Source organism: Neoarius graeffei, chromosome 18 (genome assembly GCF_027579695.1).
Source record: "Neoarius graeffei isolate fNeoGra1 chromosome 18, fNeoGra1.pri, whole genome shotgun sequence".
Lineage (NCBI taxonomy): Eukaryota > Metazoa > Chordata > Actinopteri > Siluriformes > Ariidae > Neoarius > Neoarius graeffei.
Genome location: NC_083586.1, coordinates 30,532,658 through 30,604,746, shown reverse-complemented (window position 1 = coordinate 30,604,746; position 72,089 = coordinate 30,532,658). Strand labels below are relative to the sequence as shown.

At 42.5% G+C, this 72,089-nt stretch overlaps 2 protein-coding genes across 3 annotated transcripts; both read right to left on the bottom strand.

Annotated features, from left to right (window-relative positions):
- Positions 1–17,478: 17,478 nt before the first annotated feature.
- adprhl1 (ADP-ribosylhydrolase like 1) lies at positions 17,479–27,569 on the bottom strand. Its single transcript, XM_060898275.1, is given in 7 exon segments — positions 17,479–17,777; positions 19,626–19,758; positions 21,311–21,438; positions 22,059–22,199; positions 23,699–23,824; positions 23,971–24,135; positions 27,178–27,569. Coding segments are annotated over 7 exon segments (1,206 nt in total). The 5' UTR covers positions 27,392–27,569.
- Positions 27,570–33,529: 5,960 nt separating this feature from the next.
- Positions 33,530–59,797, bottom strand: dcun1d2b (DCN1, defective in cullin neddylation 1, domain containing 2b). 2 transcript variants are annotated; one of them, XM_060898669.1, is made up of 7 exons: positions 59,732–59,797; positions 55,530–55,746; positions 50,482–50,650; positions 50,265–50,395; positions 41,712–41,794; positions 41,390–41,486; positions 33,530–35,198 (listed from the first exon to the last, which is right to left on the bottom strand). In XM_060898669.1, exons 2-7 carry the CDS (start codon positions 55,702–55,704, stop codon positions 35,119–35,121), a joined length of 735 nt encoding a protein of 244 aa, XP_060754652.1. In that variant the 5' UTR covers positions 55,705–55,746; positions 59,732–59,797; the 3' UTR covers positions 33,530–35,118. The 2 variants fall into 2 exon arrangements, with proteins under 2 accessions (XP_060754652.1, XP_060754651.1); XM_060898668.1 differs by lacking the exon at positions 59,732–59,797 and adding an exon at positions 59,064–59,120.
- Positions 59,798–72,089: the final 12,292 nt, after the last annotated feature.

Sequence of the window (72,089 nt, the reverse complement as noted above, 5' to 3'; positions counted from 1 at the left end):
TATCTGTAAGCACTTATCCTGTGCAGGGTCGCAGGCAAGCTGGATCCTATCCCAGCTGACTATGGGGGAGAGGTGGGGTACACCCTGGACAAGTCGCCAGGTCATCCCAGGGCTGACACATAGAGACAAACAACCATTCACATTCACACCTACAGTCAATTTATCCATCCATCCATTATCTGTAGCCACTTATCCTGTTCTACAGGGTCGCAGGCAAGCTGGAGCCTATCCCAGCTGACTATGGGTGAGAGGCGGGGTACACCCTGGACAAGTCACCAGATCATCACAGGGCTCAGATCATCACAAAGAGACAAACAACCATTCACACTCGCATTCACACCTACGGTCAATTCAGAGCCACCAATTAGCCTAATCTGCATATCTTTGGGGGAAACCGGAGGAAACCCACACAGACAACATGCAAACTCCACACAGAAAGGCCCTCATCGGCCAGTGGGCTCAAACCCAGAACCTTCTTGCTGTGAGGCGATAGTGCTAACCACTACACCACCGTGCCGCCCTTGCCCAAAACAGAGAAAGTAAAAAGACGGATAATCCTAAAGTAGACATGCAGATAGATGGAACCAACATTGAGCAGGTAGAGAAATTTGTGTTCCTGGGTCAACTCATACCTGCAGATGTCAAATGTGAGAAAGAAATAGCAAGGAGAATAGAAATAGCAAGAGGTGTCTTTAACAAAATGCAGTCAACCCTTACTTCACATAGAATTGGCTTAGAAACAAGAAAGAGATTATTAAAATATTATGCTTGGTCTACACTTTTATATGGAGCCGAAACATGGAAAATAATTAGCTAAATGCAAAAAAGACGAGGCCTTTGAGATGTGGGCTTACAGATGGATGAATAAGATTTCTTGGACTGAAAAATTAACAAATGAGGATGTGCTGAAGAGGGTAGGTGTGAAACAAATGCTTCTGAAAGTAATTAAAGAGAGAAAACTCAAGTACTTTGGTCATATATTGTAGTTAGACATAGCAGCCTCCATCGTACTCTACTGGAAGTCCAGATAAACAGCAGGCAAGGTCAAGGCCGGCCCAAAATATGGGTTATGAACATCAGGCAATGGACTGGCATGACTTACACAGAGGCAGTACGAAAAGCACAAAACCGGAAAGAATGGCATTTCATCACATCCCACCCTTGACCAGAAGAAGAAATGTAAAGAAGAAGAAGTTGCCCAAAACAGAGACTCATGAGGAGCCAATTCACTCAGACTATCAGGATACTGAACTCTGATATCCCCAGAAACACTCCTGGAACAAAGACAACAACCATTTTATTTATTCACAACTGCCTCTACTGTAACAGTTGCTACCTATTCAGTCACAACTTCAACATTTCGCACATTTCTGTATTTGTATTTATTTACTTATATTTTATACACCAGTCACTTTCACTACTGCACTTTATTTACCATTTTGTACTGTGGCTCATCTAGATGCTTATTCTTACCTGTATATACTAGTGCATCAGAAACAATTAGAATATCGTGAAAAAGTTCAATATTTTACATCAGTTATTTCATCTCATCTCATTATCTGTAGCCGCTTTATCCTGTTCTACAGGGTCGCAGGCAAGCTGGAGCCTATCCCAGCTGACTACGGGCGAAAGGCGGGGTACACCCTGGACAAGTCGCCAGGTCATCACAGGGCTGACACATAGACACAGACAACCATTCACACTCACATTCACACCTACGGTCAATTTAGAGTCACCAGTTAACCTAACCTGCATGTCTTTGGACTGTGGGGGAAACCGGAGCACCCGGAGGAAACCCACATGGACACGGGGAGAACATGCAAACTCCGCACAGAAAGGCCCTCGCCGGCCACGGGGCTCAAACCTGGACCTTCTTGCTGTGAGGCAACAGTGCTAACCACTACACCACCGTGCCGCCCCATCAGTTATTAAATATATTCTAGACTCATTACATGTAAACTAAAATGTTTCAAGCATTTTTCTATTTTAATTTTGATAATTATGGCCTACACTGCAAAAAAAATCTCAAAATACAATAATATTTCATTTCGAGTTTGAGTAAAACAGTATAAATACCATGTATCTCTCGATCTAGTTCATTACACACAACCACAATCATGGGGAAGACTGCTGACTTGACAGTTTGCATGTTCTCCCCATGTCTGCGTGGGTTTCCTCCAGGTGCTCCGGTTTCCCCCACAGTTCAAAGACATGCAGATTTGGTACAATGGGGCCACTATAATTGGCGCAAGCTGTAGTGGTTTCCCAGCCATAATGTATGTACATATATAGATCTTGCTATGGCAAAAGCTAATAAATCAAATCAAATAAATCAAATCAAAGTTGTCCAGAAGACGATCATCGACACCCTCCACAAGGAGGGTAAGCCACAGAAGGTCACTGCTGAAAAGGCTGGCTGGAAAAGGTGCACAAGCAACAGGGACGAGCGCAGCCTTAAGAGGATTGTCAAGAAAAATCGATTCAAGAACTTGGGAGAGCCTCACAAGGAGTGGACTGAAGGCCAATTTATGCTGACAACCCAGTCCTCGCAGATAGCGTCGCAGACAGTGTCTGCGTAGCCCCCCCACCTTCGCAGATGCTCTGCGCGCACCTCCCAAAAATTGTGACCACCGCAGAAGCCTCGCAGACAGCGTCACAGACAAGAGGGCTCTGATTGGTCCACTCTACATCTGCTGTACACGCACTTCCGCTTCCCTACTTTCCCAGTTTGTTTTGTTTTCACGACCGCCATTTTTAAAAACACGAGCGAAGATGGAGCAGCACGAAGAGCGGTTGATCGAGGAAGTGAGGAAGTACGTACATCTATACGACTCCAGTTCTAGTCATTATAAGCAACTGGAGGATAAACACTCCACTAACCACACCCACCAACTACTCCTAGCGAGTTCGTGACTTCGCGCCCCCTTGCATTGTGGCAGTGAATAACATCATGCACGCCTATTACTCCCCGCTCAACGATAAATTACAACTGTCTGCGAAAAGCTATCTGCGAAAGCCTTGTCGCAAGAGCATGCAGAGGCCTTGAGGCTGGGGTCAGTGCATCAAGAGCCACCATGCACAAACGTCTTCAGGAAAGGGGCTACAACTGTCACATTCCTAATATCAAGCCACTCCTGACCAGAGACAACATCAGAAGTGTCTTACCTGGACTAAGGAGAGAAAGAACTGGGCTGTTGCTCAGTGGTCCAAAGTCCTCTTTTCAGATGAAAGTAAATTTTGCATTTCATTTGAAAATCAACGTCCTAGAATCTGGAGGAAGAGTGGAGAGGCACAGAATCCAAGGTGTTTGAGGTCCAGTTTGACGTTTCCACAGCCTGTGATGATTTGGGGTGCCATCTGCTGGTGTTGGTTCACTGTGTTTTATCGAGTCCAACGTCAACGCAGCCGTCTTCCAGAAGATTTTAGAGCACTTCATGCTTCCATCTGCTGACAAGCTTTATGGAGATGCTGATTTCCTTTTCCAGCAGGAATTAGCACCTGCCCACAGTGCCAAAACTACTACCAAATGGTTTGCTGACCATGATATTACTGTGCTTGATTGGCCAGCCAACTCGCCTGACCTGAACCCCAGAGACAATCTATGAGATATTGTCAAGAGGAAGACCCAAAAATACAGACGAGCTGAAGGTCACTATCAAACCAACCTGGGCTTCAGAAACACCTCAGCAGTGCCACAGGCTGATTGCCTCCATATCACGCCACATTGATGCAGTAATTCATGCTAAAGGAGCCCCAACCAAGTACTGAGTGTATAAATGAACATTATTTTCAGAAGTTGGACATTTCTGTATTGTAAATCCTTTTTTGATTGATTTTAGGAAATATTCTAATAATTTGAGACACTGGATTTCCGACCTTCATGAGCTATAAGCCATAATCATCGAAATTAAAACAAAGAAGGCTTGAAATATTTCACTTGACGTGATGAATACAGAACATATGAAAGTTTACTTTTTTAAATGAAATTACAAAAAAATGAACTTTTCCATTATGTTCGAATTGTTTGAGATGCACTAGTAATACTCTTTGCACATTGCCTCTGTCGCCTAGCTTCTCTGAAGTCTTATCTCTTCTTTTCCCCCCATTTTAGTTCTTATTTATTGATCTATTTTCTTGAATGGTTGTTTTCCTTTACATGCACAATCACCGAGCCAGCCAGATTTACATTTCACTCCCCATTGTACTTGTATAACTCTTCAGTATACCAGGGTTCACAATAACACTTAATTTTCATATTTCCTTAAGTTTGACAATACCTTTGTAGCTGGTCCAATGTGTCTATCCAATGGGTAATGTGTGTTCAGTGGGAAAATATTCGCCCCTCCCAGGCAAAACAGGCTTATATTTCTTCTGTAGATCTGAAGTCTCATCTGGTTTTGTACCCAAGAACTGCAGCTGTAATCATAAAGACTGTTTTATGCTCATCCCATTTACAATGCTGAATATCCTTTCAACACACTTAGCATTGCTTGACTTTATAATATACATTTGTAATGTAAATACAACCCCGATTCCAAAAAAGTTGGGACAAAGTACAAATTGTAACTAAAAATGGAATGCAATGATGTGGAAGTTTCAAAATTCCATATTTTATTCAGAATAGAACATAGATGACATATCAAATGTTTAAATTGAGAAAATGTATCATTTAAAGAGAAAAATTAGGTGATTTTAAATTTCATGACAACAACACATCTTAAAAAAGTTGGGACAAGGCCATGTGTGAGACATCCCCTTTACTCTTTACAACAGTCTGTAAACGTCTGGGGACTGAGGAGACAAGTTGCTCAAGTTTAGGGATAGGAATGTTAACCCATTCTTGTCTAATGTAGGATTCTAGTTGCTCAACTGTCTTAGGTCTTTTTTGTTGTATCTTCCGTTTTATGATGTGCCAAATGTTTTCTATGGGTGAAAGATCTGGACTGCAGGCTGGCCAGTTCAGTACCCGGACCCTTCTTCTACGCAGCCATGATGCTGTAATCGATGCAGTATGTGGTTTGTCATGTTGGAAAATGCAAGGTCTTCCCTGAAAGAGACGTCGTCTGGATGGGAGCATATGTTGCTCTAGAACCTGGATATACCTTTCAGCATTGATGGTGTCTTTCCAGATGTGTAAGCTGCCCATGCCACACGCACTAATGCAACCCCATACCATCAGAGATGCAGGCTTCTGAACTGAGCGCTGATAACAACTTGGGTCGTCCTTCTCCTCTTTAGTCTGAATGACACGGCGTCCCTGATTTCCATAAAGAACTTCAAATTTTGATTCGTCTGACCACAGAACAGTTTTCCACTTTGCCACAGTCCATTTTAAATGAGCCTTGGCCCAGAGAAGACGTCTGCGCTTCTGGATCATGTTTAGATACGGCTTCTTCTTTGAACTATAGAGTTTTAGCTGGCAACGGCGGATGGCACGGTGAACTGTGTTCACAGATAATGTTCTCTGGAAATATTCCTGAGCCCATTTTGTGATTCCCAATATAGAAGCATGTCTGTATGTGATGCAGTGCCGTCTAAGGGCCCGAAGATCACGGGCACCCAGTATGGTTTTCCGGCCTTGACCCTTACGCACAGAGATTCTTCCAGATTCTCTGAATCTTTTGATGATATTATGCACTGTAGATGATGATATGTTCAAACTCTTTGTAATTTTACACTGTCGAACTCCTTTCTGATATTGCTCCACTATTTGTCGGCGCAGAATTAGGGGGATTGGTGATCCTCTTCCCATCTTTACTTCTGAGAGCCGCTGCCACTCCAAGATGCTCTTTTTATACCCAGTCATGTTAATGACCTATTGCCAATTGACCTAATGAGTTGCAAGTTGGTCCTCCAGCTGTTCCTTTTTTGTACCTTTAACTTTCCCAGCCTCTTATTGCCCCTGTCCCAACTTTTTTGAGACGTGTTGCTGTCATGAAATTTCACATGAGCCAATATTTGGCATGAAATGTCAAAATGTCTCACTTTCAACATTTGATATGTTGTCTATGTTCTATTGTGAATACAATATCAGTTTTTGAGATTTGTAAATTATTGCATTCCATTTTTATTTACAATTTGTACTTTGTCCCAACTTTTTTGGAATCGGTGTCACCTAGAAGAGGATGGGTTCCCTTTTGAATCTGGTTCCTCTCAAGGTTTCTTCCTCATGATGTCTCAGAATGTTTATCTTTGCCACTGTAGCTCTGACTCACTTCCTCACGTAAAGCAGTAAAATGCAGTGTTAAAGGTTACTGTTTCAACACACTTTTTCTAGTTGTATTAAAATTGCACTTAGATTCAAGATATTATTTAAGCATAGCTGTTTTTAAGGCTTTTCAAAAAGTCATTTTAAGCCTGTTAAATTCAAGAAATATTTAAATCGACTGGACCCCACTTCAAGAACCATGTGTTGTGTTCTCACAACACTGACTTAAATACATGTTTTAGTGATGGATGAGCCAAAATATCCAAAGCCCACAGCCTGGTATGACAGGATAGTTTACCACGCAGAATTTGTACATAAATTATTTTCATTAACTACGTGATCTTATCTTTAACTTTACACCATTGTGAATTTGTATGTTAAATAAGCTCATCTTTTCACTAATGTTTGTATCACATGTCGTTTTTCTTCTCCATTTCCATGTGTATGATGAGCCTGGTGTTTGCACCCTGTTGTTCCAATCATACTCTGTCCTCTTCCTCTTCTCATCCCTCGGCTGTTGTGTAAACAGGCTCAAAGTAGATTAGTGTCATATCCATTAGTCCAGATGACTTCATGATGTTCTGCTGAGTATTCTTCAGTGTGATCATTTCACGTTCACCATATCATTAGAAGAACTGGAAAGTGCATCCTTAGGGCTTTAACTGTAGTTTATGATACGCCAAAATTACATGGTTTTAACAGGGATGCAGGATTTGAGGAAGTGCTTTTGTAAGTCTTCTGTAATTATAACAACCGAGGTGGTCTCGTGATTATAATGAAAGTGTGATCTGTGTATAGCTATTATGTGCTGCTGGTAATCTGACAAGAATTTCTTGACAATATTTAAGATTTTAGGTAACAACAGTTTACTGTGAAGTGTATGCATATTCTATAGCCTTTTGGAATTTAACACCTTAGGCCAAGTTTACATTAGACCGTATCTGTCTCGTTTTCTTCACGGATGCACTGTCCGTTTACATTAAAACGCCGGGAAACGGGAATCCGCCAGGGTCCACGTATTCAATCCAGATCGTGTCTGGTCCGGTGCTGTGTAAACATTGAGAATACGCGGATACGCTGTGCTGAGCTCTAGCTGGCGTCGTCATTGGACAACGTCACTGTGACATCCACCTTCCTGATTCGCTGGCATTGGTCATGTGACGCGACTGCTGAAAAACGGCGCGGACTTCCGCCTTGTATCACCTTTCATTAAAGAGTATAAAAGTATGAAAATACTGCAAATACTGATGCAAATACTGCCCATTGTGTAGTTATGATTGTCTTTAGGCTTGCCATCCTTCCACTTGCAAGTGGTAAGTGATATGCGCTGAGATCACACACACAGCGGCTCAGTCCCGAATCACTGCTTGTGCACTTCACTCGCGCGCTGTGTGAGCTGCGCAGGGCCGGAGTGCGCACCCTCCAGAGGGCACTCGCTGTTCAGGGCGGAGTGATTTGGAGCGCAGGATGCCTGCGGAGCCGAGCGTATCCGTGTATTGGTGTTGCTGTGTGCACGCGAATCGTGTATTGGTGTTGCTGTGTGCACACTAATCGTTTTAAAAACGTTAATCTGATGAATCCGCTGATACGGTCTAATGTAAACCCCACCTTAGTGGACAAGTCACATCTAATATTTCATGGATCACACAAGTCTGACAAAATGTATTCCTGGAGATAATCCTAGTCAGATTAACTGGGATCCGCGTCAATTTCCAAGAAACAGATTCAGTCTATTCCTGGAATAAAATAGGTTTCATCTGTGACAAAATGCCATACCATTGTTTGTTTTTGATACACCTTTGTTTATAGTGCGTGTGTACTGGGACTTGCTACATATTGAGGACGGGAACACGTTTTTTTTTTTTACCGGCAGAGTAAGGACATTTTTGGGAAGTGAAGACCATTTTGGCTGGTCCTCACTTCTTCAAAGAGCTGTTCAGGGGTTAAGAATTAGTTTTAGGGTTCAGGTTAGAATTGGGTTGACGTTATGGTTAGGGTAAGTGTTGGAGTTAGGCATTTAGTTGTGATGGTTAAGGTTAGGGTAAGGGGTTAAGGAACGTCAGTATGTCAGTGAGTGTCCTCATAAAGATAGAAGTACAAGAATGTGTGTGGGTGTAGGTATGCATGTGTTCTTAAAGGAACCCTGCACAAATTATAAGTTTGAATTATTTTTTTCAATGAAACGTTCAATAAAATCATCCATCCATTATCCGTAGCTGCTTATCCTGTGCAGGGTTGCGGGCAAGATGGATCCTATCACAGCTGACTATGAGTGAGAGGGGGGGTACACCCTGGACAAGTCGCCAGATCATCACAGGGCTGATACATAGAGACAAACAACCATTCACACACACATTCACACCTACGGTCAATTTAGAGTCACCAGTTAACCTAACCTGCATGTCTTTGGACTGTGTGGGGAAACCGGAGCACCCAGAGGAAACCCACGCAGACACGGGGAGAACATGCAAACTCCATACAGAAAGGCCCTCGTCGGCTACTGGGCTTAAACCCAGGACCTTCTTGCTGTGAGGCGACAGTGCTAACCACTACACCACCGTGCGGCCCGGGGAAAAACATAGCAAATAAAAAAACGTACAATAAACTGGTTGCATAAGTGTGCACACCCTTAAACTAATACTTTGTTGAAGCACCTTTTGATTTAATTACAGCATTCAGTCTTTTTGGGTACACGCCTGCCATCAATTAAAATGACTCTGATTAACCCCAAATAAAGTTCAGACATTTACTCAGTTGCCTCCTCCAGCAAAAGCCAGCGTTCACAGAGAGCTTACAAAGCAGCAAAGGGATCTCATTGCTGAAAGGTATCAGTCAGGAGAAGGGTACAAAAACATTTCCACGGCATTAGATATACCATGGAGCACAGTGAAGACCGTCATCAAGAAGTGGAGAAAATATGGGACAACAGTGACATTACCGAGAACTGGACGTCCCTCCAAAATTGATGAAAAGACAAGATGAAAACTGGTCAGGGAGGCTGCCGAGAGGCCTACAGCAACACTGAAGGAGCTGCAGGGATTTCTGGCAAGTAGTGGTTGTGTACTACATGTGACAACAATCTCCCGTATTCTCCTTATGTCTGGACTATGAGGTAGGGTCAAAGAAAAACATCCAGGCCCGGCTAAATTTAGCAAAAAAACCAACCAAACAAAAAAACCAAAACCATCAACTCTCCCAAAAGCATGTGGGAAAATGTGTTATGTTCTGATAAAATCAAGGTTGAACTTTTTGGCCACAATTCCAAAAGGTATGTTTGGTGCAAAAACAACACTGCACATCACCAAAAGAACACCATACCCACAGTGAAGCATGGTGGTGGCAGCATCATGTTTTGGGGTTGTTTTTCTTCAGCTGGAACAGGGGCTTTAGTCAAGGTGGAGGGAATTATGAACAGTTCTAAATACCAGTCAATTTTGGCCCAAAACCTTCAGGTGTCTGCTAGAAAGATGAAGATGAAGAGAAATTTCATCTTTCAGCACGACAATGACCCCCAAAAAGTTTTGGAATGGCCCAGCCAGAGCCCAGACCTAAATCCAATTGAAAATCTGTGGGGTGACCTGAAGAGGGCTGTGCCCAAGAGATGCCCTCGCAATCTGACAGATTCGGAGCGCTTTTGCAAGGAAGAGTGGGCAAATATCGCCAAGTCTAGATGTGGCAGGCTGATAGACTCCGACCCAAAAAGACTGAACGCTGTAATTAAATCAAAAGGTGCTTCAACAAAGTATTAGTTCAAGGGTGTGCACACTTATGCAACCAGCTTATTGTACGTTTTTTATTTAAGTTTTTCCCCCAAACAGATTTGTTTGTTTTTCAGTTGAATTGTACAGGTTATAGGTCACATTAAAGGTGGAAAAAAGTTTTGAAATTATTTATCCTGTTCTCATTTTTTTACATCAGAAAAACCTATCATTTTAACAGGGTGTGTGCACTTTTTTACATCCACTGTATATCAGCCACTGGCTCACCTTCTCATGGCACATAGTTTTCTACATCGCCATTCTTCCAGTAATTAGGATAAGTCGGATTAGTGTGAACTAGGTATACATGTAGGCCTATGTGTAGAGCTTTGGACAGAAAGATGCTGTTCACTTGACAATTATTTTGGAGCTAGCATTTAATGAACAGCTTCACAGCCATGATCAACAACACACACCCTGTCCGCCAACTCTCACCAGCCTTGATTGGAAGCAGATGATTTTGGTGTTAAAAGTTTGTACTGAATCTCTCACTCATTTTCAGTAAGCGTTTTATCCTGATCAGGGTCACGGTGAATCCAGAGTCAGTCCTGGGGACACCGGGCATTAAGCAAAATACACACTGCATTAGACACCGGTCCAGTGCAGGGTACTATGCTCACAAACACACACAGCTAGGTGCAATTTATCTTAGCCAATCTACCTACTGCCAAGTTTTGAAGAGGTGGGTGGAAACCTTCCAGGGAGACACCGAGAGAACGCAGGACCCTGGAGCTATAAGCCAGTATTTTAAACCTTTCACATTAAAAAAAAAACAATTGGTGATTCTCCCCCCCGCTGTTAAATAATTTATTTTTGTAGATATTAAATAAAAATATCATTGGACTTATTTTCACACTAATATTTTGCTGGTAAACCTAGGCCTACACCGCGAGTTGGCCTAGTGGTTAGCGTGTCCGCCTCTCGATTGGAAGACCGCGAATTCTACTCATGGTTGGGTCATACCAAAGACAATCATAAAAATGGTACCTACTGCCGTCTGGCAAGGCACACTGCAATACAGATGAGAGTGGAGAGTCAAACTCTCGCGGTTACCAGAGGACTAGCCCCCCACTGTAACACTATTTTGTCGGGCGGAACACTATGGCGACTTTTGTACAAGTATTGCTCCTTGCACTAATTGTTTGGGAAGTGATCTCTACATGCCGAGCAACCCCTCGTGTTGAAGCAGAAAGATCGCTGTGTTACACCAGAGATGCGCTGCTGTCCCTCCGATCAATGGGTAGTATTCCACCTGCGGATCTCCCTGAAGCTGTGAAGGTTCAACCGGCAAGGGCCAGACAATGGAAGAGAGGTAAAAGGGGGGGATTTTGTCAGTCTGTTATGTGTCATTTATGCTGAGTTGTCTGTCTTGTGAGATTTTGATTGTTGGATTGATGCTGCCTGAGGCTGTAGTCACTGTGCAATGGTGCCATGGTGTTTATGGGAAGGGTGCAATCTTTTGGGGGGGGGGGGGGGTTGTCTGTTTGTCTCATCTCATTATCTCTAGCCGCTTTATCCTTCTACAGGGTCGCAGGCAAGCTGGAGCCTATCCCAGCTGACTACGGGCGAAAGGCGGGGTACACCCTGGACAAGTCGCCAGGTCATCACAGGGCTGACACATAGACACAGACAACCATTCACACTCACACCTACGGTCAATTTAGAGTCACCAGTTAACCTAACCTGGATGTCTTTGGACTGTGGGGGAAACCGGAGCACCCGGAGGAAACCCACGCGGACACGGGGAGAACATGCAAACTCCGCACAGAAAGGCCCTCGCCGGCCCCGGGGCTCGAACCCAGGACCTTCTTGCTGTGAGGCGACAGCGCTAACCACTACACCACCGTGCCGCCCTGTCTGTTTGTCTGTTATGTGTTATTTATATTGAGTTGTCTGTCTTGTAAGTTTTTTTTTATTTTTTTTATTGTTGAGCATTGTATGAGTCCAAGACAAATTTCCCTTTGGGATATATCATCATCATCACTAGCTATGTAATAGACGAGAGGCCGAGGGCTACGGAGATCGGCGCCGCCCTATGCGCCACATGGCGTGGGAAGGGACTTTGACTTTGAAACCTAGGCCTATATACGGTCATAGAAATAGCATTGAAGTTTTGTCTCATTCTCATCTCATTATCTGTAGCCGCTTTATCCTTCTACAGGGTCGCAGGCAAGCTGGAGCCTATCCCAGCTGACTACGGGCGAAAGGCGGGGTACACCCTGGACAAGTCGCCAGGTCATCACAGGGCTGACACATAGACACAGACAACCATTCACACTCACATTCACACCTACGGTCAATTTAGAGTCACCAGTTAACCTAACCTGCATGTCTTTGGACTGTGGGGGAAACCGGAGCACCCGGAGGAAACCCACGCGGACACGGGGAGAACATGCAAACTCCGCACAGAAAGGCCCTCGCCGGCCACGGGGCTCGAACCCAGGACCTTCTTGCTGTGAGGCGACAGCACTAACCACTACACCACCGTGCCGCCCATTGAAGTTTTGTGACATGCTATTTGAGTCATATCACCCACCCCTAGTTCTTTTACCCACAATCTGTATGAATTAAACGGTACGAAGTCTGCTACTTGGAAGATTATTTCAGCAAGCATTTAATGCAGATCTCGAAGTCAAAAACAAACTTTCATTCAATCGTTTTCAAGGTTACCCCTTATTAGTTTTCCTCATGCCATTTCACCTTCTCCTTCCAGTACTGAGCACTGTTGTGAATAATAAATGGTTAAACCTCACATGTTAAATCAGTTGTTGTTTTTTTTTCAAAATTGGGCTGATTTGAAATGACATGGTCGGACCGTGGACAATATGAGCAGAATTTGGGCTCAGTGGCATCACGATATTTCCATAAAATTGTGCTTTAACAACACCAAAAACTGTTACTGCTATGCCATTAAAAATGACAGAGTTAGCATTTATCTGCTATGGGAAAACCAGGTCAGGTGTGTTTCAACAAACAGTCCTCTCGTTAATCACAAAGAGCAAACAGACTGACATACAAGAGGTACAGAGGTTTAACCTTGAAGTTTTTTTTTTTTTAAATACAGTACATACAGTATCTATAATGAATAAACCATACAGGCATGTACTGACTTAATCACAAGTAACAGACTTATGCCTGCTATAGACAATGATATGCATAAATAATAGCTTCTTTTTCCTTTGAAGAGCTATTCCACTCCCTTGTGAATCAACCGGGTGTGTTGCTAATATTACAAAACGTCTCGCTGGAATTTCCATTACATCACTTTATTTACAGTGCATCATTAAATATAATGGCTGAGGTCAAAGCCCTAAAGTGCTTTTTATTGTTAAGTATTTCTGTTAGAAACGCATGGGCAGGTGGAGCAGGGTGGTAACAGTGCCCTCCACAAATATTAGGACAGTGGAGTTTAATGTTTTGCAGGAGTACACATGGTCACTCTGTGAAAAGCTCTACTTCCCCTGTATATCTTTAAATGCATTCATATCCAATATGTACTGTATATTCGGTTAAAAGTTTAATTTGTCATCAAAGATAATCGCTCCAATTTAAATATCACAAGTTAAAGGTGACATTCAATTTGCTTTCAGCGATGATAACTTGATGGTTGCATTTGTTCTTCTACATGAACAGTATACTTACATGTATAAAATAGAACCTATACAATACATACTGAATGAAAAATAAACAGAAACACAAACTATTCACTCCCTTGGTTTCTATTGGTTCACAAGAACAAGGTTCATGAATACACAAGTCAATGTCCCGCGTCCTTTCCCCTTCAGTGAATTTCATTCACGTTTGACTGCAGAAAAGTGTATTTTTTTAATGTGTCTTTCAAAGCAAGGGGCCAAAAATTGTAAACGTTGTGGCTAAACCACATGTCGGCAGCTCTGTTTTTATACATCATATGGCCAAATGTTTGTGGACACTGACTATCACACCCATATGTGATTTCTGAAAATCCATCTATCCATAACCGTTTACCCTGTACAGGGTCGTGGGCAAGCTGGAGCCTATCCCAGCCAACTATGGGCGAGAGGCGGGGTACACCCTGGACAAGTCGCCAGATCATCGCAGGGCTGACACATAGAGACAACCAACCATTCACACCTACGGTCAATTTAGAGTCACCAATTAGCCTAACCTGCATGTCTTTGGACTGTGGGGGAAACCGGAGCACTTGGAGGAAACCCACGCAGACACGGGGAGAACATGCAAACTCCACACAGGGCTCGAACCCAGAACCTTCTTACTGTGAGGCGACAGTGCTAATCACTCCACCACCATGCCACCCTTTCTGAAAATCTCATACCAGATTTAGTTCCTTCTTTACTGTTATAATAATCTCCACTCTTCTGGGAAGGTTAGATTTTTCCACTAGATTTTGGCTGTGGTGATTTACCCATTCAGGTACAACAGCATTAGTGAGGTCAGACACTGATGTTGGGTGAGGAGGCCTGGGGTTCAGTAAGTGTTCCAGTACATTCCAAAAGTGTTCAGTGGTGTTGCGGTCAGGGCTCTGTGCAGGACACTCAAGTTCTTCTACTCCAAACTTGGCAAACCATGCCTTCAAGTAGCACTCTTTGTTCACAGGGGCACTGTCATACTGGAACAGGTTTGGGCCTTTTAGTTCTAGTGAAGTGATACAAAGATATTCTATACAATTGTGTGCTTCCAACATTGTGCCAACAGTTTGGAGAACCACATATACTGGAGATGTGACGGTCAGGTGTCCACATTCTTTTGGCCATATTGTGTATATCTTGTTTGTTGACTCTATGCTGGTCTACATTTAGAATAATCTCTTCACTCTTGATTGAAGCTGACTAATAAACGTGCAGTTCAGAAGTGATGCTGAACGCATGTTGAGGGATCAGAAGTTGAAAGTATCAGTGACTCTAATAGTCTTGGGTATATAAGATCTCATCACTGAGGTATCACTATAATTAAATGTTGTGTATTTTGCGTACTCCTTTGGTGATGGTAGATTTTGTTCATCCATCATTATTTGTGAAAACTGTCTGTCTGATGTCTTCTGGCTGCATGAATTGCCTTCTTGCTCATTGCCAGCATGACTTGCTGAATCGTGGCAGGCTTTTGCTGTACAGGAGGTTACATTTTGAGATGTGTGTTGTGACATTTGGTTGTCACAGTCCTCAAATGTTGTACTGTTTATTGGTGTGAATAACGATGAAGAGGTCATGGACTCCAGACTCTCAATGTTGATTCTCATGGGTTTACCTACCAGTACTTCTGATGAAAGACAGTTATTGGACATCACGCTCTGCTCTGGTGAATATGAGGCACTGGATCTTTGTAGGGTCAGAGAAGCATGATTGTCTATCTGTGATTTCAACTGAAGTATAGGACTTTTGAGACACATCATAAAGTCATCTTTTTCACAATCACCTGATGAATCCCCATCATTATATGTAAGTAAAGGTCTTTTGTGACAATCTGGATGCCCATTCTGTGAATGCTGATCTTTATATCGAAAGAACTCTGCTGTACCATTCTGAAGGACCTCCTCATACATCTTATGCTGAATCTCAGACACCAGTGGCTTCAAGATTTGTAATCCTGCCTGGTCAGAGCATGGCGCCTCTGTACCATTTTTATGAAGTTGTAGTTGTAAATGCTGTTTGTAGTAGTGATGTTCCAAACTCTCTCTTGTTGAACAGGCCAGTTCCCAAATATCAGGGGGTGGCAAGACTGTGGCTAGATTCCACTTCTGTGGGTTCTCCATCACTATAAGTCCATATTCAGGCTCAGATTGAGAGTCCACCAACAAAGCACTGAAGGAAGTCATCTTGACTCTTCCATACCTCACTGTCTGCGGAGTCAGAGGTAAACGGAGACGGCTTACCAGTTTTTTCGAAACAAGGTCTTGTTCAGCCTTGAGTAAGCTGCACGGTAAGCTTTTTACGATTGCCAAAGGACTTTGCTGTTCCTCAAGACTACTGCTGTGTAACTTTGAGCTGGTATATTTACCGATCACCTGTCTCTCTTGCTTATCAAAGATCAATAAATCTTGAGCTTTCTTTTGTTTAGTCACTTTCTTCATCCCCTTTGGGTTAGACTCATCTGCACGGTCTTGCTTCCTGTATTCAAATAAATAACTTCTTTTTTGCATGTTTGACAGATCTTCAAGTCTTTTCATCATATCAGACAAAACAGGACCCATGTTAACCTGTCTGACCAAGTCTCTAGTCTCATGTTCCTTCTCATTCTGCTCAACAGCTGCAAATTTGGCAATCACGTCTTGCACTCTGAACCTCCGTCCCTTAACTTCTTGCCCTGTATCACGAATGGATTTGTCAGCTTTTTTGATCCCATGAACCATTTTTAAATTCAAAGTACCCACTTCCCTTCTATGGGTTAAGGCTGGTCTGGGGTTGGCCAACAGATACTTGGACTGCAGAATCTGGAAGGTGGTAGGTTGACGAACCGCTGCTTTCTTAGTATTCCTAGTCATGGCATTCTTTTTTACTGGCCTCTTCTGGGTATCTGGACCTCGAAATGGCAATTCCTGGGTTATATATTGTAGTAGTGTGTCCAGAATCTCTCGGACCACTGGACTGGTTGAGCGTTTCAACATTAGCTGTTTAAGCATCCTGGCATTTACTGCTACGTTGGTCTCTGGGGCAATGACTCCTTGAGGCCTTTCCTGTTCTGCTCTGTATGAAATAAAAGAGCCCTTTTTTATGCTCAGAGATCCTCAATAGAGTATTTGTAATATTCCTTCCCCCTCCCCTTCTACAGAGACCTCTACATAGCAAAAGCAAGGCAAGAATGGGGATTTGGTTATTCTCTAAGAATCAGAGCCTCTGCTGTAAAACTGCTTTGTGCATTTGAGATGAATAAGGGTTAGGTTTATAGCAGGGATATAACAGGGCTAGAAAAGGTTTAGAGGATTTATTTGGGAGTGGGAGGTTTCACACTACATCATTTTAGACATTGTCTTCTCCCCTGAGGACCTTATAATTCTCTAGGATATCTTCAGATAGAAGAATAGTATCTGAAGATCGAACATCAGTTATTTAAAATCATTACATTATGCAAATGCCCAATAAATGTTACATTATATCATGTAGTGTGAAAGGTCTGAAGTTTAGACAAGCACAAGAATACTATTTGCTTACCTGCATGGTACTGCAATTAGAATAGGATTTTGGTAAGAAATCAAATTCTCACAAAGTAAGGTCTGTTTGAGGTCTTTTAATTTACATAATATACATGCACTAGAACATGCACACATGCAATACTTTTTACTATAATTTGACCAGATATCATGGATTGACAAAGCTCCTGGCCAAACTACATAAAAATCTCTTGGGGCAAACAATCATAAGGTGTTTTTTTTTTTTTAAATAAGTTACACATACTTTGTCACTGAAACAGCAAAACTGTTTAAATAAAGGACTGATTAATTTGCATTTCTTCTTTGCAGAAATTAGCAGTCCTTCTGGTTACACCAAACTTTGAAATTCGACTTAATTTAGAAATCTGTTAACTGACAAAGGATGGAGGTGTCAGAGAGAATAGAACACTGAGAACAGGTACAGGAGGGGTGTGTAGCTGTGCGGCTTGGGAACCATGTGAACTTCCTGTGTGAACAAGGAGGTGAGGAGCACAGTGTTACTTCTCTATATACTTTTCTGCAGCTGCCATGTGGTACAGTTTGGCTCCAAGCTCTTCTAATTTCTCCCTCTTGTCCAGGTCTTGGTATAGTCCTGGAGGTACTTGGTTCAGGCCATAAAGCAGGCCATAGAGACAGCCAGCAATCAGACCTGTCACGCTACTCTCTCCTGGAAGAGTACAAATCATCAATTTTACTGCCAGGATGTCATTATCTACATTTCTATAGCATAATGTTAATGGTTTAACTGTTTCATTACACATACAGGGTCTTGAAAAAGTATTCATCCTACTTGGTGTTTGTCCTGTTTTGTTACATGGATTTTTGGGGAGTTAGCATCATTTGATTTACACAACATGCCTACCACTTTAAAAAGGTGCAATTTTTTTTTTTTAAATTGTGACAAACAATAATTACAATGAAAAAAAAACAGAAATCTGGAGTGTGCATAGGCATTCACCCCCTTTCATATGAAACCCCTAATTAAGAGCTGGTCCAACCAATTCACTTCATAAGGTCACATAATTAGTTGATTAAGATCCATGTGTGCAATCAAAGTGTCACATGATGTCTGTATAAATCAACCTGTTCTGGAAGGACCCTGACTCTGCAACACTACTAAGCAAGCAACATGAAAACCAAGGAGCCTCCAAACAGGTCAGAGACAAAGTTGTGGAGAAGTATAGATCAGGGTTGGGTTATAAAAAAAAAAAAAAATATCCCAAACTTTGAATATCCCAGGGAGCACCATTAAATCCATTATAGCAAAATGGAAAGAATATGGCACCACTACAAGCCTGACAAGAGAAGGCCGCCCACCAAAACTCACAGACCGGGCAAGGAGGGCATTAATCAGAGATGCAACAAAGACACCAAAGATAACACTGAAGGAGCTGCAAAGATCCACAGCGGAGATGGGAGTATCTGTCCATAGGACCACTTTAAGCTGTACACGCCACAGAGTGGGGCTTTATGGAAGAGTGGCCAAAAAAAAAAAAAAATAAGAAAACACGTTTGGAGTTTGCTCAACAGCATGTGGCAGACTCCACAAAACACATGGAAGAAGATTCTCTGGTCAGATGAGACTAAAATTGATCTTTTTGGCCATTGTTGGAAACGCCACGTGTGGCGCAAACCCAACAGCCTGAGAACACCATTCCTACAGTGAAGCATGGTGGTGGCAGCATCATGCTGTGGGGATGTTTTTCATCTGCAGGGACAGGAAAGCTGGTCAGGACTGAAGGAAAGATGGATGACACTAAATACAGGGCAATTCTGGAGGAAAACCTGTTTGAGTCAGCCAGAAGTTTGAGACTGGGACGAAGGTTCACATTCCAGCAGGACAATGACCCTAAACATACTGCTAAAGCTACACTGGAGTGGTTTAAAGAGAAGCATTTAAATGTCTTGGAATGGCCTAGTCAAAGCCCAGACCTCAATCCAATTGAGAATCTGGCATAACTTGAAGATTGCTGTACACCAACGCAACCCATCTAACTTGAAGGAGTTGGAGCAGTTTTGCCTTGAGGAATGGGCAAAAATCCCAGTGGCTAGATGCGCTAAGCTAATAGAGACATACCCCAAGAGACTTGCAGCTGTAATTGCAGCAAAAGGTGGCTCTACAAAGTATTGACTTTAGGGGGATGAATACCTATGCCCACTCCAGATTTCTGTTTTTTCATCTTAATTATTGTTTGTGTCACAATAAAACAACAATATGCACCTTTAAAGTGGTAGGCATGTTGTGTAAATCAAATGGTGCTAACCCTCCAAAAATCCATTTTAATTCCAGTTTGTAATGCAACAAAAACAGGACAAACGCCAAGGGGGATGAATACTTTCACAAGACACTATATAATCTCATCATGTTTACATCTCCATGAAAATGAAGACAGAACTGAATTTGGGCCTAAAACAACAAAATGTGCATAATTATGTTCCTACCACCTTTATCCACATATGCATATACATACACTTTTGTAATGAATTTGGTTTTGGGTTAATATTGACACTTCACCTCCATGAAACATGGCCCGTTTACACAGTTCTCCCCAGTCTGAGCCTGCAGCCAGCAGAGCATCATAGGCGATCATGGGTGCATCGTGGCCCCTATGCCCTCCTCGGCCTTCAGAGCTCCAGCTCTTATACACCTGACAGAGGTGCAGTATAATTACTGTTACTGACAACTACATTCAGTGCTGGTGATTTCACTGACAGTTGATAAGCTACTTGGGTAAGCAAAGATAAGGTCTAATTTATATTCTAGTTAACTGCGTCTATGGGCATTACCGGCTATGTTAGAAAACTGTTATTGTTACTTTCTTTGTCCTTTCATTCATTTATCTTCAGTAAGCGTCTTATCTTGGTCAGGGTCATTGTGGATCAGGAGCCTATCCCAGGAACAATGAGCCCAAAGTAGGAATACACCCTGGATTGACCTTGGGATAGATTAAAATGTTGCTGTTCTACTTACTGGCATGCAGTACTCTCCTGTGCAGACTTGGAGAGAACATGCAAAACTCAATTCAAAGTAACCTGAGCTCAGGATCAAACCGAGTACCTTTGAGCTAAAAGGCAGCAACACTATCCATTGTACCACCATGACACACCCACTGTTAGATTTTCAACAATATCTGTACTACCAGAACAATCATTGTATACAATTACTGATTTCTACTGGTATGTACAGCTTTCTGTTTGCCAGTAGTTTTACCCATGTGCGTGTGTCTGGGGTGGGGGATACAGTTGTTTTTATATATATTTTATATATAAAAATATACACACGTACAGCCAACTGGCTTATATTATATTTATTACATTAACTTTGATAGCAAGACTACGTTCAGACTGCACCCTGAAACGACCCATATCCGATTTTTTTGCCCATATGCGACCTGTATCCGATTTGTTATTGACAATCTGAACGACACAGATCCGATTTTTTCACATGCGACCCAGGCCGCTTGGATATGTGGTCCTAATTCCGATGCATATCCGTTATTTTCACATGCGACTGCAGTCTGACCGGACAGGTCGCATTCATGCGACCTACACGTCATCAACAAGAGACAAACGCCACTATTCTGCGTTGGATAATCCCGCCTCTTTGGTGGAAAACAACAACATTTATACAGTTTTCAGAATTTAAATAGACTTTTATAGAATTGATCAAGCTAATGGTGGATTTGGTAGGGACCTGGATGTTAAACCATCCTGTATTACAAGAATATAAGATTGTTCTGGAAATTTCCAGTAATTTGACACCTTCGGTCTCATTAGTCTGCTGCCCACATTAATCAGATTATTGTGCGAGTTCCGCCGCCGCCACAAAAACCACATCGCCAGGTCTCGCCTCATCTCCATGCTTTACTTGCAAACTTGAAGAGTGCGCTTTTTTTTTGGTTTACGTATTACGTAGATGTGCTTATTACGTGTCAATTTGCGCATGCGGGACACTTTTGGGTCGTTTTCCGTTTATATTGGAGATCGCATACAAGTCTCATATAATTGGTAATGTGAACGGCCTAACAAAAAAAAAATCGGATTTCACAACAAATCGGATATGGGTCGTTTCAGGTTGCAGTCTGAACGTAGTGCTAGAGCGAGTCCAAATCTATGCCTGTAGATTCTGTGACAAATGGTGGATAACAGCTTGTGAAATGAAAGTAAATTAAGACGCAATTAAAAATGACAAGGCCTAACCTTATCTGTCTCATCTGCGTCATATGAATTAGGAAAAAGAGGCTTGTTCTGTCCTTCCTCTTCAATCCCTCTCTCCTGCAAATAGAACTGCCACTTGGCTTCAAAGTAAAACCATTTCTCCTGGTATTCTGGAAAGAGAGATTATTCACACAGTGAGCAGGGTTTAGGAACGTCGCTCTTACCCTATTAAACTTGGAAGCATTAAGGTAACCAACAGGATTACACAGCGCCAATAAAATACCAAGCCAAGTCCAATTACTCGCCACTACTGGTAATCACAAGTCACTTTACTAGGAACACCTGTACCCCTGTTCATTCAAGCAGTTAACTAAAAGTCAATCAATCATGTGGCAGCACTTGCATAAAATCATGCAAATACATGTCAAATTTGATTGACTGTGGCACGGTTGATGGTGTCAGATGGGCTGGTTGGAGTATTTCAGAAAGTGCGGATCTTCTGGAATTTTCATGCATGACGGTCTATGGAGTTGGTGTGAAAAAAAAAGAAGAAATATCCAGCGAGCAGCAGTTCTGCGATGGAAATGTCTTGTCAGGTCTGAGGATAACGATCACTTGTTCAAGCTGACAGGAAGGCTACAGTAACTCATAAAAACAAACACTTCACAAATGTGGTGAACAGAAAAACATCTCAGAAAGACTTATTGCATAACAGGATGCCTACACACTTGTGTTTATATCTATTGTGTGTAATTTTATGACTGTCCATTGTCACACTTAGGTTCCTAACCTGCCATGTGGCGTATAGTCTTCCTGCAGTAATCTTCAGCCTTGGGGATCACCTTCATGAGATCACGGCCCCAGTTCACCACCGGCTTGCCTTGGACTGCATATGAGGCAAACAGGGCAGTACAAAGAGATCCCAAAAAGCCTGCACATGAAATCAGAGTCTTAGCTTCCATTCCAGTTCTTTTCTAACTAACCCTCATTAATAATCCTCCAAGTATATATCACCTACTACTATTTCTTTCTGATTTTCATTCGATTTTGAAATTTATGTTTCATTCAAATGGATTTGTATCATTGTCTTAATAGAAGAAAAAAAATGTAATGCTAGAAAATAGTTTAATAAAATCCCAATATACTGTACCACTAAAACCATCCAGTCATTAATGACCGCATCACTGCCTTTATGGCATCCAGTAAAACAATCCTTACATAAACATTTTGTGTTTGCCTAACTGAGCAGAGAGTTTCCCCAAAAACATTTGGGGCTCAATTTACATCAGTGTTGTTTATACTGGTCATTATCGAGATGTAGAGACCCCCAACTCCGCGTTTTTAAAAGTAAAATCTAAAAGCAGTGACCTGGAGCAGACATTGCTTAATAATACTGGTACACAGAACATAAGAGGTAAGATGGCATGGGAAGATGACGAGTGCAATTTCTCCAGAATCCATTTTGTGAAGGTTATGAAGTTCTCATAATGCCCAGGTCAGATGGCAGGCTGCAACTAGTTTTCAACTAAAATCGCAGGCAGACGCAAGACTGGTCTTGCGTTAACGCACGATGACACAGATAACGTCAGAATGTTGCAGAGGGTCTTTAGTAGAGGCAGGTGGACGCAAGTGGATCATGATCTATTTGCATTTCAGCTGCGATTCGCTTCCAATTGGTGCAAATAGCAGGTTGATGCATGTAGAGGCAGGCGGTTGTGCAAAGCTTGAGTGACCAATCGCAGGTTGAAGCAGGTAGTGGCAGCTAGACGCAGGGGAAGACGAGTCTTTAGAGATGGCTGCAATGCATCGCAAGTAGACGCAGACTGCACCTGCAAATCGTTGACAACAACCTGCAAGCAGTCTTATGGCCTTATATTTTTAAAGGTTTTCCATCTAGTTGCGTCTAATTCCGACTGGTTGATTCAGCTTAAAAACTCTGTGTCTTGCAATACGTCTGACCACAACGAAGGATTTGACGCAAAATGCTTGTGTCCACCTGCGATCAGTCGCCACCCGACCGATTGCAGGTCGCAGCATGCATCTTTCTGCCATCTGACCTGGGCATAACATTCTAGAAAACGTTAACATAATATATCTTTAAAACTCTGGTCACTGTAGCATCACACCAATCACAAAAGTATCTAGCCTTGCCTGTCAAATCACACTTCTGGCGTATTTAGAAAGCGCCCAGTCTTGCGCTAGCATTCATGCACTCCAGCCTAGGCAGCTTGTATGCATGCATTTTGTGTGTGTGGCTTTACTGGGGGTGGGGAACGCTGAAGAGGAAGGATGTACTCAGTACTGTATTTCATCTCAACTAGCTAATTCCCACTATATCTGAGAATTAATAACTGGACCATACTATTGGAAGTTGGTTTCTTGGCTAGTCATGATTCTATGGCTTGCTGTAGCATGAGGACCATGTGGTACCTATGGGATGGTTATGGGTCATCCGGCCTATTTCAATGCCCACTTCCACCAGGTTTTCCAGTCTTTCAGGCTGCCAGTAGCGCATGCCCACACACATACCCTTTGTGGAGGCTCCAAAACCAGAACCTGTTAGCATTGGTAAGTATTGTCATGATAGATAATAATAATAATAATAATAATAATAATAATAAATAAATAAATAAATAAATACAAAACCAAGTAATAAGCAGTTCTGGTACAGGACTGGATCACTGTTATGGATAAAGGTGTACCTTTTTCATTAAACGGCGTGTGCCAGGCCAGCAGGTAGTTGTCAGGTTTGAGGCAGGCACAAGTTTCTACTGTGCTGGGGTCAGGAGTTCGGCCTTGAAGGGACACCATGGCTGCCACAAGGAGACGCACAACTTCTCTGTACAAATCTTCCAGACACCAATAGTCTTGCCAAAACAACACAATGCAGCATAGTCAGTTACAGTGAGGCAAAAAAGTATTTAGTCAGTCACCAATTGTGCAAGTTCTCCCACTTAGAAAGATGAGAGAGGCCTGTAATTTTCATCATAGGTATACCTCAACTATGAGAGACAAAATGAGAAAAAAAAATCCAGTTAATCACATTGTCTGATTTTTAAAGAATTTATTTGTAAATCATGGTAGAAAATAAGTATTTGGTCAATAACAAAAGTTCATCTCAATACTCTGTTATATACCCTTTGTTGGCAATGACAGAGGTCAAACGTTTTCTGTAAGTCTTCACAAGGTTTTCACACACTGTTGCTGGTATTTTGGCCCATTCCTCCATGCAGATCTCCTCTAGAGCAGTGATGTTTTGGGGCTGTCGCTGGGCAACACGGACTTTCAACTCCCTCCAAAGATTTTCTACGGGGTTGAGATCTGGAGACTGGCTAGGCCACTCCAGGACTTTGAAATGCTTCTTACGAAGCCACTCCTTCGTTGCCCGGGTGGTGTGTTTGGGATCATTGTCATGCTGAAAGACCCAGCCACGTTTCATCTTCAATGCCCTTGCTGATGGAAGGAGGTTTTCACTCAAAATCTCACGATACATGGCCCCATTCATTCTTTCCTTTACACGGATCAGTCGTCCTGGTCCCTTTGCAGAAAAACAGCCCAAAAGCATGATGTTTCCACCCCCATGCTTCACAGTAGGTATGGTGTTCTTTGGATGCAACTCAGCATTCTTTCTCCTCCAAACACGACAAGTTGAATTTTACCAAAAAGTTCTATTTTGGTTTCATCTGACCATATGACATTCTCCCAGTCCTCTTCTGGATCATCCAAATGCTCTCTAGCAAACTTCAGACGGGCCTGGACATGTACTGACTTAAGCAGGGGGACACATCTGGCACTGCAGGATTTGAGTCCCTGGCGGCGTAGTGTGTTACTGATGGTAGCCTTTGTTACTTTGGTCCCAGCTCTCTGCAGGTCATTCACTAGGTCCCCCCTGTGTGGTTCTGGGATTTTTGCTCACCGCTCTTGTGATCATTTTGACCCCACGGGGTGAGATCTTGTGTGGAGCCCCAGATCGAGGGAGATTATCAGTGGTCTTGTATGTCTTCCATTTTCTAATAATTGCTCCCACAGTTGATTTCTTCACACCAAGCTGCTTACCTATTGCAGATTCAGTCTTCCCAGCCTGGTGCAGGTCTACAATTTTGTTTCTGGTGTCCTTTGACAGCTCTTTGGTCTTGGCCATAGTGGAGTTTGGAGTGTGACTGTTTGAGGTTGTGGACAGGTGTCTTTTATACTGATAACGAGTTCAAACAGGTGCCATTAATACAGGTAACGAGTGGAGGACAGAGGAGCCTCTTAAAGAAGTTGTTACAGGTCTGTGAGAGCCAGAAATCTTGCTTGTTTGTAGGTGACCAAATACTTATTTTACCGAGGAATTTACCAATTAATTCATTAAAAATCCTACAATGTGATTTCCTGGATTCTTTCCTCCCCATTCTGTCTCTCATAGTTGAAGTGTACCTATGATGAAAATTACAGGCCTCTCTCATCTTTTTAAGTGGGAGAACTTGCACAATTGGTGGCTGACTAAATACTTTTTTGCCCCACTGTATATAGTTTGAGACATTTTCCCCAACTTTTGCTAAATGATGTCACAAATCAGAACGGTGAACACTTTTTATCTCTAGGAATTTCATATCGTCATGTGGTATTGTTATGCTTGGCATTCCAGGCAACTGAGCAGTAGTGCGTCAGGCTAAATTTAGCCATGTGTATAAGACCGTTGGAAAGGGATACTTTCCAGGCATTAGTGGGGCTCATCAGTAGCCACACACCCTCTATTCTGTCTGTCCACATCCCTAAAACAGAGCTCATATATATAGGCCCAGCAGGCTTAGGAATTCCCTTAGTGGCCGCTGACGTGAACTAAGCCAGTGAGGAGCTGTGGATGTGATTAGGTGGCATGTGGCATTTGAATAAGCAGGAACCTCATCCAAGAGTCTGTTCTTGTTCCTGTTAGGAGAAAAGCAGAATGCTTTGAATGACCCGCTGATGATGCTGGTCCAATGGCCAGCATTGTCCCATAGTGGTAGATCTATTCTCAGCTTGGTGGCAACCCTGTGGCTGAAGACAACTGGAGTTTAAGTGTTGTATGATACAGGATGATGGGTACTTTGAGGTATTAAGGGATTAAAAGATGGCAGGCTTATCTACAACTTGAGTTCTGTATTGCTGAAAATGCATCCATAGATGAGAAGAGGATAAATTCAAATTCCACTCTCGTATTAATGGGCACACAGATAACAGGGAGGAGGGCATGTTATTGTTGTGAATGCACATATATGAAAGTCAGCAACTGTTTATGAGATCAAATGTTTGCCTGTGTCATGGTCACCAGGGATAACGATGGGTACGTGACCTCTTTTTTTTCCCCCTACTATATATGGCAAATATAAAGAACAACCAACAGAACGTACACATTTACCATTAAGCAACTTGCTTCCATCTTCTTCCTTATTCTGAAACTAAAACCAAGCAGTTTCCATCTTAATAAAAAAAAAAAACAACCCAGAGGATTAGTACAGTGGAACGAAACATGAAACAAAATCCACAAACCATATCACTGTAGCTCCTGTTGCAAAGTGTACCAACAAGACGAAGGTACAATAAATTCTCCAATGAGGAAATGTTTATTTTTAAAAGCAATGGTAATACAGAGGCTAAAGTCAGATTATACCCAAGTGCTCCAAGTGTGAAACATAGCAACTGGCAGATCTGAAGTCGTCGTCGTCGTCTTTCTGGCAAGAACATAAAGTTTAGCATTCCTTGTCTAACTCTAAAACTCCTGGCTTATTACGGAGTTCTTCATCTTAAAGCATGTTATTTAGCAACCACTACATAAGTCCAGTGAAACTATTACTAAGGGTATGTATGATGCTATGGTGAAGTTGAAAATGGTAAGTAGTAACATGCAATCAATTTGACCTTTCTAGATGTGGACACATCCTTACCTGTAACAAGAGCCTCCGCTGTGGTCATGTGCATCAGAGCTCCGTCACTCAAAGGCCAGTTTTCTGGATCGAGTTTAAGGGCTGCCAGTCCCCCAAGAGCTGAGAGCTCTTTCTGTATCTGAGACCCTGACATGCAGCTTTCCCAGCGGCCTTTGCCGTATCCCAGTGAATCTCCTACCGCACCAAGGAGCATTGCGGCCTGGAATTTCTCCATCAGGTGCCTTTTCAAATCCAAACCATCTAAAAAATATCTTCAGGCAAGAGTAATAGCTGGGGTTCTTGGCTAGATGTTTGACGGGACCCTACAGGAGACTGGACTGCCAGTCTTTTCTAGCCTTATCCCTTTGGTTTGGTATTGTTCCAGATTGGGTTTCACTACCTCAGTGTCCAAAAGCTCTATAGAGTACAGTCAGACCAAAAATCAGCAAATACCCCCTCCTCTGTCCCCTCCCAGTCACTGTTCCTAATCACCAGGGCCATATTCATCTCTCTCTCTCACACACACAACCAGCAGTATCTTATCACCAAGCCTTCTTTGTGTTGCTGTGATCAGGTATCTCCTAAAAAGGCAATCTCCATGGCCAGGGGCGCAGATAGGATTTTTGAACTGGGGGGGACTGAGCTGTCAGCAAATGATTCCATTTTGTGTGTGTATATATATATATATATATATATATATATATATATATATATATATATACACACACACACACACACACATACATACATACATACACACACACACACAACCGTTCAAAAGTTTGGGGTCACTTTGAAATGTCCTTATTTTTGAAAGAAAAGCACTGTTCTTTTCAATGAAGATCACTTTAAACCAGGGGTTCTCAACCTTTTGCAACCTGGGCCCCACCAAAGCTGGTTCATTGCAGTTGGGGGCCCCTGTTCTCACCCCGTCCCCAAACACACTCACCCGCAGTGACGCCACCCGACCTACAGCACCTTATATCGACCGATAGATAGATAGATAGATAGATAGATAGATAGATAGATAGATAGATAGATAGATAGATAGATAGATAGATAGCCCTGGGCTAGATTATTATTATTAGTAGTAGTAGTAGTAGCAGTAGCAGCAGTAGTAGCATTATCCATGGTAGACTAGCAGTAAGAAAACAACAAAAACAACAAATTATTTGGGTAGAGCTGAAATGGGGAAAGCAAAAATACAGTGTGGGGTAGTAGTCTTTAAAAAGACTGTTTGGGTTTTGCGCTGTATCGATGGATTGATGATAGTAGACTAGCGAGAGTCAGCACGAGTTAACTCGGCAAGAAACCAGACTAGTGTGTGTGTGGCAAGCACTCACACGGTGGCCACGGTATGCAGACTCACTCACGTGACGTTGCGTCATGTTCGCGTCACGGGCTTAAAATAACCTACACACAAGATTTTATGATAGATTGATGATAGATTTTATAATAGTATTGATTTGTATGTAATAGTCCAATGTCCTGCATTTTGACATGGGTAAATGTGTTGCATCTGCTTAGCTACTATAGCCTGTTAGCCCCAGATTTTTTTTTTCCTCCATACATGAAGCCTACTCGCAACCCCCCTGGAGTACCTCCGCGCCCCACCAGGGGGGCGCGCCCCCCCGGTTGAGAACCACTGCAGTATAAACTAATCAGAAATCCACTCTATACATTGCTAATGTGGTAAATGACTATTCTAGCTGCAAATGTGTGGTTTTTGGTGCAATATCTCCATAGGTGTATAGAGGCCCATTTCCAGCAACTCTCACTCCAGTGTTCTAATGGTACAATGTGTTTGCTCATTGCCTCAGAAGGCTAATGGATGATTAGAAAACCCTTGTACAATCATGTTAGCACAGCTGAAAACAGTTGAGCTCTTTAGAGAAGCTATAAAACTGACCTTCCTTTGAGCAGATTGAGTTTCTGGAGCATCACATTTGTGGGGTCGATTAAATGCTCAAAATGGCCAGAAAAATGTCTTGACTATATTTTCTATTCATTTTACAACTTATGGTGGGAAATAAAAGTGTGACTTTTCATGGAAAACACAAAATTGTCTGGGTGACCCCAAACTTTTGAACGGTAGTGTGTATACATGTTATTTCACCTCCCTCACTGCCATCACCAGGAACTACCTGCAGGCCAGGACAATGATAACATTTTAACATAGCCTATGGAAATCCAAAGTTTACACATTATCATCACGCACAGAAATTGCAAAACTAGTTTTAAAACCGCTAAGTTCCAACTGTTAAACATAGCGAGAGGCTGGGCTACGTGTGTGTGTGTAAAGTGTAAACCAGTGCATCCTGACTTTCTAACTATGCCTGTGTGTTGCGTGAGCGGCAGTCAGTCAACAACTCTTCGCAAAGTTTCCTTATGAAACAATATGCTCGCTGAAATTATGGCAGGGAACGCCAGATTAAACATTAAAACTGCCTTCTGAGCACTGTATCTACAGGCTACCACCGAAAGAAGGAGGCTACCAGAAAGGCATCTCTACTCCGTATGATTTTACTTTCACTACGACATTACTTTGAACAGACCATCAAAAAATTGCAAGGTGATATGATAAAGTAAGGCACAGTTTACTTAGTCGTTTTTTTTTTTTTTTTTGAAAAAACGATGCAATCGTTTTCTGCCTTTTGGCACCCTTCATCATGCCGTGTTGGGGTCCTGAACTAGGAGGAGCTGTCCCCGATATGCCTGTCAAACTTGTAACCTTAGCAACCAAGCTCGAGCTCGCAACCTGTGCAGTCTGCGCAGTTGCAACTATGTCTGTACTGCTGTGCACCTCAATAAACTGAATGGTAATTAGTCTTTTGATTTTTCCGTGAGGTTTGCCTTATGCAAAGAAATAAGACAGCATAGACGTTTTTTCCTCCCTATAAGTGGGGGGGACCGAACGAGGTGAATTTAAATCTGGGTGGGACGAATCCCCCCCGTCCCCCCCTCTATCTGCGCCCGTGTCCATGGCACCATAGTGAAAGCCAAGTCCAGAATCCAGCAGCCAGTCCAGGATCAGCACTAAATCCTCTCCAAACCCATAGACAAGAATGGAGTCTTAGTAAAGAGACAAACATCATCACACTACATACAGTGCCTTGAATATGTATGCGCTCCTGCAACTTTTCTATATTTTACAGGGTTTTTTTTTTTAGCTTGGAACTACAACATGCAAAAATTAGCCCACAATGTTGGGGGAAAATCAATATAGTTTGGAGGATTGTTTACAAAGTTATGTTCCCAACTCTCAAAAGACTTAACTACAGCGGCCTTTGATGTTGTACCAAGTAACGAATAGGGATGAATACTTATGCAACCCAGAAATGTCGACTTTTTGCTTTTACCCTTGTTTGATTACCTGCAAATCCCTCCCACCAGTATCCAGGTCCCCCATGTCACATGACTGCTACCAACCAGCGAGGGTGTCGGCTACCACGTGCTTCCTTCGAGACACGTGAAGCCAACCCACTGCATCTTTTTGAGCTGGTCAAGCCAGCAAAATATACTCCAAGGGAAGTACTATCTACCCTCTTCCACATACGTGAGTTCATAGACACTCATGATTGGCTAGTGTTAACCATCATGATTCAAACTCGCTCAACTACTGATAAGAAGGCAAATGAGTTTCTGTGGCACCACTAAAGAGGCCTTATTAAACATATATATATATATATTTTTTTTTTGGGGGGGACATGGCGAAAGGTTAGAGAAGTAGCTTTGGGCCCAAAAGGTTACCAGTTTGACTCCTTGGACCAGCAGAAATAGCTGAAGTGCCCTTGAACAAGGCACCTAACCCCTAACTGCCCACTGCTATATATCAGGGCCCTGCTTTACGTTGCTCTGGATAAAAGCATCTGCTAAAATGCCTGTACTGTAATATTTTGTAAATCAAATAGTGAACATCCTGAATCAACTCCATTACAAATCACAAGCCTTAAAGCTGTACCACCTTTCAGATTTTTCAAGCATAGACCATAAAAAGAATTTCCCCCCCGACACCCACTTATTTTTGTTTAGTGGACTGAAAGCTACTGAATTCGAATCACAGACTTCCAATTTTATTAGCTTTTTTTAAAATAGAACAATTAATGAATTTAGGGCCACGTGGCCCAAAATTCTCCACCATTTTTTCCTGTTTCAAGATACTACATCATGCCTCACATGGTGGGCTTTCCCTGTTCGCGCAAGGCATTGTGGGATACAAATTTGAAACAGGAGAGGAAAATGGAGGACACGAGTGTGCAAATGAAATGTGAAAGATCGACTACAGTAGCGGAAAGCGAGAAGAAAAGACGTTATGTTGTGAAGGAAAGGAAACGCAGGACCAAACTAATAAATATCGGCGGTCAGCGAGCACCTCGGTGTGATCAGCTGTTCGTTTAGTGACAGAATGATATAACCGTCAGTGCACAGTCAAGATAAACCTGCGCACGCGTACATGGACTTCCTCTGTCTGCTTGAAGCGGGCGATTTCATGCACATTATTTGCTTGGGAATTCCCTCAAATTAAATAACTTCCCAGCCATGGAATGACCTGGATTTTTGAGATATTACAGAAATAAACCTGTCACAATGACCAAATTTCAGAGGGAACTAAATTTCACCGATCTTATGAAATCGAAAGGCCGTCTCACTTTAACACTACAAAAAGTAGAAAAGTTGAAGCAGGGTGAATACTTCACATACTGTACACAATCAGTAATGAGCAGGACACAATGCTACCGTCACCTTCATGTTAGCATATCACTCGTCGAAGCAGAGGTATTTAAGTTATTCAAAGAAATCGAATCATATATATGAGCTGATAGCTTACAAGGCAAGTAGTGGCGAGTTGGCTATAAGCCATATATATGACCAAATTGAGTGGAATCAGGGCTTTGAACCGGTTCAAGGAACGAAAACTGGGAACTTTTTCTATTTCACATGGAACAGAAACGAAACCAGAAACTTTATTATTTTTTATGTTCCGGAACAGAAACGCTTATTAAAAATAATGGTAACCGGTTAATACCGGTTTTTATTTCGTTCCTCAAAGTTTCCGTAGCCTACAAATAAAAAAGTCATTCTTCTCCTGCGCAAGTTTCTATGACCCGCTGGGGTTCACTTCCTGTGTGACGTTCGCTGACTGAATGGAGAGAGCGGGAGGGTGGACTACTATCACGTCTCCACATCTTAAATAAGAGGTAAATATTGCAGTCTATCGTTATTCGAAAACGTCAATTTCAAACACGATATCAATATATTTGTCCACGTTAATGAGAGGCTCGCGAACATTAAATGACGTTAATCTCTGTTAGCCTATCAATGCATAGGGCCTGACTAGCCTTTGGTAACACACTAAACGAATTCTCTTTCATTTTTGGCACTTTTTCTGTTTGTGTAGATGGGAAGACATACTGAGAATCCAGATCGCTAACATTTGAAATAATAATTGTTTTGAATTATTTCTTGTCTTATTTAATGAAGGTTGTAATAGAATTAGCCTACATTTGGCTTAAGCTGGATGAGACAGAGACATAATTTTAAAGCCATTTGTTAAACAGCTGACAGGGAACGTAATTAACCGTTCCGGGGATGAAATTTTTTTGTTCTAACCAGTTCGGGAACATCTATTTAATGGTGGAACCCAAAACCGGAAACGTTAAAATTCCGTTTCTGTTCGGAACGAACCAATAGGAAAAAAATTCTGGTTCAAAGCCCTGAGTGGAATAAATGTTTTATTATACACACATTCACTGGATTTTGAGAAATAGAGCATTTTTATTTTTTGCAAATTCAGTAAATTAAAAAAAAAAAGTCCGATGAAATCATTTCTGATCAGAATGTAAACAAACCAATGAAGTGACTAACAATTTGTGAAAAACGCTATAATAATTCTTGAAAAATGTAGAAAAAAAATGTTCTTACCATCAAATACCTTTATTCTGTATTTTGTTGCCTTTTTTTGTATGTATTTTTGGGGGGTTTTGGCGGTTGGCAAACCAACTTAAAAGGTGCATTACCACCATTGACTGGGCTGGAATGTGGAACAGGAAATATTGGAGAGGGGGAGACAAAGAAACAAAAAAGTACATTTCTTTTAGCCATTTCTGTTTCTTTTAAATACTTGATCATTTTTGGGGTTTTGTTTTCGAGTAGTTTTTATTTCATCCTCGGTTGGTTCAGTAAGACGCGCTGCCATTTTGTTTTTCTCTACTCACGGTATACGAGCTGATTGGCTATTCTACTACTAGACTATCAGAGCATGCAATCGCTCATATCCAGTGAATGTGGATAGAATAATTGAATTTATACTTCGTTCTGGTCAAGAAAGTCAGAGCAACCGACCAAACTGAACATCAGGAATTAGTCTTGATCGTTTTTGTTAAAAACATGCTTTATTTAACATCCTCTTTACTCCACAGTCAAACAAACAGGTTTTGATTCGACAGTGGAGATTTGCCATTTGTTTTTCCTTAAATAAACTTTATTTACATATGCAATAATACTGATTTGACGAGTTGAACTCGACTACCTGGGACTCGACACTCAAAACACTCCGCAAAGCGTACCACATGAGGATAATGCTGACGGCTTCTTCATAAGGGAAATAAATGTGACATCAAACGGCAATCTGTAACAAACGAGTGAGGCAAACCAGAACACCATAGCACCTTATCCAGAACTCTGGAAGAAATATATAACGATAAAGGAACTCTAAAAGGAACAAATCAAAAACATGTACAGCTTGAGTGCGCACAAAAACGTAACATTATTAACTTAAAAGCCAATCTCGCTCTAGGTTAGTGTTTAAGTCTAAAGGAATCAGTTTCTAAAACATCTACTTGATCACATTTTCTGTATTTTGATATTACACAGCTTGATATGTGCATATTTTGAATAAAAGAATTACAATGATTGCTTAAAAATTTAAATCTGATATGGAAAACAACCAATTTAAAACAAACCTAAAACCTAATATTGCATCCTGGATCTGGAAACAGCACAATGAAGACCTCCGTTTAAAAAAATGAAAATAAAAAAAATTAAAAAATGCATTCAAATACTTTCTTGCCACGTTAATAAACTGCATGTAACAATATTCCTGTACGTTTTCCACAACACTTCTGTACATCACTGTTAGATACAGGATATTAAACTGTAGCAGTGTGACGTTTGCTGGTGTTCTGAGTATCACTGCAGGTTCTTTCACTTCATGCTCATGAATTTTTAAGCTTTTCACATCATTGGACATCACAAGACATAAATTTGAGTCTCCGAGTTGTACAAACATGATTGTGACAATGCTCAAGAAAAACAGCAGGATCTGTACGTGACGTTGCTGAATGAAAATACAGCCTGCGTTTTTCTCACGAAAATTTTTTCAGCTGCAGATAACACACCAGTCACATCCGCATCACCCTGGATTCCATCCCACTTGGGTTTTAGCCTTGGCATTGCCTTCAAAGTGCAGCCTGGTGGATGGTGGACAGTGAAGTCTGTCACGATGCATGTTCCATGGTTTGTGAACGTGGGCCAAATTTGTGAATGTAATTTAAACAAAAAAAAAAAAAAAACCCTCCTCAATCATTTCCATCTTCGGTGACGAAATATTTCAGTTTCCAATAGGGTTCAAAAGCAAGAGCTGCTGAATGGAACCTCGGAGTGAGGTCACCTCAAAAGGCAGGGCAGCTCAAAAGAGATGGCACCGCTTCTGCACGACAATGTCGCCCCCTGGTGGTGATGCACATCATGCACTCGGACTCCTTCCTGATGTGGTGTGTTGCGTTCAGCTCTGCATTATACTGCACTCATCTCTCATTTGGTAGTACAGACTCACATCTTTAAAGTCTCTTGCATTTTCTTTGTTTTCTATTTAAATAATTTTGATAGAAAAATGTCTACACAGAGAGAGCGAGAGAGCGCGAGAGAGACAGGTCACTTCCCTCTCCAAGAGGAAGGTGGCGATTATACATTTTTGCGCTTGCCTGCTGTAATGATCGGACGAGCAAACTCCACAAAGTCGTCTATTAGGACCGGCCACGCCCCTGAAAAAAAAAAAGAGAGCGAGAGAAGAAAAGAATTCCACAATAATTTATCGTTTTTAATGCAGTGTAAATGCTACATCTTCATACATCTTTTCCTATAAACTGTACGGAACACACTTCAACTTTTAAGGGAATAATAAAAAAAAAAAATTTAAATTTACACTCTAAATTTTACCACTAACCATAATGCAGTTGATCAGCAGAGACATCTCTGTTTCTCCATTTAAAAAAAAAAAAAAAAGCATGCTGCGAATGGTACACCTAAATCATCACAGACATCACGCATTAGAAGATATACTGTAGTTCGGCTCTCGTACACATTTTTAAACAGCGACCAGCCAGGACATTAAATCCACCTGCCTAATATTGTCCAAGTCCCCATTGTGCACTCAAAACAGCTCCGACCCACTGAGGCATGGACTCCATAAGATCTCTGAAGGTGTGCTGTGGTATCTGGTACCAAGACATTTGCATTAGATCCTCTAAGTCCTCTAAGTTTTGAGGTGGGGCTTCCATAGATTGGGCTTGTTTGTCCAGTACATCCTACAGATCGATCACAATCGGATTGAGATCTGAGGAATTTAGAGGCCAAGTCAATACTTTAAACTCTGTCATGTTCCTCAAAGCATTCCTGAACAATTTCTGCAGTGTGGCAGGGAGCACTAGCCTGCTGAAAGAGACTACTGCCATTAGGGAATACTGTTACCATGAAGGGGTGTACATGGTCTGCAAAAATGTTTAGGTAGGTGTTACGTGTCGAAGTAACATCCACATGAGTGCCAGGAGCCAAAGTTTTCCAGCAGGACATTGCCCTGATCATCACGCTGACTCTGCCAGGTTGCCTTCTTCCCATAGTGCATCCTGGTGCCATCTCTTCCCCGGGTAAGTGATACACAAGCACCCAACCAACCACATGATGTACACTGGTGCTTGAAAGTTTGTGAACCCTTTAGAATTTTCTATATTTCTGCATAAATATGACCTAAAACAAACAGATTTTCACACAAGTCCTAAAAGTAGATAAAGAGAACCCAGTTAAACAAATGAGACAAAAATATGATACTTGGTCATTTATTTATTGAGGAAAATGATCCAATATTACATATCTGTGAGTGGCAAAAGTATGTGAACCTCTAGGATTAGCAGTTAATTTGAAGGTGAAATTAGAGTCAGGTGTTTTCAATCAATGGGATGACAATCAGGTGTGAGTGGGCACCCTGTTTTATTTAAAGAACAGGGATCTATCAAAGTCTGATCTTCACAACACATGTTTGTGGAAGTGCATCATGGCACGAACAAAGGAGATTTATGAGGACTTTAGACAAAGTGTTGTTGCAGCTCATCAGGCTGGAAAAGGTTACAAAACCATCTCTAAAGAGTTTGGACTCCACCAATCTACAGTCAGACAGATTGTGTACAAATGGAGGAAATTCAAGACCATTGTTACCCTCCCCAAGAGTGATCAATCAACAAAAGATCACTCCAGGAGCAAGGCGTGTAATAGTCGGCGAGGTCACAAAGGACCCCAGGGTAACTTCTAAAGCAACTGAAGGCCTCTCTCACATTGGCTAATGTTAATGTTCATGAGTCCACCATCAGGAGAACACTGAACAACAACGGTGTGCATGGCAGGGTTGCAAGGAGAAAGCCACTGCTCTCCAAATAGAACATTGCTGCTCATCTGCAGTTTGCTAAAGATCACGTGGACAAGCCAGAAGGCTATTGGAAAAATGTTTTGTGGATGGATGAGACCAAAATAGAAGTTTTGGGTTTAAATGAGAAGCGTTCTGTTTGAAGAAAGGAAAACACTGCATTCCAGCATGAGAACCTTATCCCATCTGTGAAACATGGTGGTGGTAGCATCATGGTTTGGGCCTGTTTTGCTGCATCTGGGCCAGGACGGCTTGCCATCATTGATGGAGCAATGAATTCTGAATTATACCAGCGAATTCTAAAGGAAAATGTCAGGACATCTGTCCATGAACTGAATCTCAAGAGAAGGTGGGTCATGCAGCAAGACAACGACCCTAAGCACACAAGTCGTTCTACCAAAGAATGGTTAAAGAAGAATAAAGTTAACGTTTTGGAATGGCCAAGTCAAAGTCCTGACCTTAATCCAATGGAAATATTGTGGAAGGACCTGAAGCGAGCAGTTCATGTGAGGAAACCCATCAACATCCCAGAGCTGAAGCTGTTCTGTACGGAGGAATGGGCTAAAATTCCTCCAAGCCGGTGGGCAGGACTGATCAACAGTTACCGGGAACGTTTAGTTGCAGTTATTGCTGCACAAGGGGGTCACACCAGATAATGAAAGCAAAGGTTCACATACTTTTGCCACTCACAGATATGTAATACTGGATAATTTTCCTCAATAAATAAATGACCAAGTATAATATTTTTGTCTCATTTGTTTAACTGGGTTCTCTTTATCTCCTTTTAGGACTTGTGTGAAAATCTGATTTTGTTTTAGGTCATATTTATGCAGAAATATAGAAAATTCTAAAGGGTTCACAATCTTTCAAGCGCCACTGTAAAGAAAACATCATTCATCAGACCAGGCTACCTTCTTCCATTACTCCATGGTCCAGTTCTGATACATGCCCAGTGTAGGTGCTTTCGGTGGTGGAGAGGGGTCAGCATGGGCACTCGGACTGGTCTGCGGCAATGCAGCCCAATATGTCGCAAAATTCAAGGCACTGTGTGTTCCAACACACAGCCAGCATTAACTTTTTCAGTAGTTTGTTCTACAGTAGCTCTTCCATGGGATCAGACCAGACAGGCTCGCTTTTGCTCCCCACTCACATCAGTGAGCCTTGAGTGCCCATGACCCTGTTTGCCAGTTCATCAATTATCCTTCCTTGGACCGCTTTTGGTACGTACTAACCACTGCATAATCGGGAATACCTCATAAGATGTGCCATTTTGGAGATGCTCAGACCCAGTCATCTAATCATCACAATTTGGCCCTTGTCAAAGTCACTCAGATCCTTACACTTGCCCATTTTTCCTGCTTCCAACACATCAGCTTCAAGAACTGGCCATTCTCCTTGTGCCCAATATATCCCACCCCTTTGTAGGTGCCATTGTAACAACAATGTAATTCACTTCACCCGTCAGTGGATTTAAACATATTAATGTATATACTCTGTACAGTAAATACAGTACCAGTGAAACGTTTGGACACACCGAGTCATTCATAGGCGTTTCTGTATTGTGACTATTTTCGACATTGTAGAACAAAACTGAAGACAACACTATGAAATAACATCTGGAACATATCTGGAATTATGTGGTAAAGAAAAAAAAAGTTTGATATTTTACATTCTTCAAAGTATCCACCATTTACCTTGATGACGCTTTGCGCACTATTGGCATTATCTTAACCAGCTTCATGAGCAAGTCAGCTGTAATGCTTTTCAATTAACAGTTGTGCCTCGTTAAAAGTTAATTAGCAGATGAATTTCTTACCTTCTTAATGCGTTTGAGATCAAACAAGTCAATAGTACTAGTGCATCTCAAACAATGAGAAAATCATGAAAAAAGTTCAGTATTTTCCATCAGTTATTTAAGAAAGTGAAAATTTAATATACCCAAGACTCAACTGTTTCAAGCATTTTTCTATTTTAAATTTTGATAATTATAGCCTATAGCACAAAAATAACATCTCAAAATGAGAGTATTTCATTTCGAGTTTGAGTAAAAACAGCATAAATACCGTGCATCTCTCGGTCTAGTTCAGTACACACAACCACAATCATGGGGAAGACTGCTGACTTGAATGTTGTCCAGAAGATGATCGACACCTTCCACAAGGACGCTAAGCCACAGGTGGTCATTGCTGAAAAGGCTGGCTGGAAAAGGTGCACAAGCAACAGGGATGAGTGCAGCCTGAGAGGACTGTCAAGAAAAGTTGATTCAAGAACTTGGGAGAGCTTCACAAGGAGTGGACTGAGGCTGGGGTCAATGCATCAAGAGCCACCACGTACAGATGTCTTCGGGAAAGGGGCTACAACTGTTGCATTCCTAATATCAAACCACTCCTGAGCCAGAGACAACGTCAGAAGCATCTTACCTGGGCTAAGGAGAGAAAGACCTGGGCTGTTGCTTAGTGGTCCAAAGTCCTCTTTGCAGATGAAAGTAAATTTTGCATTTCATTTGGAAATCAAGCTCCTAGAGTCTGGAGGAAGAGTGGAGAGGCACAGAATCCAAGGTGTTTGAGGTCCAATATGAAGTTTCCGCAGTCTGTGATGATTTGGGGTGCCATGTCATCTGCTGGTGTTGGTCCACTGTGTTTTATCGAGTCCAAAGTCAACGCAGCCGTCTTCCAGGAGATCTGCCGACAAGCTTTATGGAGATACTGATTTCCTTTTCCAGCAGGATTTAGCACCTCCCCACAGTGCCAAAACTACTACCAAATGGTTTGCTGATCATGATATTACTGTGCTTGATTGGCCAATCAATTTCCCTGACCTGAACCCCAGAGAGAATCTATGGGGTATTGTCAAGAGGAAGATGAGAAACACCCGACCCGAAAATACAGACAAGCTGAAGGCCGCTATCAAAGCAACCTGGGCTTCAATAACACCTCAGCAGTGCCACAGGCTGCTCGCCTCCATGCCACGCCCCATTGATGCAGTAATTCCTGGTAAAGGAGCCCCAACCAAGTACTGAGTGTAAAAATTAACATACTTTTCAGAGTTTGGACATTTCTGTATTGTAGATCATTTTTTTACTGATTTTAGGAAATATTCTAATCATCTGAGATACTAGATTTCTGATTTTCATGAGCTATAAGCCATAAACATCAAAATTAAAAGAAAAATGGCTTGAAATATTTCACTTCTACGTGTGATGAATATAGAATATAAGAAAGTTTAACTTTTTGAATTAAGCTACGAAAAAAAGTTAACTTTATGATATTCTAACAGGGGGCGGCACGGTGGTGTAGTGGTTAGCACTGTCGCCTCACAGCAAGAAGGTCCTGGGTTCGAGCCCAGCGGCCAACGAGGGCCTTTCTGTGCGGAGTTTGCATGTTCTCCCCGTGTCCGTGTGGGTTTCCTCCGGGTGCTCCGGTTTCCCCCACAGTCCAAAGACATGCAGGTTAGGTTAACTGGTGACTCTAAATTGACCGTAGGTGTGAATGTGAGTGTGAATGGTTGTTTGTGTCTATGTGTCAGCCCTGTGATGACCTGGCAACTTGTCCAGGGTGTACCCCGCCTTTCGCCCGTAGTCAGCTGGGATAGGCTCCAGCTCGCCTGCGACCCTGTAGGACAGGATAAGCGGCTACAGATAATGGATGGATGGATATTCTAACTGTTTGAGATGCACTAGCAGATGTATATATCTGAAAACGAAAGCTGAAATTTTGATTTATGCATCTTTTGATCTCAAACCCAAATGTTTCTTAGCGTATAGCACAAATAAATAAATGAATGAATGAATAGCCTTGACATTCTAATACTTTTGGAAGGGACTGTGTTTCTGAATGGTTCAAGAAACACAGAATTAGGTTTTTGCCATTCCAGTTCCCTGAACCGAAACTCCATTGAAAAAGTGAGCTGAAGATAAGAGTCCACAAAGTTGAAGAGAGGTTCTACGCCCATGGAGGATCTGGAGAGATAGTGTATTGAGGAGAGAGCTCAGGTTTCTTGCGATGTATTCTCAAATCTCATCAAATTTTATCGAACACTCGGTGCTGTTATTTTGGCACAAAGTACTATATAAAGCAGTGCCAGTAATGAAGACACTTTTTTTTTTTTTTTGGTCTATTTTTCATGGAACAGAGTGTGAATGGTTGTCTGTGTCTATGTGTCAGCCCTGTGATGACCTGGCGACTTGTCCAGGGTGTACCCCGCCTTTCGCCCGTAGTCAGCTGGGATAGGCTCCAGCTTGCCTGCGACCCTGTAGAAGGATAAAGCGGCTAGAGATAATGAGATGAGAATGAATGAGATTTGCTTTGGTTATATTTTCGACAGTTAGAAACTGATATAAACTAAGTTTGAGCTAATTAACCCCGAAGACAAATTTATCATCACTGTTTTTACCCATCTTTATTCACTGATTGGGAAAACCTGACTTTATTAAAGGGGATAAAGTGTTGAAAGATCATTTTTGACTGCCCTATTCCCTGATAGACGTGCTTTACTTTTTTGTAAACAGGTCTTTCTATGTATGTAAATGGCCCGGCTCACCTTCCTCATCATAGTTCGACATATCATCTGCAATCATGTTTCCAAAGTCTAAAAGTAGATTCCATGTGTCTTTAGGGATAGAACGCTTGTGATGCTCCTTCAAATAATAGAAAAATATAATAATATTAAAAGCAGTCATGTCAGCAAAGTTGAATATCTAATCCATTTGTACAGCTGTTTTCTTGAGTATGCAGTATTCAAGATCATTTGTGTACAGCTCGTTTAATCAGCTACATTCTTTTGAATATTATTAGAAATACCTGAGCATACATTTAGTAACGTATCGAAACACATTATTTTTTGAGAAATATTGTCGACCTACCAGCAGGAATGTGTTCCAGAGGTCCAGAAATTTGAAGCGGCCCGTCAGAACCAGGTTCCAATAAGCTACAGCCATCTCTAAGTCTGAACAGGATGAGGAGATAAAAGTGAAGTACAAGAGAAAAAGATTAATAGAGACGTAACGGAGTTAATAAGAGTGATCAGTCAGACAATGGCCTACTGTGAAGCACTATTAAGGAGCAGTGTCACTGCAAACTGACGAGCTGAATCCTCGTGTCGACGCCAGGAAAAAGCCAGAACCCCAGTTTAGGGAACACCCGTCTCTGGAGAAACGTGAAAACCGAGAGGCGCACTGAAGGCTTCTATAAAGAAACAACTTTTCCACTTTATGGTGCAACAACAAACTCATGGTCTCACAAAGTGACCCGAACTACTCGTTTAGTTACACTTCTCACAAGGTATCAGACATGCTGACCAAAGACAGATGGATGGAGCTAGAAATGTGCCATGCTGCCAGCTAACTGTCAGGGACAGCATCCCAAATGCCATCAGACCATACACTCACCGGCCACTTTGATAGGAACTTGTTCTTGAGTCTAAGGCTACATCCACACGACAACGGCAACGAGATTTTATTTAAAAAAAAATATCGCGTCCACATGGGCAACGGATCAGTAAAATATCAGGTACACATGGCAACGCAACGCTTGCTGAAAACGATGCAAATACACATGCCACACCTCTACGTGCGCTGTAAGACGGTCCCATCGGAGACACCAGAACAATAGAAGAAGTAGGACGCATGCGCATAAACCCCTTCTTCTACCCGGCATGAAGCACTCACAGGAACAAGCACACAACAACAAGAAGATGGCTGCGACTACACGAGGAAATCATGCCTTCTGTGTGCAAAAATTAGTTTTATTAGTGTGCATAGTTTTATATAACTTAATTTTCTTATTGTGTGTGAACATTTTGAAAAGCATTTTTATATAATTTATATAACTTTTTATATTGTGTGTGAACATTTTGAAAAGCAGTCTTATCCAATAAAAAAAAGAAATTCAAGAAATGGTTCAGTTACTTGTTTATTTAAAAGAAAAGCTGTATACGAAAGTGAATGCAATGCAGTGGTTCATACAAAACAGCGAGAGTGCTGCTTGTTCTAGTCATGTGGTTGTGACGTCATCGTAAACAAATCCGTTCTACTCATCCAGACGACTTCGCAACGGCGCCGTTGCCAGATTTTTCCATTCTGGAACCCGTTCTCATTTTGGGGCACCCAAAACGCCGGTGCCATGTGGACGCCAGGCCGAAATGATAAACAATTTTATCAGATTCACCTGAATCCGTTGCCGTGTGGACAGCCTCTAAGATCCCTGTTCTTGGCTGCAGGACTAGAACCCAATGTGGTTTTCTGCTGTTGCATGCCGAGATGCTTTTCTGCTCACCACGGTTGTAAAGAGTTGCTAGGAGTTACTATATCCTTCCTAGCATAGAGATGAAAGTGGAGCAAAGAAAAAAAAAAAAAAAACCTGAACTTTTGAAAGTCAAACTAAAAGATGGGGGGGGGGGACGTCCCCTGAAAATATTTTAATAACATAACACGCAAAACCCTGCATTCTAGTACTTATTTTCACTAAATAAAGTTATAACCTTTAAGCCTTTTTCTTTCATCTACATTAATGATTAACATGTCAAAAATATCAAATTTAATTCCCCGAGTTAATGAGTAATTTTCAGGAGTGCGTTTAGAAAACGCGGTGATTTTCCTGCTACACAGTTCATTACTTTGAAAAAAATCAGACAGCTGAAGGTAAACTCAGCAAAATCCCAAAACAGTCCTGTTAAAAAGTAAAGGTCTGTTAGAGTTTCTAAAGCTTTCAGGTTTCAATGTTGGGGACATTGAGCCTCGTTTATCAATCTTTTAGTAGAGTTGTGCGTTTGCAGAAGCTAAAGTGAACTAAACATTTCCAATTCATATTTATGCGAGTTGAAGCCAATTGTTTACATTAGTTCGTATTGTCTGTAAATTTAAACACACCAATGAAGACCAAATTTCTCATGTAAATCAGGGGCGTAGCTAGGAGTTTTCAGGGTGTGCGTGTGTGTCACACACTGACTGGCAGCCTGAGTGCATTATGTAACAAAAAATAAATTACCATTGCTAGTTTTAGGCAGCTTAGAAACCGGCTCTTCCATTATTGCTGTTTCTTCCACGTTTTCTTGATGACGTGTTCTAGAAACGGCACTAAAACTTAGCTTCGAAACCACAAAATGGCGAATTATTAAACATGAAGAACTACTCGTAATTCGCAACTAAAAAGACTGCAGCTACACTGGCAGCTTGAACATGCTTTCTAGTGCGATCGTGTCGCGCTTGCGCAGAACGGTGTCAGTCCTGCGCACCTTAGCTCGTGCACCTGAAGGCGCGCGCACCTAACGAGCTCCGGCACGCGCGCCGTTAACAAAGAACGCCTGTCTTTAAATCAATGAACTATGTTTGGGCTATTTAAGGACCGCGCCCATGCAAGGACGATGCGAAGTATTACACCGCGTCTAGGAACGCGAAAAATCCGAAAAATAAAATTTCTCCATTCGGAAAACCAGAGATTTTCAAGAGTTGTCATATATCCAGATTTCCGGGTATTTCGTCATTAGCGGAAAAAATCTGGAGGAATTTTCATGAAAATCTAAAAATCCGGAACACTTTCATGACTACTAGCAGCTCAAACCAATCTGTCCATTTTCCTCTGACCGCTCATCAACAAGGCGTTTGTTTCCACGCACAGAACTGTCACTCACCTCAATGTTTTTTGCACCGTTCTGTTAGCCTGGGCCCGCCCATCTTAAGCGTGACGCAACACGAGGGCCTGTTGCGAGCTTAGTCTGGCAAGGCAAGCTATCTCCAGCTCTTCCAAGCTCCCGAAAAATCGGGAGCCAATCAACTTTGAGCATCTCCAACGGCCCTGGGTAGAGGCGTGTTCAAGGCACTGACGTAGTAGAACTGCGACCGGAAGCCATAGATTGTTTACAGAATCTATGCCGGAAGCGCTTCATTCACTAGAAACATTACGAACATGGAGCAGCGGCAAGCCTTTGACACAGCGGTAGATGCTGTATTGAAAGCATTCAACGGGAAGTTCTCATTGAAAACGGAGCAAAGAGCAGCCCTGGAGGTATTTATCTTCTTCCTGTTACTCAAGCAGTTTCCGTCGCGTCACATACGTCAGAGGAAAGAGTGATGTGATTGGTTTAAGCTTCGTCACAGCCTTTTCTGGCTTCGACCAGCAGCAAACTGAGGCATTTCAGGGAGGCAGGTCAACCATGCCTTTGGGAAACGGATGGGCTTAATATCTTTGCCAGACCAAATGCTCGTAGAGCTTTGAAGCTGCGTTAGCCAGACTACCGTTCTGTATAAACTCTACACACTGCTGTGTGTGAAAACCGCAGGAGGATCAATAGTTTCTGAAATCCTCAAACCAACACCCATGCCACAATCAAAGTCATCACGCTTTGAGATCACAATTTTTCCCATTCTGATGTTTGAAGTGAACATTAACTGAAGCTTTTGATTTGATTTTCATGCATTATGCTGCTGCCAAGGGATCGGCTGATTAGAGAACTGCATAAAACAGCAGGTGGACTCCTAATAAAGTGGCCGGTGGGCGTACTTCTTGTAAACCTTGATGCTGAGTAAAAAGTTAATCAGACCGTGAAGCGCCTCTGTTGTTACTAATGTTAGTGTTCCGTATTAACCTGAGTGTTGTATGGGAAACGTCGCCACCACAGAACCTGTCCTGGGTTCTCGACCAGCACTATAAACCCAACATTTAGGGCCCGTTTACATGAGGACGCTGTCGGGTAAAAACGACTAAATATTTTATCGGAAGTGCCTTTCGTCTACACGGGGACGGCGTTTCCGAGACTGAAAAACGGAAAAAATTGAAAACGCCTTCCAGAGTGGATAAGTTAAAAACAGCCCCCGTTGCATATCCATCTAAACTACCCAATACGCGAAACTCTGCTCGGCTCTGCTCACGTCGGGTACGCGTTTACGTCATACATACGTCATATACTGTACATGCCAGCCCGGGAAGTAAGAAAGTAAGTAAAAAAGTAAGAGCATGTCTGATTACATCGATCCAACGGACCTTCAAGCTGCTCTGGCAGCTTTAATAAACGTCCAGGAGTCCTTCGAACATCTATACCGAATCTGCACATATACCGTTAATGAACAGAGGCGGGTATAGTATGCTCTTACTTTTTTACTTACTTTCTTACTTACCATAGCCAGAGTAGTCAAAGTTTTCGCGGCGCAGATGTGCAGATCAGACAAGACGGAAGACGTTGCGCATGCGTGCAGACATAGCGGAGGTCTTTCACAGCACCACCTAGCCGCCTGGCATGCACATCCAATTGAATTCCACACATTTATGCGTCACCGTATAGACGCAGATTTCCTCCTTGAAAACGGTCGTGTAGACGCGGAAAAAAGTGAGAACGAAAACGGACTTTTGCGTTTTTGTTTCAGACCGTCCCCGTGTAAAGTGGGCCTTAAATATATTCCTACATCAGCAAGGCTAATTTTAGAGCAGACCGGTATCGCAGAACTTCGTGAAATGAACACACAGTCTGTGCAAGATGCCCGAGATGCCACTTAGCCCTTTATGTTCATGTGGAGGTGGAGGCGTGGTCGAGAGTCGGTTTGTGAATGGAAAGCAAGGCCACGGGAGGGGAGTGAGAAAGCGATTCCATCTGGGATTGACTAATGGTGATGAGTGTGCGTGTCTTCGGTTTCAGTGACGACTGAGGGCTTAAAGGAGGAGAGAAAGAGAAGCCTGAGAGTAGGAGAAATTGAGATCCGGTCTGTGTGTGTGTGCGTGCGCGTCTCAGTGAGACTGAAGTGATAAAAAGAGCTGAAAATAAAACTGAATGAAAAGTGAATAAAATGAGTCAAAAGTACCCCGACTTTCTCCATCCTTCAGTCTTCCAACATCCCTAAAGTGCTCCAGTTCAATTTTATTACTAATGTGTTTTTTTTCAGCATTTTCAACACTGAATCTAAGAAAACAAACATGCATTATCCATTCAATAAACTGTGTTAAATCATCTCAGGCAGTCACGTCTTTAATTTCTTTCGCTGCATTTTACACTACGTTCAGACTGCAGCCTGAAACGACCCATATCCGATTTGTTGTGAAATCCGATTTTTGTTAGGCCGTTCACATTACCAATTATATGAGACTTGTATGCGATCTCCAATATGAACGGAAAACGACCCAAAAGTGTCCCGCATGCGCAAATTGACATGTAATAAGCACATCTATGTAATACGTAAACAACAACAACAAAAAAAAGCGCACTCTTCAAGTTTGCAAGTAAAGCATGGAGATGAGGCGAGACCTGGCGATGTGGTTTTTGTGGCAGCGGCGGAACTCGCACAATAATCTGATTAATGTGGGCAGCAGACTAATGAGACCGAAGGTGTCAAATTACTGGAAATTTCCAGAACAATCTTATAATCTTGTAATACAGGATGGTTTAAGTTATAAATCAGTTATAGAAACTGTTTTATTTAATCAGGCTAACAGATCAACATCCAGGTCCCTACCAAATCCACCATTAGCTTGATCAATTCTATAAAAGTCTATTTAAATTCTGAAAACTGTACAAATGTTGTTGTTTTCCACCAAAGAGGCGGGATTAGCCAACGCAGAATAGTGACGTTTGTCTCTTGTTGATGAAGTGTAGGTTGCATGAATGCGACCTGTCCGGTCAGACTGCAGTCGCATGTGAAAATAACGGATATGCATCGGAATTAGGACCACATATCCAAGCGGCCTGGGTCGCATGTGGAAAAAATCGGATCTGTGTCGTTCAGATTGTCAATAACAAATCGGATACAGGTCGCATATGGGCAAAAAAATCGGATATGGGTCGTTTCAGGGTGCAGTCTGAACGTAGTCTTATTATTAAATGAGAATGAGGTGCAAGTAGCATGGTTGAGGTTTTTTTTTTTAAATATAATAACAGAATTAAACTTTATTTATACAAAATACGGTTAAAAGGTACTGACTGCAAAGTGATCTGATTTTTTTTTTTTTTTAAATATAAATTGTGTATGGCATTTTCCTATGCCCCGCAAGAACAATATCACGTGGACAAGATATGATCATTTTGATGTTCTGAGGGTCGCTTTCCTCCATTTTGGGACTATTTTCCTACCTCTTGAGGCAAACAGTACGGCCCTACGGAAACAGCCGAACACGAGGAGCTTTAACTAATTCGCGTAACTATGGAACTGCGTCACGCGGAAAACGTGATTCACATTCGTGAATAGATCTGTGAAACAAAAAGATGAATATCTCTTTTCTCTGTTACTGTTTTGTGCTATCATTTCTTTCTCTGTATGACTCCATACTCGGACTCACCAGTCCAAAACAAGCGCTGCGAATCCTTCGTCAGATTTCGATTCCAGCGGTCGATCTGTCCCTTCATGAAAATTCTTGCGACAACCTTTTATTTTCCGCTGGCGGTAGAGCGGAGTCCGCCATGTTCGCCCACGCCGACTTGTTTTGGTTAAAAGTAGGTCAAACACCCCATGGTGGTCACGTGATCTAGTTGCTTACTCGTTTGGGCAATCTCCAGAATCATAAAACGCGGGACGCTTTTTATCTTAGCGAAACATTTACACCTAAGACACGCGGTGTGCGCAGCAGCGAAACTCCTCAAGTTCAACTCAAATCAATGCGAAACATCTTGAAACTCCAAGAGCAATAGAAATGGAACATTTTTTCACAGAATTCAACTTTGTAGTCAGAATCTTTAACTAATGATTTACTTACAATTCATCTTTATAAAGTGAGACGGCCTTTTGATTTCATAAAAATCGGTGAAATTTAGTTCCCTCTGAAATTTGGTCATTGTGATGTATGCTTATTTTTTGAGACATTGCAGAAATAATGGCCCCAACAGGTCATTCTGTGGCTGGGAAGTTATTTAATTTGAGGGGATTAAAGCAAATAACGTGCATGAAATTGCTTGCTTCGCGCAGTCAAGCAGACAGAGGAAGTCCGTGTGCGCATGCGCATGGGTTTTACAGCAGCTGGCATCCACAGTGTTGCATTACTGCCATCTACAGGTTTATTTTGACCGTGCACATCGTTCTGTCGCTAAACGAACAGCTGATCACACCGAGGTGCTCGCTGACCGCCGATATTTATTAGTTTGGTCCTGCGTTTCCTTTCCTTCGCAACATAACGTCTTTTCTTCTCGCTTTCTGTTACTGTAGTTGGTCTTTCATGTTTCATTCGCACACTCGCGTCCTCCATTTCCCTCTCCGGTTTCAAATTTGTATCCCACAATGCCTTGCGTGAACGGGGAAAGCCCACCATGTGATGCATGATGTAGTATCTTGCATTGGGTCACGGTGAAGCAGGAAAAAAAAAAAATAGCGGAGAATTTAGGGCCACGTGGCTCTAAATTCATTAATTGTTCTATTTTAAAAAGAACTAATAAAATTGGAAGTATGCGATTCGAATTCAGTAGCTTTTAGTCCACTAAACAAAAATAATTTTGTGTTTGTGAAAATTCTTTTTATGACCTACACTTGAAAAATGTGAAAGGCAGTACAGTTTTAAAATTAATGCTGTCAAGCGATTAAAATATTTAATCGCGATTAATGTCGCGACTGTCATAGTTAACTCGCGATTAATCGCAATTTAATCGCACATTTTTGTCACATGAAAAACCATTGTAATTCTCTTATTAGCATAAAAAAGTGAATGGGCTTGCTCACCGTTCGAACTACGGGGGTACACGGGGGATCCGAGATCCCCTGAAACAGGCATGAGACCCCTTGAAAACATGATTTGGGAAATGTTGGGGGGTCTCTAAAATATTGGCAAAATGATGTTTATTGACATAGCAATCGTGTGTAACGGGAAGCATTTGCATATCCGAAGTGAGCGCGCGATGGAGAGCCGCGCTCTGAGACAAGCGCAAGCACCCCCCCCAAGGGAAAAAAAGGGACCCCCCCGAAAATATCGGCATAGTTCGAACACTGGTTGTACCAATGTTTTTTTTTTTTTATTGCAGAGCATAACACGTCTTGTCACAGCCACTGCAAAGTCGGGATGGAGCCGCCGATGGGAAAACGAAACCTAAGCCGAGCACCGTGGCTCTTCGGGGGAGGCCAGAGGACTCTGGCTGTGCGGGGCGGGGCATTACAGTCTAGCTGCTATCGTTTTTCTAAGCAAAGTCTCTGTTCCAAGTTCCTGGCAGTTTCAAAAGTTTATGAAAAACCTACATCATGTCACAGAGCGTTAATCTCGCGATAAAAAAATTATCACCGTTAAAATTGAGTCAAGTTAACGCGTTAATAACGCGACGTTTTTGACAGCACTACTTTAAATCAATAATTTGTTGTATAATTTGAATGTTATAAACAAAAAGATGCTCATTTTTCATAAACCTACAATGCATGACTCATGAGAAAGAACCTTTCAAGCATGAGCTATTAAACGGATTTGCACATTATTGTCAAGTCGTCTTGTAAATATGATGAACATGTCGTTTGCGTGACACTTACCTAAGCCTTTCTGGCCTGGATTCTTGGCAAAATTGAAAGTAAACTGGTAGAAATCCTTAAACTTTCCAGAGTCTTTGAGCTCCTGTTCTAACCTGGGTAAGATGGCCTTCAGTTTCTCAGGACTGTCACAGCTATGGAGAGCAGCAGATCACTGTCAGTGTGGGAAATGATCTAGCGCTATAATTAAATGATGATCGCGATGTGTGAAGAGTCTTACCCCAGCTCTGACATGCCGTCCAGGAACTCTTTCCGGCTAAATTCACACTGCGTCGCTGCCCGAAATTTCCAGGCCACCACCAGAATGCTCATGCTGGCAGGATCCAGAGTGAGGTCATCGCAGAACTGCTGGATCCCATCAATGCCGATTTTATTCTCATCTTGAGGGTCTGTGGGAGAAGTTTAAAAAAAAAAAGAAAGAAATGTTCATTGTTCATAATGGACATACATAAAAACCCTGTTTCCAGAGAAGTGGGGATTTTTTCCAAAATGCAATAAAAACAAAAATCTGCGATTTAATTCACACGAACCTTTATTTCACTCGCAAAAAGTACAAAGACAAGATTTTAAATAGTTTTACTGACCAACTTAATGGTATTTTGTACGGTAAATATAAACAAAGTTAAAATTTGATGCCACTCAGGCCCTGTCCACACGGCAACGGATTCAGGTGAATCTGATAAAATTGTTTATCATTTCGGCCTGGCGTCCACAAGGCACCGGTGTTTTGGTTGCCCCAAAACGAAATCTTTTGAGAACGGGTTCCAGAGTGGAAAAATCTGGCAACGGCGCCGTTGCGAAGTCGTCTGGATGAGTAGAACGGATTTGTTTACGATGACGTCACAACCACATGTGCTTCACGCCGGGTAGAAGTGTAACGAACTTGATGCAAGTTGTCAACAAATCCTATAACTTGGTTCATGAAATGCGCTTACAAAATATTTTCACTGTGAATATTTATTGTGTAATGGTGCAAAGTGTGAGAGAGAGAGAGAGAGAGAGAGAGAGAGAGAGGGAGAGAATAGCCCTTAGGGCAGAGTCAATCCTGCCAGCAAAAACAGGGAAAAAAAAGGAGCGATCTCACCTCTTCAGATGTTGGTTTAAGTCCGACAATACATTCCTCAAAAAGGGCTGTTCAAAAGTTTGGGGTCACTTTGAAATGTCCTTATTTTTGAAAGAAAAGCACTGTTCTTTTCACTGAAGATCACTTTAAACTAATCAGAAATCCACTCTATACATTGCTAATGTGGTAAATGACTATTCTAGCTGCAAATGTGTGGTTTTTGGTGCAATATCTCCATAGGTGTATAGAGGCCCATTTCCAGCAACTCTCACTCCAGTGTTCTAATGGTACAATGTGTGTTTGCTCATTCAGTGCGTTTACATGCACATAGAGAAAATCAAATTTCTGCCGTTGCTCGACTGAAATCGAAGCTCTAAATGGCATGTAAACACCTTAGCTCGGCTGAAATTGAACCGAACTTGATTTCTCGTAATCGAGCTACACGACCTAGATTATGCGATTGTAGCCGAGCTACTTAGTGCATGTAAACCCTATCGAGCTACGTAGTCCAGCTACTTACTTCAGCACTGCCCCTTCCGGAAGTGACGAGACCACAAGCGGGAAACACAACAGCCTCAGTCGGCATGACAACGAATCATGACAACGGCATGAATCTTTTCTTTTTGTGGCATTGTTTGCACTGTTAAAATTTAGCTCACTTACTGTATCACCAAATACATCTGTACAGCTGTTGCATAGCTGTGAATTGTGTACATAAACAAGTCATTGTATGTGTGTGTGTGTATATTATATATGTCCAACATCTGAAGAATGTCAATAAAAACAAAACAATTGAACTTTGTGTGTGTTTAAGACATAAGTTAAATTGTCAGCAAAAAATATATATATTTTTTTTTGTAAGCAAAAAATGGACTTTAGAAAAATATACAATTGTGCAAAATAAGTTGTCTTACAAAACAGTGAGCTGCGCCGGACAGTTTGTAGCTATACAGTCTGTTAGAGCAAGCCTAACAGCTTGAACACTGCCAGTGTTGCCAGATTGTGAGGTTTTAAGTGCATTTTGGCGGATTTGAACATGTTTTGGGCTGGAAAACGTCAGCAGTATCTGGCAACACTATAGCTCTTCTTCATGACGACAACCGGAAGTGTACCAACACGATGGGGCGTGTAGCGCCACCTGTGGCTCGGGTGCACAATGCACCTTACACAATAGCTCGATTTCACAGTTGCATGTAGAATTGGATTTCTCTGGCACCCCTGCTGGGACCCTTAGCTCGATTACCAACAGTAACTCGATTTGGATGTGCATGTAAACGTACTGACTGATGTTGGACGAGAAGGCCTGGCTCTCAGTCTCCGCTCTAATTCATCCCAAAGGTGTTCTATCGGGTTGAGGTCAGGACTCTGTGCAGGCCAGTCGAGTTCATCCACACCAGACTCTGTCATCCATGTCTTTATGGACCTTGCTTTGTGCACTGGTGCACAGTCATGTTGGAAGAGGAAGGGGCCAGCTCCAAACTGTAAAAACAGCCTGCATGCCTAGGTGCTTGATTTTATACACCTGTGGCCATGGAAGTGATTGGAACACCTGATTCCGATAATTTGGATGGGTGAGCAAATACTTTTGGCAATATAGTGTATCAGTCCATATGTCAAAGCAACGGCCGTAAACGAGATTCACTGACACATTGTAGGACGGAAGTAAAACGTACAGTGGAAATCAAAGTGACCAACATCTGCCAACGTTGTCAAAAGACGCGCGCGCCCTCCTTCGAATGCTGATGTAATCAAGCCGGAAGTTTTCCCTGTGTCCGAAATCGCTCCCTACTCACTACATAGGGCACTGTATAGTGGGGATGCCATTTTGTAGCGCTGTCTGAAACCTTAGCAGGGATTATGTGGGAAATGCGCTCAGTATAATATGTATTTATCACAAATACATGCATGAATTTATTTTGAAAACCCACCAGCTGCCTGATCTGGCACGTTTAAATTGTGCGACAGTAACGACGTAAATACCAGCGCGACAGACGAGTCCTTATCCTGTCGTCTTTACAACTCTTCTCAGTTGGTTCGAAGTCGTATGGAATAATTTCCACGTCACGTACGTGAGGGAGGCGGATGCATGTGCAGAAGTATACAGTTTAATAAAGTGCAGAATATATATACAGTGAGACAGGCAAACGATCCAAAACGAGAATACGGGCAAAAGGGTCGGTCGAGGCGCAAACAGCACATCGAAGGCTAAGCGAGGACAAGAACGAGAAACAGGAAATCAAGACAACGGGTAGAAAGGCTCGGTAATGCGTACTGTAATACTTCGCGATTAAAAAATGACTTCAGTTCTCCGTTAACACAGTCCGCCACTGCATCCAGAAATGCAACCTGAAACTGTATTGATGAAGCCTTTCATCAATTCTATGCAGGAACACCACCAATATCTCTGGGCCTGAACTCATCTCAGATGGACTGAAAGACAGTGGACCTGTGTGCTGTGGTCAGATGAGTCCACATTTCAGCTTGTTTTGGGGAAAACCGGACGTCGAATTCTCAGTGCCAAAGGTGAACACAACCATCCAGATAGTTATCAGAGAAAGGTGCAAAGACCAGCATCTGTGATGGTATGGGAGCATCAGTGCTCACAGCATGGGTGAGGAACATGTGTGTGGAGGCGTATATTGGGATTTTAGAGAGACACGTGTTGCCATCAAGGCGACATCTCTTCCCGGGAAGTCCATGCTTATTTGAGCCAGGCCTCATTCTGCACGAGCTACAACAGCGGGGCTTCGTAGACACAGAGTGCTCGTGCTTGACTGGCCTGCTGCCAGTCCAAATCTGTCTCCGATTGAGAATGTATGGCGTGTCATAAGGGGTGTTCACACGGCAACTTTTACTTTGGTGTAGCACCGGGGCTGCCCCGGTAGAGTGTTCACACGGTACAAAGTTATACCGGTGTAGCCCCTGAAAGCTGCTTAAACCGGTGCAAATCTAACCCTGCTCGGGAGGTGGTTTAAGAAATTTACTCCGGAGTAAATGCTAGTTTGCGGGGCAGCACCGATATAAAATGGGACGTCTGAACGCTACAGGGGTAGACTCGCTACGCGTGAGGAGAGTTGATTACATACAGGCATTGCATAATTTGCATCCTGGTATTTTGCGCTTCCAAAATGGCAAATAGAACTGCGTGTCTTCCAGTGTTGCCAGATTGGGCGGTTTTAAGTGCATTTTGGCGGATTTGAACATATTTTGGGCTGGAAAACGTCAGCAGTATCTGGCAACACTGGTGTCTTCATCCACGTTGTTTTCCCGGTGCTTGGTGATGCCATGACAACCGGGAAAAGGAAGTACATTTTCATGCATGCGCATATTTCATTTCCGCATTATTACTATCGTATAGCACGGTCACAAAAACTGCCGTGTGAACGCAAGTGGGGCTGCACCAGTGCTAACATGCTTCTCTCTAGTAAGCAGGTTTGTGACGTGTGAACGCTCCACAAAATTTACACCGGTGTAAGATATATCGCAACAAAATACATCGGTGCAGCATCGATGCAAATACGTGCCGTGTGAACACCCCTATAAAGAGGAGAATCAGACAACGGCAATCATGGACTGTTGAGCAGCTGAAGTCTTGTATCAAGCAAGACTGGACAAAAATGTCAATTACAACAGTGAGTATACTCAGATCCCATACGATTAAAAAGTGTTATTAAAAAGAAAAAAGTGATGTCATGCAATGGTAATAATGCCTCTGTCCCAACTTTTGAGCGCCTCCAGACATCAAATTTTAACTTTATATTTACAAAATACAATTAAGTTGGTCAGTAAAACTACTGAAAATCTTTTCTTTGTGCTTTTGTCAGTTAAATAAAGGTCCGCGTCAATTAACAAATCACAATTTTATTGGATTTTGGAAAATATATATCAACTTTTCTGGAAACGGGGTTTGTAATAAAGACGTATACATTTCACTGACATGGGCATCGGCTAAAACCGAGGGGTGTATAGGGGTTTATCCGGTATTGACCTCTGGGAGTTACGATAATTGGTTGGATCCTCTGACTTGGCCATGTGTGATGTCACATTATAAACAAACAACCAAAAGAAATAGCAGTGGATTTAAAGGAGTCGACATGTTTCCAAAGAAACTTCTTATTTCGGAGTTGGAGGTCCAAGCAGAATCTCTGATCTTTCATTTGATGTGAAGAAAACAAATTTTAGACCAACGTGATCGACTGGTTTACCTTTGTATCGGTTATAAAGCTGCTCCAGCTTCTTGCGGTCCACTGTGGTTTTCATGGATTCCTTATAGTAGAGATCTGGGTTCTGGAAGTAGTTGTCGGTTGCTACTTCTAGTTTCCAGTCATTCTGTGTGAGACAGTAGACGGCTGTCCTCTCGCCGGCCTGGGTGAAGGACATGAACTGGCGAACCTTCTCTTTCTGTGATGACTTCAGCTTATGCTGTGGGATAAACGCATGCACGCACACACACACACGACCGATTATTCACATTTCTACAGCGAGAGGTGTAAATACCTGAGAGGTGGCATGGCTGAGGGATTCAATCTTCAATGGTGAAATGCTGATTAAGACTTTAACGTCATATCATATCACATCAGAAATACTGTAATCACAAATAGGAAGGTGCTATTGAGTTAGGGACCGTTACTGAGCCGGTGGACTGAGCTGCATTCGGAGTTGAGTTTTCAAATTTCAGTACTAAAACGCAATCCTTATACAAGATGCTCCCCATCTGTGCATGCCTGATCTTAAGCCTCATCTAGCCAAAATTCACCAAGTAAATTTAAAGAACAATTACGTCCATAAAAATGGCTGAACGTCCCAGATTTCTCAGTGCAGGCTTGAGGAGTCAGAAGTGTTTCGCTGATATCTTGCAATAACAGGTTGGCTAAGTTCAATTTCATCATGAAGCACAATAATAATAAATAATTCTGAATCATAGTCAAGGCCTATACAGGTCTGCACGTTTTAGTGTTTTTACATCCTCCAACACAGGCTTGTTAATCACCTGATGAGGTCGGATGTGAACAAGAACATGAAGAATGTCTCAATTCCATTTCGATATCGATATAAAAGCGCCGCGTGTTAGTCAACAGCCGATACTACTCTCATACGGACTTCCTCACCACGAATAAGGTGATGGCATCCTTTCCAACAAGTCCTACAAGATTCTTCTTCAATGCCCAGGTATGTTTTGTCCAATCAGTACTCACATGAAACTACCAACGCACTAATCTGATCCCAATCATTATCAGAGCAGACTTTTCCATTCTGATCCATGAACGTATGATTTTGACTCTCACAAGCCAACAGAGAACACAACTAGTGTTTGCTGCCAGGGTGTCTGTGATGTTTCATATGACCTGGCAGCAGAGAGTCGACACGGGACCAGATCAGAGCTCTGGATGATCGGAATCAGAAACGTGGTAGAAGTAGAGGTGTATTTTAAATACAAGATCAGTGAAACAGTATAATAATGATTTTGATAATTACATTAGAAAAGGTGTCGTTCATCAGCCACTGACAGCGTGTCACTTCTGTCCAAAAAGACAGGATCAACCAATAAGCACTTACCAGTTTTGTGCTGTTCGAGAGGTTAAACTGGTAAAGCTCTGGGTTGCTGATCGGTGGGTTGAGAGTTTAAGCCCCAGCAGCGCCAAAGTGCCACTGTTGGGCCCTTGAGTAAGGCCCGTAACCCCATCAACTCAACTTATCCACAATGGAGTAAGACGACGAAGATGACGAAAGAGTGCTGTGATGATCGAGAGGCTAAACAGGTAAAGCTCTGGGTTGCTGATCGGTGAGTCGAGAGTTTAAGCCCCAGCAGCGCCAAAGTGCCACTGTTGGGCCCTTGAGTAAGGCCCGTAATCCCATCAACTCAACTCAACTTATCCACAATGGAATAAGATGAAGATGACGAAAGAGTGCTGCGATGATCGAGAGGCTAAATGGGTAAAGCTCTGGGTTGCTGATCGGTGGGTTGAGGGTTTAAGCCCCAGCAGTGCCAAAGTGCCACTGTTGGGCCCTTGAGTAAGGCCCGTAACCCCATCAACTCAACTTATCCACAATGGAGTAAGACGACGAAGATGACGAAAGAGTGCTGTGATGATCGAGAGGCTAAACGGGTAAAGCTCTGGGTTGCTGATCGATGAGTCGAGGGTTTAAGCCCCAGCAGCGCCAAAGTACCACTGCTGGGCCCTTGAGTAAGGCCCGTAATCCCATCAACTCAACTCATCCACAATGGAATAAGACGAAGATGATGAAAGAGTGCTGTGATGATCGAGAGGCTAAACGGGTAAAGCTCTGGGTTGCTGATCGGTGGGTTGAGGGTTTAAGCCCCAGCAGCACCAAAGTGCCACTGTTGGGCCCTTGAGTAAGGCCCGTAACCCCATCAACTCAACTTATCCACAATGGAGTAAGACGACGAAGATGACGAAAGAGTGATGTGATGATCGAGAGGCTAAACAGGTAAAGCTCTGGGTTGCTGATCGGTGGGTTGAGAGTTTAAGCCCCAGCAGCGCCAAAGTGCCACTGTTGGGCCCTTGAGTAAGGCCCGTAACCCCATCAACTCAACTCAACTTATCCACAATGGAGTAAGACGAAGATGACAAAAGAGTGCTGTGATGATCGAGAGGCTAAACGGGTAAAGCTCTGGGTTGCTGATCAATGAGTCAAGGGTTTAAGCCCCAGCAGCGCCAAAGTACCACTGTTGGGCCCTTGAGTAAGGCCCGTAACCCCATCAACTCAACTCAACTTATCCACAATGGAGTAAGATGAAGATGACAAAAGAGTGCTGTGATGATCGAGAGGCTAAACGGGTAAAGCTCTGGGTTGCTGATCGATGAGTCGAGGGTTTAAGCCCCAGCAGTGCCAAAGTGCCACTGTTGGGCCCTTGAGTAAGGCCCATAATCCCATCAACTCAACTCAACTTATCCACAATGGAATAAGACGAAGATGACGAAAGAATGCTGTGATGATCGAGAGGCTAAACGGGTAAAGCTCTGGGTTGCTGATCGATGGGTTGAGGGTTTAAGCCCCAGCAGTGCCAAAGTGCCACTGTTGGGCCCTTGAGTAAGGCCCGTAACCCCATCAACTCAACTCAACTTATCCACAATGGAATAAGACGAAGATGACGAAAGAGTGCTGTGATGATCGAGAGGCTAAACAGGTAAAGCTCTGGGTTGCTGATCGATGAGTCGAGGGTTTAAGCCCCAGCAGCACCAAAGTACCACTGTTGGGCCCTTGAGTAAGGCCCGTAACCCCATCAACTCAACTCAACTTATCCACAATGGAGTAAAACTAAGATGACGAAAGACTGCTGTGATGATTGAGGTGTCTGAGTGCTCAGGATAAATGCAGGATACAGTGCAACCAGGACAGAAGCAGTGGTGAAGGTTGCTGATCTGGTGATCAGGAGAAATTCTTCTGGTTCTATTCCCTAACCCACCCAGCCTCTCTCTCTCACACACACCATAAGCATCAGGCTCAGGAGGGAGGAACAAGTGCATGCTGTCAAAGCTCACAATACCAACAAACTGACCTTCCACTTCTCTCTCTCTCTCTCTCTCTCTCTCACACACACACACTTGGCCAATACGACACAGTCGGAGGACAACTCCCTTAAAACCCCAAACCCTGCTCTCACCCAGGCGTGTAAAATAACACCCCTTCCCCTCCCCCTCTCCTCCCCCTCTCCTCTCACTCCCTGCCTGGATATAAACTTTGTGTTTCCCGGTATTTGTTCCCTTCTTACCTACCATTTTTATCTCCCCGCTGTTTGACCAACTTGATAGGCAACAGCCCGCAGTGCGCATGCGCGGGACTCTGCCGGGCCTGCGCTAGAGAACGTCGAGATGACGTCACGAGCGGGATTTCTATTTATTTATTTGCAGTCAGAAGTCTGTCATCTTCCCAAAATTCATACCTTCATGGTTAGTAACATATTTTTTTCGACTGATTTTTAAACAAATGCACTATTTGTATTATACTCAACTAACATGACTATTAATCTGAATAACAGCTGATGCAGTGAGTGAGTGAGGCGCGCGCGTGGGAAAGAAACTCCATTTCCCACAATGCAGTTCTGTCCCTCAGTCATTCGTGTCGATTTGTTTCGGAAGTGAAAACGTTTCTGTCTTGACTAAATTAGGTATCGCGTTCACAGCAGGCGATGTCAGCTGATAAATGTAGTAGAGAAGGTTTAAAAAGTTCGCGTGAAGGTTAACGCTGTTCCGGTTCCCTTTTGAGGAAAGCTAAGCTAGCTATGAGTTAGCATGAGTTGACTCTTTTAGTTAAACTCGCACTTGGTACCCAAACAAACTCGAGATGGTTTATTAAAGCTAAAAGTGGAGCCTTTCTGAACTGATCTGTTTAGTGGATTGACACAGCTCGGATTTGTAATCGGGAAGCAGAGATTGTCACCTACCTGTGGGAAAGGAAAACATTACCGTGGGAGAGACAGACAGACAGACAGACAGAGCAAGGGGAGCTACGCTTGTGCTGCCTTCACGTGCTCCTACGATTTAATAATAATAATAAAACAAATAACAGTCTAACAAATACATGTGCAGAGTTCTTTTTTAATACCAGTATACAAAACTGATAGCATCTTTTACCAAGTGTGTGTAAATGAATTAAACTGAATAGAAGCCCCTTCTACATCCAATAGAAGATCCAAATACACCTCCTGTCTCCCCTGTTTCAGATGTCAAGCAAGCAGAAGAAGAGGAAGAACTGGCATCTCATCTCATTATCTGTAGCCGCTTTATCCTGTTCTACAGGGTCGCAGGCAAGCTGGAGCCTATCCCAGCTGACTACGGGCGAAAGGCGGGGTACACCCTGGACAAGTCGCCAGGTCGTCACAGGGCTGACACATAATTAGACACAGACAACCATTCACACTCACATTCGCACCTACGGTCAATTTAGAGTCACCAGTTAACCTGACCTGCATGTCTTTGGACTGTGGGGGAAACCGGAGCACCCGGAGGAAACCCACGCGGACACGGGGAGAACATGCAGACTCCGCACAGAAAGGCCCTCGCCGGCCACGAGGCTCGAACCCGGACCTTCTTGCTGTGAGGCGACAGCGCTAACCACTACACCACTGTGCTGCCAAGAACTGGCATACTTACCAACTTTTCAAAATTCTCCTGGGGTAGAAAAGTGTGTGAAAGACATTTTCGATCGGCTGAGGGTCTGATGTGTGGTTGAAATGATAAAAACAGTGGCTCCCAATTAATTGCAAACCATTTGAAATGTATACAATTAAAGAGTTTTTGAATTGTTGATATTGTTCTGTCAGTTACTCTAGGTTATGGGATCCATGCATCAGGCATGAGAGAGCTCAGAGTGAAACGTCTGAAATAATACTCTTGTCTTGAATTTTAATGTACAACCCCGATTCCAAAAAAGTTGGGACAAAGTACAAATTGTAAATAAAAACGGAATGCAACGATGTGGAAGTTTCAAAATTCCATATTTTATTCAGAATAGAACATAGATGGCATATCAAATGTTTAAACTGAGAAAATGTATCATTTAAAGAGAACAATTAGGTGATTTTAAATTTCATGACAACACCACATCTCAGAAAAGTTGGGACAAGGCCATGTTTACCACTGTGAGACATCCCCTTTTCTCTTTACAACAGTCTGTAAACGTCTGGGGACTGAGGAGACAAGTTGCTCAAGTTTAGGGATAGGAATGTTAACCCATTCTTGTCTAATGTAGGATTCTAGTTGCTCAACTGTCTTAGGTCTTTTTTGTCGTATCTTCCGTTTTATGATGCGCCAAATGTTTTCTATGGGTGAAAGATCTGGACTGCAGGCTGGCCAGTTCAGTACCCGGACCCTTCTTCTATGCAGCCATGATGCTGTAATTGATGCAGTATGTGGTTTGGCATTGTCATGTTGGAAAATGCAAGGTCTTCCCTGAAAGAGACGTCGTCTGGATGGGAGCATATGCTGCTCTAGAACCTGGATATACCTTTCAGCATTGATGGTGTCTTTCCAGATGTGTAAGCTGCCCATGCCACACGCACTAATGCAACCCCATACCATCAGAGATGCAGGCTTCTGAACTGAGTGCTGATAACAACTTGGGTCGTCCTTCTCCTCTTTAGTCCGAATGACACGGCGTCCCTGATTTCCATAAAGTACTTCAAATTTTGATTCGTCTGACCACAGAACAGTTTTCCACTTTGCCACAGTCCATTTTAAATGAGCCTTGGCCCAGAGAAGACGTCTGCGCTTCTGGATCATGTTTAGATACGGCTTCTTCTTCGAACTATAGAGTTTTAGCTGGCAACGGCGGATGGCACGGTGAATTGTGTTCACAGACAATGTTCTCTGGAAATATTCCTGAGCCCATTTTGTGATTTCCAATACAGAAGCATGCTTGTATGTGATGCAGTGCCGTCTAAGGGCCCGGAGATCACGGGCACCCAGTACGGTTTTCCGGCCTTGACCCTTACGCCACAGGTGCAGATAGGGGGGGGATGGGGGGACTCGTCCCACCCAGATTTAAATTCACCTCGTTCAGTCCCCCCCACTTATAGGGAGGAAAAAACGTCTATGCTGTCTTTCTTTGCATAAGGCAAACCTCACGGAAAAATCAAAAGACTAATTACCATTCGGTTTATTGAGGTGCACAGCAGTACATACATAGTTGCAACTGCGCAGACTGCACAGGTTGCGAGCTCGAGCTTGGTTGCTATGGTTACCCACAACAAGTTTGACAGGCATATCGGGGACAGCTCCTCCTAGTTCAGGACCCCAACACAGCATGATGAAGGGTGCCAAAAGGCAGAAAACGATTGCATCGTTTTTAAAAAAAAAAAGACTGTAAGTAAACTGTGCCTTACTTTATCATATCACCTTGCAATTTTTTGATAGTCTGTTCAAAGTAATGTCGTAGTGAAAGTAAAATCGTAGAGATGCCTTTCTGGTAGCCTCCTTCTTTCGGTGGTAGCCTGTAGATACAGTGCTCAGAAGGCAGTTTTAATGTTTAATCTGGCGTTCCCTGCCATAATTTCAGCGAGCATATTGTTTCATAAGGAAACTTTGCGAAGAGTTGTTGACTGACTGCCGCTCACGCAACACACAGGCACAGTTAGAAAGTCAGGATGCACTGGTTTACACTTTACACACACACGCACACGTAGCCCAGCCTCTCGCTATGTTTAACAGTTGGAACTTAGCGGTTTTAAAACTAGTTTTGCAATTTCTGCGCGTGATGATAATGTGTAAACTTTGGATTTCCATAGGCTATGTTAAAATGTAATCATTGTCCTGGCCTGCAGGTAGTTCCTGGTGATGGCAGTGAGGGAGGTGAAATAACATGTATACACACTACCGTTCAAAAGTTTGGGGTCACCCAGACAATTTTGTGTTTTCCATGAAAAGTCACACTTTTATTTCCCACCATAAGTTGTAAAACAAATAGAAAATATAGTCAAGACATTTTTCTGGCCATTTTGAGCATTTAATCGACCCCACAAATGTGATGCTCCAGAAACTCAATCTGCTCAAAGGAAGGTCAGTTTTATAGCTTCTCTAAAGAGCTCAACTGTTTTCAGCTGTGCTAACATGATTGTACAAGGGTTTTCTAATCATCCATTAGCCTTCTGAGGCAATGAGCAAACACATTGTACCATTAGAACACTGGAGTGAGAGTTGCTGGAAATGGGCCTCTATACACCTATGGAGATATTGCACCAAAAACCAGACATTTGCAGCTAGAATAGTCATTTACCACATTAGCAATGTATAGAGTGGATTTCTGATTAGTTTAAAGTGATCTTCATTGAAAAGAACAGTGCTTTTCTTTCAAAAATAAGGACATTTCAAAGTGACCCCAAACTTTTGAACGGTAATATATATATATATATATATATATATATATATACACAAAATAGAATCATTTGCTGACAGCTCAGTCCCCCCCAGTTCAAAAATCCTATCTGCACCCCTGCCTTACGCACAGAGATTCTTCCAGATTCTCTGAATCTTTTGATGATATTATGCACTGTAGATGATGATGTGTTCAAACTCTTTGCAATTTTACACTGTCGAACTCCTTTCTGATATTGCTCCACTATTTGTCGGCGCAGAATTAGGGGGATTGGTGATCCTCTTCCCATCTTTACTTCTGAGAGCCGCTGCCACTCCAAGATGCTCTTTTTATACCCAGTCATGTTAATGACCTATTGCCAATTGACCTAATGAGTTGCAATTTGGTCCTCCAGCTGTTCCTTTTTTGTACCTTTAACTTTTCCAGCCTCTTATTGTCCCTGTCCCAACTTTGAGATGTGTTGCTGTCATGAAATTTCAAATGAGCCAATATTTAGCATGAAATTTCAAAATGTCTCACTTTCGACATTTGATATGTTGTCTATGTTCTATTGTGAATACAATATCAGTTTTTGAGATTTGTAAATTATTGCATTCCGTTTTTATTTACAATTTGTACTTTGTCCCAACTTTTTTGGAATCGGAGTTGTAATAACAATGAAAGGGAAGTCTTAAATCAGATTTTTAGCCTTCAAATTCGATGTTTTTTCTTTATTTTAATTAACTAAAAGACACTTTGTGTCAAAGTAATGACTGTTATTTCTCTTTACTTAGTTGAGTGGTTCTTGACATAATATGGATTACTACAGTTGTCGAACAGGGCGATTTACTGTGTTTTTATTATTTACTCTTTACTGGTTGATGGTGTCAAATGCATTAAAAAGGCAAGAAATTCCATTTTTGACAAGACACACCTGTTAATTGAGAAGCATTCCGGGTGATGACCTCATGAAGCTGGTTCAGATAATTCCAATAGTGTGCAAAGCTGTTATCAAGGTAAATAGTGACGACTTTGAAGAATCTAAAAGACGAAACTTTTTTTTAACACTTTGTTGTTTACCATATAATTCCATATGTTATTTCATAGTTTTGATGAGTTCAGTATTTTTCTACAATGTAGGGAAAAAAAATAAAAACATCGAAAGGCTTCTTCAGTTCTGTCTGACTAATAGGGAGTATCAGGTGTTTATCCTCTCACGGGTGAAAAGCAATCCTAAGGTGTCATTGAGTCATCCTGTTGGTGTGGGTCACAGGGGGCTGGGTGTGAACGGCCTAGAGTGTCGTTGGGGTGATCAGTGGATTGTTGGTTCTCTCTGCCCTCCAGTGAGTCACTGAAAACAGCTGGGGTTTGGTGTGCATTCAGGCTACGTCCACACGACAACGGCAACGAGATGTTATTAAAAAAAATATCGCGTCCACATGGGCAACGGATCAGTAAAATATCAGGTACATATGGCAACGCAACGCTTGCTGAAAACGATGCAAATACACATGCCACACCTCTACGTGCGCTGTAAGACGGTCCCATCGGAGACACCAGAACAATAGAAGTAGGACGCATGCGCATAAACCCCTTCTTCTACCCGGCGTGAAGCACTCACAGGAACAAGCACACAACAACAAGAAGAAGATGGCTGCGACTACGCGAGGAAATTGTGCCTTCTGTGTGTACAAATTAGTTTTATTAGTGTGCATAGTTTTATATAACTTAATTTTCTTATTGTGTGTGAACATTTTGAAAAGCATTTTTATATAATTTATATGATTTTTATATTGTGTGTGAACATTTTGAAAAGCAGTCTTATCCAATAAAAAAAGAAATTCAAGAAATGGTTCAGTTACTTGTTTATTTAAAAGAAAAGCTGTATACAAAAGTGAATGCAATGCAGTGGTTCATACAAAACAGCGAGAGTGCTGCTTGTTCTAGTCATGTGGTTGTGACGTCATTGTAAACAAATCCGTTCTACTCATCCAGACGACTTCGCAACGGTGCCGTTGCCAGATTTTTCCACTCTGGAACCCGTTCTCGTTTTGGGGCACCCAAAATGCCGGTGCCGTGTGGACGCCAGGCCGAAACGATAAACAATTTTATCAGATTCACCTGAATCCGTTGCCGTGTGGACAGCCTCTCAGTTGTCTGGGAAGTGTGCTAAGGACTGCATTGTAGGTGGCTGATAAATGATGTCTTAGACCCCCACCTCTGTTCAGTGATGGCCGTTCCAGGTTGACAAAAATGGCTTCTTTAACTCCTCGCTCATACCAACGATCCTCTCTGGCTAAAATGCGTACGTTGCAATCCTGGAATGAGTGTCCTTTGTTGTTAAGATGAAGCTAGACCGCAGAGTCCTGACCTGACCTGAGGAACTGGCTCTCCTGTGTTGAGCCATACGCCTGTGAAGCAGTTGTTTTGTTTTCCCAGTATACGACTCTGTGCATTCCTCACTGCACTGAATTGCATACACTACGTTGTCCTGTTTGTGTCTGGCTATTCTGTCCTTAGGGTGGACCAGTTTCTGCTTCAGGGTGTTACTGGGTCTGAAATGTACCGGAAATGCTGTGTTTGTAGAAGATCCTCCTGAGTTTCTCAGATAGACCAGAAATGTAGGGAACGACAATGTTCTTGCGTTTGTTCATCAAGGTCAAACGCAGGATGACTCAACGACACCTTAGGATTGCTTTTCACCCATGAGAGGATAAATACCTGATACTCCCTATTAGTCAGACAGAACTGAAGAAGCCTTTCGGGTGAGAGGTGAAACGTCTTCAAGAATCTTCAAGCAAGTCCAGTTGCTCTTTTTACCACCCACAGTTTACTATGACCTGGATGACTGAGAAGCTTCACAGACATATAATATATATAAATTTAATAACATTTTAATAAGATTTAACCAAAATAGTAACAACTCAGTTAAATAAATAAATACTGCACTGTCTTAGTACTACTAAAATGCATCTCTCTCACTAAACACTTTCCAACAGAATTTTTAAAAAGCACTAGAAATCCTATCCAAATGCATCAAAGGAATTTGTTCATTTGCAAACTTTGACTGAAAGTCAACTATGGGCGAAAGGCAGGGTACACCCTGGACAAGTCGCCAGGTCATCACAGGGCTGACACATAGACACAGACAACCATTCACACTCACATTCACACCTACGCTCAATTTAGAGTCACCAGTTAACCTAACCTGCATGTCTTTGGACTGTGGGGGAAACCGGAGCACCCGGAGGAAACCCACGCGGACACGGGGAGAACATGCAAACTCCGCACAGAAAGGCCCTCGCCGGCCACGGGGCTCGAACCCGGACCTTCTTGCTGTGAGGCGACAGCGCTAACCACTACACCACCGTGCCACCCCTGACTGAAAGTTTTCAAACAAAATGGCACTATAAATACTACCATACTATCAAAATATACTCCACAAAGAAAACTGTGGGTGGTAGAAAAGGGCAACTGGACTTGCTTGAAGATTCTTGAAAACATTTCACCTCTCGTCCAAAAGGCTTCCTTAGTTCTGTCTGACTAATAGGGATTATCAGATATTTATCCTCTCCTGGATCAGAATCAGAATCAGAATTCTGATGACAAGCTCATCTAAGGTGTCATTGAGGCATCATGTTGGTGTGGGTCACTGGAGGCTGGATGTGAACGGCGAGTCATTAGAGTGATCAAAGGATTGCCCGTTAGGGTGGTCAATGGAAAGCTGACTCTCTCTGTCCTCTACAATGCGGTCTTGGATACTCTTTCCAGACGGCTGGGTGTACGCCAGGACCCAGCTGTTTTTGGTGACTCACAGGAGGACAGAGAGAGTCAGCTTTCCATTGATCACCCTAACGGGCAATCCTTTGATCACTCTAATGACTCGCCGTTCACACCCAGCCTCCAGTGACCCACACCAACATGATGCCTCAACGACACCTTAGGCTACATCTACACGACAACGGCAACGAGATGTTATTAAAAAAAATATCGCGTCCACATGGGCAACGGATCAGTAAAATATCAGGTACATATGACAACGCAACGCTCGCTGAAAACGATGCAATACACATGCCATATACCTCTAGGTGCGCTGTAAGACGGTCCCATCGGAGACACCAGGACAATAGAAGAAGTAAGGACGCATGCGCATAAACTATTATGCGCGAGACTTCATATTAGCCACAAAGTCAGGAAAATCTGTTCGTAAAGTTACGTTATAATGACCAAATACAATGAAAAGTATTTTTCCAGTCTCACCTGTGAAAGGTAATCCCATGTGATCTCGTTTGGATGGCAAACCTGTTGGTACAGTTAAACGCAGCACATGAATGAGGCATCTTTATTCTCCGCTTTGCTCCATCCAATATGGCGGCGAGGATGACGTATGATTCTACGTGGAAGGCAGCGTCTTTAATGGTCCGGAATAAATTGAATGCTACACGCTGATGGATTAATTTGTTCTTCTACGCCCTTTTTGAGGAATGTATTGTAGGACTTAAACCAACATCTGAAGAGGTGAGATCGCTCCTTTTTTTCCCTATTTTTGCTGGCGGGATTGACTCTGCCCTAAGGGCAGAGTCTCTCACTCTCTCTCTCTCACTTTGCACCATTACACAATAAATATTCACAGTGAAAATATTTTGTAAGCGCGTTTCATAAACCAAGTTATAGGATTTGTTGACAACTCGCATCGAGTTCGTTACACTTCTACCCGGCGTGAAGCACTGACAGTCATGTGGTTGTGACGTCATCGTAAACAAATCCGTTCTACTCATCCAGACGACTTCGCAATGGCGCCGTTGCCAGATCTTTCCACTCTGGAACCCGTTCTCAAAAGATTTCGTTTTGGGGCACCCAAAACGCCGGTGCCGTGTGGACGCCAGGCCAAAACGATAAACAATTTTATCAGACTCACCTGAATCCGTTGCCGTGTGGACAGGGCCTTAGATGAGCTTGTCATCAGAATTCTGATTCTGATTCTGATCCAGGAGAGGATAAATATCTGATACTACTTATTAGTCAGACAGAACTGAGGAAGCCTTTCGGACGAGAGGTGAAACGTTTTCAAGAATCTTCAAGCAAGTCCAGTTGCCCTTTTTACCACCCACAGTTTACTATGACCTGGATGATTGAGAATCTTCACAGACATGACTCCACAAAGAAATTCACTCGATTGCAGAATTTTAGTCCTACCAAAATACACTCACTAATAATCTTTCACTTAAAACTCTATCAAAATCAATCACTTTCCAGATAATTCACTTGTAAACTTTCAAACATAAATTCAAAATAGCACTAAGACACTACCACACCATTCAAATACACTCACCAAACAAATTCTCTGTCATGCAAAATTTCACTAAACACTTTAGAAGTTGTACAGTTTGTTTCTGAAATGGTATGGAAGACTAGTTTAATTTCACACTCAAATGTCCATTATATTCTGATTTAAGGTATCTTTACCTTAAAATGTGTAACTGGCTGGTCGAACATTTGCTTATCCATGGAAATTCATTCTCTCATGCAACCTGGTATTTGCATTCATATTTTTGCCGTTTGGTATTGGGTTTAGTGGCTATGATGAATGACTGCTTATAAAAAATGTTGGACAGCCTGGGTGAATCCTACATTACAGAAGTGACTGTTGTTCTGTTCACTGATTGGTTAAAAATCAGTTGACGTCAGCAGTGTTTCTCATACGATTCTGATTGGACATCTCATCTCATCTCATTATCTCTAGCCGCTTTATCCTTCTACAGGGTCGCAGGCAAGCTGGAGCCTATCCCAGCTGACTACGGGCGAAAGGCGGGGTACACCCTGGACAAGTCGCCAGGTCATCACAGGGCTGACACATAGACAACCATTCACACTCACATTCACACCTACGGTCAATTTAGAGTCACCAGTTAACCTAACCTGCATGTCTTTGGACTGTGGGGGAAACCGGAGCACCCGGAGGAAACCCACGCAGACACGGGGAGAACATGCAAACTCCACACAGAAAGGCCCTCGCCGGCCCCGGGGCTCGAACCCGGACCTTCTTGCTGTGAGGCGACAGCGCTAACCACTACACCACCGTGCCGCCCCTGATTGGACATAATCAGGAGTATTTTTAACTTAGCAGTAGGGATTTCCCCAAACCGGGAGATTATCCAGTTTTTAACAAATACGATCGGGAGGCGGGAGACGGAGGCTAAAATCGGGAGCCTCCCGCTGAAATCGGGAGGGTTGGCAAGTATGGGTTGGGGTCATATGGGTTCCTTAGACGAAAAGCGAGAGGGCTTGGCGCAGGGCCTCAACCAGATTCTGAGGATAATTAAAGCTAATGTGATACAGATTAATACCGACTCTACTGTTTAGGGTGGTGGATAGGAGAGTGACGAAAGGATGCTTCATTTAGATTGGTGAGAAAGAATTGTCCCTACCTAACAACTTGTGTTTTCTCCCCCTCCTAAAAAAAATCTGTCCCTATGAGTTACATGTCAATCCTGAGATCGAGACGCTGACCTCTTCTGCTCCTCGGACCTGCCTGATCCATCCTCACTGTCATTCGTTTAACCTCTTGTCAAACGGGGGTGCTCTTGAGCCATTCGGCTGTATCGGTGAAAAGTTCTAGTAGGCCTTCCAGGCCGTTTGGGGGTTGCAAGGTTGGGCCGGCATGGATTAGGTGCTGCAATGTCTGTGGCAAACCACATTCACAGCTATTGTTATCGCACACACTAATGGATTTAAGGAATGCCCCAGTCCTGCAACAGCCAGTGCGTTTATGATTCAGTCATGCCCAGGCTTTACGATCCAGCTGATGGCTTGGTGGTGGGAGTCTTGATGAACATGTGGAGTCTTGTGATCCATCCTAATGCCCTATGTCTGGCTGGAGTCTCATCACATCACTCCTGTGCAGAACGGCTCCATATGGACAGTTGAAAGTCGCACTTGGACTATGCTCTGGACACCTACAGTAACACTTTTATGGCTGAGGACTACAGTTGTCATGAATAGTTTTAGAGATTAGATTAGATAGAACTTTATTAATCCCTTTGGGAGGATTCCCTCAGGGAAATTAAAATTCCAGTAGCATCATTATAGGATAGAGAATAGAATAGAAAAAAGAGAGAACTTCTAGATAAATTAAGTCTTTAGAAAAATTCTACATAAATAAATTAAGTATTTACATATACAAATATATTAAAAATATATGAAAAAAAGTCCAGCAGGAGAGGTGTTGCACATTTATATTGCACATTGTCCGGTATTGCTTATTGTTAGGCCAGGCTACTGCTCCTTCCCGTCCTCTGTCCTCCTATTCCCCCTCCTCCCCCCCAGAGAGGAGTTGTACAGTCTGATGGCGTGAGGGACAAAGGAGTTTTTAAGTCTGTTCGTCCTGCACTTGGGAAGGAGCATTCTGTCACTGAACAGGCTCGTCTGGTTGCTGATGACGGTGTGCAGAGGGTGACTGGCATCGTCCATGATGTTGAGTAGTTTGTCCATAGTCCTCTTCTCTGCCACCGTCACCAGAGAGTCCAGCTTCATGCCGACTACAGAGCCGGCCCGCCTGATCAGTTTGTCCAGCCTGGATGTGTCCTTCTTGGATGTGCTGCCCCTCCAGCACACCACGGTGTAAAACAGGACAGTGGCGACCATGGACTGATAGAACATCCACAGGAGTTTCCTGCAGATGTTAAAGTACATATTCTGGACCAATTTCGTTTTTTTATAAGAAAGTATGTCCCTTTACACACTCATTCAGAAGGGTAATTTTGCACAAGGCCATCTGTCTACAGCAGAAAAAAATAAAATAACAAAACGCGTCTGGAAAAATCCCAAGGGAGTCTGGAGCCAGATTCGTGACGTCACCTGCGGAAGCGCCAGCAGGCTGCGAGAGCTTTGCACGGTTTCAGTGCACAGCCTGTGTAGACCAAGCGCTCCCATTTCTCTCTCATTGTCCGGTCTTTTGGGAAACGATGAGTACTAATCCCATCAAGATTGGTGTTGCTACACCCTCCTACGATACATCTGTTAACCATTTTAATAATTACGCGATAACGTTGAAGAAATTTGCAGAAAACCACCAGGTCGTTTTCTCATAAACAAACCAGCGCTGACGTAGGATTCAGAAGGAGGCGTCCCGCACGCGACGTCACGAAAATCAATGTTTGCCGGGAAATCCAAACGGCAAGTTTTTTCAGAGGCGGAACAGTTCGCCTCAAATGGCTTGATTTCAACTGAATTTTTCTGGTATTGCGCAAGGTAAAATAATTGCAGAGAATGCAGAATGTTACAGATATTTAATATAAAATAGGAGAATTACATTGATCTTGCTCCTGAATTTACCCGTGATATGCACTTTAAAGTACTGCAGCCTCCTCAGGAAGTATAGCCTGCTCTGTCCCTTCCTGTACAATTGGTTGGTGTTGCAAGTCCAGTCCAGCGGTTTTGCACTCAAGTTTCTATCAGTGAAGAGTTTATAACATCAACGAAACTGACTTCATGTTAAAACTGTTAATGTTATAGTCAGGCTGTCTGTTGTCGCCCAAATGAGGATGGGTTCCCTTTTGAGCCTGGTTCCTCTCGAGGTTTCTTCCTCACGTCGTCTGAGGGAGTTTTTCCTTGCCACCGTCGCCACAGGCGTGCTCATTGGGGATAGATTAGGGATAAAATTGGTCATTCAGATTCTGTAAAGCTGCATTGCGACAATGTCTATTGTTAAAAGCGCTATAAAAATAAACTTGACTTGAACTGTATATTGTGTTTAATAGTTTATGTATACTACAGCTTAGTTAGAACGCTTGTTTACAGTATGAATACATGTTGAAACGTGCTGAACTAGATATTCAGATATATATATAGTTGATTATTATCTGATGTTAACAGAGCACTTTTTGAACCTAGAAAGACTTTGTAATTAGGACTTATCAACTCTTTTTTTTAATTATTTATTTAACAAACAA

Coding starts and splice junctions, on each gene's coding strand:
- dcun1d2b (XM_060898668.1), bottom strand. CDS start 59,120: ATGCGCACTGCGGGCTGTTGCCTATCAAGTTGGTCAAACAGCGGGGAG. Junction 50,651..55,529: donor GCTTTATAACCGATACAAAG/GTAAACCAGTCG, acceptor CTTCTCCCACAG/ACCCTCAAGATGAGAATAAA. Junction 41,795..50,264: donor TCCAGGCCAGAAAGGCTTAG/GTAAGTGTCACG, acceptor CATCCTGTTCAG/ACTTAGAGATGGCTGTAGCT.